The 72,089-nt window shown below is 38.5% G+C and overlaps 2 protein-coding genes across 3 annotated transcripts; one reads left to right on the forward strand and one right to left on the reverse strand.

Moving 5' to 3' along the window:
• Nucleotides 1-18,393: 18,393 nt before the first annotated feature.
• On the reverse strand, nt 18,394-28,604 carry LOC121972202 (probable ubiquitin conjugation factor E4). Of its 2 annotated transcripts, none has more exons than XM_042523897.1 (16): nt 27,700-28,604; nt 26,402-26,603; nt 26,131-26,282; nt 25,835-26,054; nt 23,990-24,142; nt 21,189-21,371; nt 20,986-21,095; nt 20,821-20,911; nt 20,577-20,669; nt 20,251-20,454; nt 20,035-20,130; nt 19,534-19,656; nt 19,362-19,454; nt 19,092-19,250; nt 18,895-18,984; nt 18,394-18,816 (listed from the first exon to the last, which is right to left on the reverse strand). In XM_042523897.1, the coding sequence occupies exons 1-16, from the start codon at nt 28,548-28,550 to the stop codon at nt 18,670-18,672; spliced, it is 2,967 nt and encodes a 988-aa protein (XP_042379831.1). In that variant the 5' UTR covers nt 28,551-28,604; the 3' UTR covers nt 18,394-18,669. The 2 variants fall into 2 exon arrangements, with proteins under 2 accessions (XP_042379831.1, XP_042379830.1); XM_042523896.1 differs by having other exon boundaries at nt 21,189-21,392.
• Nucleotides 28,605-36,346: 7,742 nt separating this feature from the next.
• On the forward strand, nt 36,347-59,198 carry LOC121973030 (protein ABHD18-like). Its single transcript, XM_042524626.1, has 7 exons — nt 36,347-36,587; nt 48,121-48,218; nt 48,274-48,328; nt 57,891-57,975; nt 58,098-58,267; nt 58,469-58,740; nt 58,975-59,198. The coding sequence occupies exons 1-7, from the start codon at nt 36,347-36,349 to the stop codon at nt 59,143-59,145; spliced, it is 1,092 nt and encodes a 363-aa protein (XP_042380560.1). The 3' UTR covers nt 59,146-59,198.
• Nucleotides 59,199-72,089: the final 12,891 nt, after the last annotated feature.

The following is a 72,089-nucleotide window of genomic DNA, read 5'->3' on the forward strand; positions in this document are numbered from 1 at the left end:
ATACAAAAAGAAATAAGCAATCAAATCAATCAAGATGCTAACAAATAAAATCACTCAATGATCAATTTAAAATAAACACACACTACTAATTATTCCCCGGCAACGACGCCAAAATTTGGTGTCGGTCTTTTTGCATGTCACAAGACGCTCCAAATTAATAAAGATTGAAACTCATTGAAATTGAAACAACACGTGTAGTAAGGAGTCCCAAGTCGTATTTTTTCCAAGGCTAACTAATAAGTGTGTGTACTCTAGAATTGGTTCAAGTCAAAATCTTACATCATCATGGTCAAGAATAGAATCAAGGTAAGAATGTTCTTAACTAGACATGATCTAATTGATTTCATCACATTAACTTCAGTAAAGTTCTTGGTTCAATTCATCATCGAATCCCATGAATAAATTCTATCTTTACAATTCACAATCACGGTATCTTTTACACTCAAGATCTCATCTCAATAGCAAGAACTACAAATAACACTTCATTTACCTTCACACTTGAATTCAGCAATTAAACTCCAATTCTCAAATAAGATAGTATTGAAGTGAAGCAACAATCAACAACTGAATGTGAGAAATTGACACTCTAACAATTCCAAAACAACAAAGATTAAATGTATGTATCACCGGCCTTGCTAACTGAATCACAAAAACATATAACTGTCAGTATCAGTAGTACAAAACTTAACAGAAAATAGATCTAAAATTGGGGTTTGTAAACAAGAAATTGAAATCGAAAATTCAAAAACTCAAACAGAAATGAGATTACAAGAGAAATTTATTAGATCTAAAGATCTGAGCAAGATCATGCACAAATCAAAGACAAACACAAAGAAATCTAAACCCTAAGCATTCCTTAACTCAAATCCGGAACTCAGACCTCAACAACCTGTCGTGAAGCAGAAATGCAATTGGAAACCTCTCCTCAAGCATTCAACAATCAATCTCTAGCCCCCAACTATTACCAGTAGATGCTCATAGTCGTCGGAAACCTCCCCTCAAACTCCTAACCGTCTAATAATCCCAACACCCGAAGAAAACAGAGCTTGATTATGTGAATTGGCAAACCAGATCAATTGATCAGATTGTTCCAGTTTCGCTGCGGAATGGAAATCGAAAACGGATCTAAGACTCAAAGAAACCTCCCTCTGAGCTCAGTTGGATGTGAAGATCGTTGTCCGAGAAACCTCCCTCAAACAAGATCGTAGCGATGAAACAAAACCAAGACGCGCCGAGAAACCTCCCTCCAGCACTCTCTGATCAACGGAAGATGGACGCCGGCAGCTCAGGATCGCCGTTGTTGAAGAAGAATAAGAACTGGATCTGAAATTTGGGAATGGGAAGCTCGGCGCCGCGGAAGGAAGATGAAGGCACTGTAGCCGTGAAAACGCTGAGTCGATCGGTACTGTATCTTCTCACTCGTTATTTAAATCTCCTCAAAACTGATCGAACGATCCAGGTCGTTTCTGGCTTGATCAACGACTGTGATGTCTTCAGATCTGGATCAAAACCTCTGGATCCTCATCTATGGCTCAGATCTATCCCTCATTAGGTTGGATGAGTCGGATCTTCGACGGATGGCTCAGATCTTCTTGATTGAAGATGAACGGTCCAAATAGCTCCAAGGCTTGATCGACTTGACTAGCCCTTGATTTGAGCCCAAGTGTGACCTGATCTGATCGGGTCCATGACCCTTTTGATGCCTACAAAATAATAAACAAATATTAACATCAAATACCATGAAAATAGGCTAATTTGCAATTAGGTCCAAAATCATATGTAATTATGAAATACAATGTAAAATGTGAGATAATGCCATGAAAAGATCATGAAAAATATGCATTATGAATTAAAATAATATAGCCATATCATAGTTATCACCCGGCAACTGTACTTGCTGTGCGCGCATCCCTAACTAGGCCCGAGGTAGCAAGTCCTGAATCTAGTAGGGTTACTAGGTTATCTAAACCTAGGGACGACTATGAGAGCCCAATCCAAGGACAACTGAGGTCCAGTACAGTACCACTGATAAAGTAAAATACTGATTCATAGCTAATATATCTTATCTTGCTCTTACTATGTTATCTGAACCTAGAGCTAGGTAATCTGAACCTAGAGGCGACTATGGGAGCTCACCCATCGGACCGTAGTCCCATATAACTGAGGCAAGACCATGTATGTTATTAAAATACATCTATGGCATTTAACTGTACTATTAAAATGCCTACTGTGGTATATGACCGTACTAGTCATTTTATCGAGCACCTGGTGTGCTCTAATTCTACATATGGCTACACTAAGATCATAAAAGTGAACTAGGACCATAAAAACATGTGAATGGCTACTTATACTGCAGGTGAGGGGTTACTTACATCCTGCGCTAGATTTTCTTACAATCCGATCGCTAGATTTCCGGAGAAGAAGATCTCTTCGACGATCTTCTTACGCCTACACGTTCTTCTCACGGAGAGGAACGTCCTCGTGCCGGAATTGTCGCCGGAAAGTGCTCCTACAAGCCTAGGGGTGGAACCCTAGGCTTCTTGGGCTTGGGCGCCGAGAGGGTGAGGAGGAGGAAGGGTTTTGGCAGTGAGGGTGAGGGAAGAGAGTTTTCGATCCAAAATAATAACTCTCCACTTAATTTCCCTATTTATATTAAGTGGTAAATACACCCCAACCAACCCTTAAATATAATTGCCCTCCTTTCCTTTCAGCACACCCCTGCTAGGGCCCCTTGGTTACTAGAATCACCCTATATGTCATAGAGTCCATAGGTCTCAGGTTCGATTCCCGCTTAAGCTGTTTTATGTTTTCATTTATTTTTGCTACTCCGGCTAATCTAAAAATTATATAAAAATATCCTAAAATTCCAGAAAAAAATAGAATATTTCCAAAATAATTTTGAAAGTTTTCGGGCGTTACAGTGAGACAGGATATCTCTGACCTTCGACGTGATCTATCCAGTTCCCGAGAGGATGCTCGGACCCGTCACACTGAGCTGATCGAGATGTTTCGTTCCTTGGGATCTGGACCACCCCCCTCCTCATCTCGATAGACTTCCTGATCACTATGTATATTCTATTATGATCACTGTACTTTGACTTTGACTTTGACTTTGACTTATAACATTCTGGGTTACTCCGACTTAGGTATATCTCAACTTTAAAAATGATTGATTCTGATTTTTTTAATAGACTAGGATACTAAAATGTTTTCAAATTCTAGGATAAAATCTTTATTTCTTTTAAAATTTTCCATTTCTAGAATTTTAAATCTATTTTTGCCTTAGACTAGAATAATCCCTAAGAAAGCATGTTCCCCTAGGGCTAGTACTTGAGCATCTCACCAACACCTTAGGATTCTCTTATTTGTGATTGCCAAACATAGAAAGGGATGGATGCATAGGCAAAATGCTTTGACTTAAAATACTTATTTCAGTGCATTGACAAGTCTAGGCGTTAAAAACCAAACAGATATTAATCATGTTAAGTCATTCAGTGTAGTCAAACACTAACTGATGCTTAGACTTACTTGACTAACCAAGTGAAAGCTACTATCCTCTAATAGTCAGTGAGTAGCTAACTGGTTAGACAGATTTTGTAATGTTAGGTTTAGGGGGAGATTAACTATTTTTATATTTATTTTAAAATTAATTTTTCAAAAATACATCTTTTCAAAACTAAGTGTTTTAATTTTTTTTTCAAAATTAGTTTTGAAAGTTAAAATTATTTTTGAAAATTAGCTTTATTTTTCAAAGTTTAAACTTTTCAAATTTAGTTTTGAAAATGACACCTTCTAAACTTAGTTTTTGATTTAAACCTTCCGAACTTAGTTAACTAAGTTGTAAATGGTTTTTGAAAATTAGCTTGATTTTTGAAAATTTATTTAAAAGGTTACAAAGTCAGATTTAAAAATAAATCTTACTTCGTTAAAGTTTTACAAACTAAAACTTGATTTTACTTAGTTTTAAAATCTTGACTTGTAAATTAAACTTAACCCTAAAATTTTTTTTACTATCTTTGCAAATTATATTTCCAAATTGCAAGATTAAGTTAAAATTACAATTATCTTTCTAAATTACAATTATCTTTTGAAAAATATAAAATTAAAAGCTTAAATTATCTTTCTATGTTTTTAGCTTAAACTCTCCCAAGAAGATCTGACTTGCACTTCTAAATTTTTTACCTTACATTTTTTAAAAAATTACAAGTTACCTTGCTATTCTATTTTTTGATGAATGGCAAAGGGGAGGGTTAGGTGGTTAAGTTACTTAAATAAACAGAACAAAATTTAAAAGCTAACTTAACAACCCTATAATTGCTTATTTTTACTTGCATATTTTTATCACTAACTTAACCAGGTTGTCATTGCATCAAAAAGGGGGAGATTGTTGATGCGGTTAGCACTAACAGTCTAACTCAAGTTTTGATGAATAACAAAATAGGTTAAGTTAGTTTCGTGGTTATCTAACACTTTAACAGAGTGTGCAGGAGAAGCCCAGACAGGTCGACAGGCTAACCTGATATCTGGCACGAAACCCAGCTAGGTCGACGGGCCGACCGGATAGTTGACACGAAGTCCAAATGGGTCAACGGGTTGACCGGACGTTTGGCACGAAGTCCAGCTAGGTCGATGGGCTGACCGAATAGCTGACACGAAGCCCAGATAGGTCGATGGGCTGACCGGACGTCTAGCAGGTAAGTGGAGGTAAGTCACTGGAGGGGAGTGACTGTGAGGACGCGTTCCCAGGAAGGGAACTTAGGCGTCGATCCGACTTAGAACCATTTTGGAACTCTAAGTCGAGATCTTGACTAGATTCCGGTCTCGGAGAAACGGAATATAATTAATATTCTATTTAAATTTAAATTGTGCTAATACTCTGTGTTGTAGGATATATATATTTACCTCCGAACTAACGTTTTCTTGCAGGAAGGAATCTGCTGGAAAATAAGAGTCTGGGTGCCTGGGATGGTTTCGGGCGTCCGAGAGGGGAAATTTTGTCCCAACGTTGCCTTGTCAAGTGGAGTTCACTGATTGGCTCGGCTACGTCACATCCAGGGCGCCCTGAAGGTTCCGGGCGCCCCGAACCTCCTATATAAGGAGAGTCAAGGTTGGAGTCAGAAACACAACTCATGATCTGCTCTTGTGTGCTCCTGCGACGCTGCGAAAGCTCTCCGACAAATTGCTAGTTTGTTTGTAATTCTTTATTGTCGGTTCTTTTATTTTTCTAATAATTCCTGTACTTCTTTTGTAATCCAAATTTTGAATTATTAGTGATTGCCCATCGAAAGCACCCTTGTGTGCGGGCCTTGGAGTAGGAGTCGACACAGGCTCTGAACCAAGTAAAAAATTACTTGTGTCATCCTTTTCATTTATTCTTTCCGCTGCGTACTCGTTAAAATTTTTAAATCGATATTCACCCCCCCCCCCCCTCTATCGAACGCTACAATCCAACAATACCAATGCGAATGCAAGCTTCTCAAGACCGGTGTAGCGAGATTTAGCATCCTTTAATATATGACTCAGGAAGTACACTGGCTGTTCCTTGTCGTTCTGCCAATTCAACGTTGAGCTAACAGCGTGCTCGGTCGAAGACCAATAGATCCGGAGCGGTTCGCCGGTAATAGGTTTGGCTAGTACAGGTAGTGAGTTCAGATATACTTTAAGCTCCTCGAAGGCCTGGTCACACGCCTCGTCCCACTGAAACTTGGTGGCTCGACGCAGAATCTTGAAGAAAGGAAAGCTTCGGTCGGACGCCTTGGAAATGAACCGTGATAATGATGTTATCCGATCGGTGAGGCGCTGCGCTTCCTTTAAGTTTCTTGGTGGTGGCATATCTTAAAGTGCTTTCACCTTGGTGGGGTTTTCCTCAATGCCCCCACTCGGAAACGATATACCCCAGGAAACGTCCACTCTTTGCGCCGAACAGACACTTCTGAGGATTTAACTTGATTCCATACGCTCGGAGGGTCTAGCAAGTTTCCTTGATATCTGCACAGAGATCGACAGCTCGGAAGGATTTAATTAATATGTCATTGACATATACCTCCATGTTGCGGATGATCTACCGCCGGAATACTTTGTTCATCAACCTCTGGTAGGTGGCTCCTAAATTCTTCAGGCCGAACGACATTACGTTGTAGCAGTACGTGCCGTCGGCGGTGATAAAGCTGACTTTCTCTTGGTCTTCACGGGCGAGCGGTACTTGATGATACCCCTGATATACGTCCAACATGCATATCAGCTCGCACATAGCCGTGGAGTCTACCATCTAATCTATTCGAGGCAAGGAATAGAAGTCCTTCGGGCACACATTGTTAAGATCCCGGAAATCAATGCAGACCCTCCATTTATTGCCTGGCTTAGAGACCAACACCACATTAGCAAGCCAGCTTGGGAACTGAACCTCGCGTATGTGGCTAGCCTCCAATAGCTTCTCGATCTCCGCCCAGATAATCAGATTCTGCTCAATGCTAAAATCTCTCTTCCTCTGCTTCACCGGTCAAGCGTCCGGTCGAACGTGGAGTTCATGTTGCGCAACGCTTGGGGAAATGTCGGGCAGCTCATGCGTCAACCATGCAAAAACATCATGGTTCTGCTGAAGGCATCTGATCAGCTTGATCTTCTGCTCGGCCTCCAAGTCGGATGCTATGAGAGTAGTCGCCTCTGCTCGGCTTGGATGTATCTGTACTTCTTCCTTTTCTTCATAAATTAAAGTAGGGGGCTTCTCGATTATGGTGCTTACCTCCATCCGAGGTGTTCTCCGAGCGGACTTGGCCTCGGTCTTGACCATCTCGACATAGCATATCCGAGCGGTCAGCTGATCGCCCTTTACCTCTCCGACTCGATCTTCTACTGGGAACTTAATCTTCTGGCAGAAAGTTGAGACGACCGCTCGGAATTCGTTGAGAGTTGGCGTCCCAAAATGACATTGTAGGACGAGGGGGCATCTACTACGATGAAGTTGGTGGCCCTTGTCCTCCGGAGTGGTTCCTCCCCGAGCGAGATGGTCATCTTGATCTGGTCGACCGGCAAGACTTCATTGCCGGTGAACCCGTATAGAGGGGTCATCATTCCCTGAATACTCTGTTCATGAGGTCTATGAAAGTAGCTGTAGCATTTGTCACGCCAAAGGGCATGACTACGAACTCATAATGTCCGTATCTGGTCCTGAAGGCTGTCTTGGATATATCACCTTCTTTAACTCTAACCTGGTGATATCCCGATCTGAGGTCTATTTTAGAGAACACTGCTGCTCCCTTTAACTGATCAAACAGGTCATCTATTCTGGGAAGATGATACATGTTCTTAATCGTGACTTGGTTTAGTGCCCGGTAATCTATACACAGGTGCATGCTCCCGTCCTTGTTCTTCACGAACAATACAGGCGCTCCCCATGGTGAGTGACTAGAGCGTATGAAGCCCTTGTCGAGCAGCTCTTGCAATTGCTCATGAAGTTCTTTCAGTTCGGCCGGAGCCATGCGATAGGGTGCTTTAGAGATGGGATTTATACCGGGTATGAGCTCTATCACAAATTCTATCTCCCTGTCTGGTGCTAGGCCTGGTAATTCCTCAGGAAAGACTGCTGGGTAGTCACATACGACTCGGACCTCCTCTAGCTTTCGGTCCTTGTCCTGGCTGGTACTGACTACATGTGCTAAGAATCTCATACATCCTGAATCCATTAGTTTCTGTGCTTTCAGAGCTTTGAGAAATTTCTTGGCCTTCCTCTTTGGTTCACCGATGAACCCAAACTGCACTCCTGCTTCGGGTTGGAATACAACTCTCTGTTTACGGCACTCTATGGAAGCACCGTACTTGATCAGAAAGTCCATTCCCATGATGACATCGTAGTCAGTCATATCTAGCACTATCAGATCGCCAAACAGCTCTCTATCTGCTATAATGACTGGCACTGCTCTAAGCCAGTGCGTAGATGCCATAATTTCTCCCGAAGGTAGCGTCGTTAAAAACTGACCCCTGAATACCTCTGGGGGTATTGCTATCTTTTCGGCGAATGCCCTGGATATATAAGAATGGGTTGCCCCAGTATCGAATAAGACAGTTGCACTTTGCTGTAAAATACTAATCTGACCTGTAACAACTGTCGAGGCATTCGCTACGCCCTCTTTGGTGAGTGAGTAGATCCTCGCGTTCGTCATGGCTGAGGGGGCTTCTAGTCTACCCTGGCTGATGGATGGACCGTCTAAAGCAGCCTGCATCTGGTGTAACTGGGCTGGCTTGACTTCGTACTGAATCGGTTGTGGTGGAGGCAAGCTGGTCTTGTTTGGGCATTGTTTAGCCATATGCCCTTCCTAGCCACATTCGAAACATCCTCGAGTGCCCTTGCGACAAACTCCTGGGTGAAATTTTCCACAAGTGGAACACTTGGGATAGCTGGGCTGTTTACTAGCTGGTCCTCCTTTTAGGTAACTCCCTGGTTTGCGTTTGTTGCTGGAGTTCCCTTTTCAGTTAGAGCCGTGGGAGCTGTGGCCCTGGTGTTTCTGAGTACCTGAGCCTCCTTGGCCTTTCGACTCTTAGAGGACTTGCTTCTGCTGCTAGATACTATTCTGATAATGCTCAGTGGTTAAAGCACTGCTCACTAGTTCTTCTGTAGTCTGCAGCCTACAGACACCGCTGGCTACATTCATTGTTATTTCCGGCCTTAACATCTTGAGCATCAACCGGACTCGTTCCCTTTCAGTGCTGACTAGTTCTGGGCATAGACGAGCCAATCTGTTGAATTTCCTCACAGCCTCCTCAACTGAAAGGTTGCCCTGACGAAACTCAGTGAACTCATCGTAGTGGCGGTTTGTGACCCGCATGTGAAAGAACTCCTCGAAGAATTCTTTTTCGAAGTCAGCCCATGTCATCTGATTCACTGGGCGCTTCGCTTTAACATTCTCCCACCACATACGTGCGTCTCCTGTCAGAAAGAAAGAGACGCACTTCACCTTCTCATGCTCTGGCCAGTCCAGAAGCTCCATCGTATTCTCCAGTGTTTTGAACCAGGCTTGAGCATCCCATGGTTCACTGGTGCCTGAGAAATTCTCCGGCTTGACTTTCTGCCACTGGATCAGATAGGCTTCTCTCTGTGTCCCCGCTGTTGGAGCCACTGGTGCTACAGGTTGGACTGGTGGAACCTCTATCACTATTGGAGTTGCCAAGTTAGGCTCTGGAGTGACAGTGGGAGTGTTCTGCTGATTAGCCCTTAAAGTGGCTATTTCCTGTTGCTGTTCAGCTAATTGCTGCTATAACTGAGCCACTACTGCTGTAAGGTCTGGAGGAGGCACTGAACTGCCTGTCTCGTGCTGGGGCTCAGTGGCTGGTGCCCTTCTAGCTGGGCGTCCTCGTGTCATTTCTAGAGACATAGAGGACATACATAACTAATACAATCATAATTGCGTAATTACTGTTATCATGTTAAATACTATCATAAACAAACATGCTTTAGCTATCTCTAAATATGAAACAAGAAACATAAGTAAAGTGAGAGATGTTCTTACTTGGAAGCTGCAGGTTCAATGCTGATGTGTGTGTAGGAAGTATGGAACTTTGCTCTGATACCACTCTGTAACGACCCACCTCCTACTAACTAGGCTGTGAGACCGGACCGTTACATTATGTTGTGCTAAACTATAAGGTGCGGAAAAATCTGACCTGATTAAAATCTTACTCTACTAATGACTATTACAGCCTGTAAGATTAGGTTCAAAGACCTTTCTATTGACATACATACACTAGGAAAGGAACCCAAACTTTCTATTTGCTCAAAAGACTGAAAGGAGACCCTTCCAGCTGAAATCAGACACTCCAATCGATCGGCTGATCGATTGGAGTCATCTGATCGATCCACTGATCGATTCAGCGTGCTACTGTGCACGAAAGAACTTATGGATCGATCGGCTGATCGATCCAGTTATACCAATCGATCCAGTGATCGATTCAGAAGCTCTCTGTTCGCGAGAGCTAATTCCCCCATCGATCGATAGATCGATCCATTAACTCTCTGTTCGCGACAATAGCCCCGATCGATCGGCTGATCGATTGAACTTAGTCCGATCGATCGGCTGGTCGATCCAGAAGCTTACTGTTCACGGAAATCATCTCTCAATTGATCAACCGATCGATTGAGGTCCCTCCAATCTATCGGTCGATTGATTGGAGTTTCTGATTTCGCTGCAGAACTCTGATTTCAGAGCTCGATCATACATAACTCAATATAATAAACCTAAAATGCCTAGAGATCATTGTAATTGGTCTTCACTAACATTATGCATTATTTACTACTCATCAATAAGCTAGCTAGTGTCCTAGGCATGGCATAAGCATGGTTTCACAATTCAGAATTCTTAACCATTCTACAGGTGCATAAACATTAAAAGAATAAAAGGTTCTAATTCTTTAAATTTGCTAGTCCCCAAGGGTCTTCATTCCAAGTTTCTGCCCACACACATCTTTGTAGCATTGTCCTCCAGCCTCCGCTAGTCCATCTTTCCTTTACCTTTATCTACAGTATAAGGAAAAGAAGTATCTATAAGCTCGAGAGCTTAGTAAGAAACCATCTACCTCACAAAACATGCATACGATGCAATTTATGCTTTTTAAAACATGCTATTTGAAATATATGCTGAACATTGCTAAACATGGATTCTAGAACATGGCATAATCACATACGATACATGGCAATCATAGCTAAGCATAAAACCATCATGTGGATCCATAAGAGCTAAACTGAAATAAAAGCTAAGCTACACTACTGCTAACTGATGCTAAGCTGCTCTGTATTCACATAAACTATGTTGTGAAGTTTTGAAAACTATTTATCATAAATAGATGAAAATACATAATCATGCTGCTGATGGGCCCGGCAAGTGTACTGCTAGCGCATCCCTAACTAGACCTGGGGTTGCAAGTCTCGAATTTAGTAGAGTTACTAGGTTATCTAAACCTAGGGACGACTATGGGAGCCCAGTCCAAGGACAACTGAAGTCCAGTACAGTGTCACTGAAAAGTAAAATACTGCTTTGTAGCTAATATACCTTATCTTGCTCTTACTAGGTTATCTGAACCTAGAGGTGACTGTGGGAGCCCACCCATTGGACCGTAGTCCCAAAAAAGCTGTAGCAAGACTAAATGTGCTATAAAATGCTTCTACTGCATTTATCTAAACTATTGAAATGCCTATGGTGACATTTTACTGAACTAAGCATTAAAGCAAACACTTGGTGTGCGCTAATTCACACCCTATATACTGAAAATTCTGCATATGACTAAACTAATGCATAAAACGTACGAAGAGCTACTTATACTGCAGGTGAGGGGTTTCTTACCTCCTGCTCGAAGTTTCTTACAAATCTAAACGCTAGGTTTCCCGGAGAAGAGATCTCTTCGACAATCTTTTCGCGTCTATGAGTTCTTCTCGCGGAGAGGAGCGTCCTCGTATCCTTGATATTGCCGGGAGATGCTCCTACGACGCTAGGGATGAAACCCTAGGCTTCCTTGAGCTTGTGCGCCGAGAGAAGAAGAGAAGAAGAAGAGGGCGGCGTGAGGGTTTGTGGGAGAAGAATTGCCGTTAAAACAATTCTCCACTTAATAATTTTCCTATTTATATTAAGTGGTTTATTCGGCCCAACTCTAACATAAATATAATTGATTCCCTTTTCTTTCAACACGGCCCTGCTGGGTTCACTTGGTTACTAGAGTCACCCTATAAGGTATAGAGTTCACTAGGTCTCGGGTTCAATTCCTGCTTAAGCTATTTATGTTTCTAGCGTTACAGTTTTATTTATGGGACTAATAATTAGTCTAAAATAAAAAAACTTTATTAGCTTTTCTAAAAAAAACAAAAGCTTAAAAAGCTTGATAAATAAATAAATAATGACAATTTATCAGCACACATTTTCAAATACACTTCCCATTTTACCCTTCTAATAATCTAATTTTTTTTCCTACTTTTTACAAGCATAACATATAACATATGAATAACATTTTATAAAATTTAGTTAATTTTTTAATAATATTTTAATATATTTGAAGAAGTTAAAATAAATAATAGATAGTATATTTGAACTCTTTACAACCTCAGAAATCTACTAAAATTAAAATGAGTGTAATCGGAGCTTTCTAGTCCACTAGTAAGTTTTGGTCAAACCTCATTGATAGATCTAGAGATCTCAAATTACATCCATTTCAGTTCCTATGGATTTCTAGGATTTCAAAGACTTTAAATATGTTATCCATTATTTATTTTGACTTTTCAAAGGTGTTAAAATGTAATAAGGAAAATCGTCAAAAATTTTCACGTTGGGCCATATCAAACCCATATGGAAATTTTTGACAATTATTCCTTTTTACATGTTGATGTGGTGATAAGGGGCCCACCCCGTGGAGGATCACGACCACGGTGTAGGTCAAAGTCAAGGTGGACCAACGCCCTATATCCTCGGACATTCGAGCAGCCCACTCGCCTGATTGGGATAAAGAAGACTCGATCCAACATCAGTATAGCTCGATAACACACCGAGCATCCTACGCTCCGAAAAGTAAGTATCAAGTATTCGCAAAGGCACGTCGAACGACAACCTCGTTTGGCCTTACATCAATTCTTGAAATCAATAGAGCGAAGTGATGTGATGCGGACTACATTCAGACACATCAATATTATGGCCGAGCAGCTTCCCGACTTGGCCAAGGAGCAGATCCGTCAGGCAAGCACTAATCTCGTTTAGCACATCATCGGAACAAGGGATAGTGGAATGTCTGTCGAGCATCTATCTTGCTCAGCCTAGGGGCAGACAGTGTTCGGACAAGATGAAGGTCGACCGAGCGGCTCTTCCGTTCGGCCCAATAATAGACAAAAGGAGTATCTATTGGTATCCTTTTGGGAGTCAGTGCTTCCGACAGACGACATAGTCGGCGGCATGGTCAGGCAGATGATCGTACGACGGAAGCTTCTACGGTCATGTCAGAGATATTCTCGGGCTCGTTAAGGTATCGTGTCAAAAACATTTTCTTAACACGTCTTTTCATGGAAATCGTGGAGAAGCTCTCATGGCTTAGGAAGCGTGCACGCGCGCTACAGGAGCCCTATATAAAGGGAGGTCCAAGCTTCAGCAGAGGTATGCAATAATCCACTGTTGTTGTTACTGTTTGTTACTTTGCTTTGCTTCCGCACATCGCCGGTGAATGACTTGAGCATCAGAGGGCTAGCGTTGGGGACCCCTTCCCTGGTTCGGTACGGACGTAGTTGTGGTTGTAGGGTCGAATGGAGTCAACACACGGTCAGCCGGAGCGCCACGTCCCTAGCTTCTGTCGCCTCAACTTTCTTCTTTACTCCATTGTAAGGGAAGAACAACCCCAAAACATAAAGTAAAGCATACTTACAACCCTTGATGTGAGAAGAAGGGGAAGAAGGGATGCTTGCCGAGGTTTCCGATGTCTTGGGGATGCCTCCTTGCTCTGGAGATGGACGGAACGTCAAGGGATGGCGGTGGATGAAGCTCTAAGGTTTCCCCCAGAGAGGGACGAAGTCCCGAACCAAAGATGCCCCCAAGAATAGGGTTATTGACCCTTTTATAAGTTAGGGCACGGGCGCCTCATGGCCCGTGCCACGGTCGTGCGGGATTCGCACGGCCAACTGCTTCCTCTCTTCGGGTTGAGTGGCACGGCTGTGCGAGATCCACACGGCCATGCGAGATCCGCACAGCCGTGTCTTTCTTCTACTCTGGTCGCGCTACATGGTAGTGCCAATTGGCACGACCGTGCCTTCCTTTGCCTCTGGCCATGCTGCACGGCCATGCGAATTGGCATGGTTGTGCCTTCCTTTGCCTCTGGTTACACCGCACGGCCGTGCAGAATTGGCACGGCCGTGCATCAAGGCTTTGTAGACTTGTAGATCATTTTAGCACATCTTAACGTGATATTCTTGAGTTGAGGTCTTCATCAAAGTTGTAGATCTTGAAGTTATCTACAAATTGGTATAAAGAATAGCCCAAAACTCTAACCGAGCACAAAGTTATGACCATTTTACTTTTGGTCTGTAGTGCTGAAAATTCCACACGGCCTTCACACGACCGTGTGACATTCACACGGCCTCAACACGCCCCCAACACGGCCTTCACACGACTGTGTGGTCTCCGCATGGCCAGAACTTGGAAGAAGTTAGTTTTCGCATGCCCGTGACACTCTGAAAGCTCTAGACTTCATTTAAGCTCCATTTTTGCTCCAAATCACGTCCTATCAATCAAAACAAGCAAAGAGTAGATATCCGAACAAAATATAATGGAAGTATGACATTATAATGAAATAGGGTGCAATAAACATAGATTATGCTAATGAAATGCAAGTAGATGTGCGTCAAAGCATGCATAAAAGTATATATAATCTACGCATATCACACCCCCAGACTTAAACCTTTGCTTGTCCTCAAGCAAAACCCACAATCTAGATTCATGTGGTTAGTTGACATGTAATAATCCCTAATGAATCAATATAAACCTATCATATAGTTTCATTGATGAGCATGATACAAAAATTATTCGAGTGTGGCATAAGTAAAAGTTCTCCATGCTCAGTGCAATAAGTGGCCTAACTTTTTCAAGTATCAATCTCTAAGCTTAGTCAATTTTCCATTTAACCGTGTTCCTCATACTTCCGGCGATAGGCACTTACTGTAACGCCCGCTCTCCCACTGCTTAGGAGGGACGGGGTTACTTACAGTCATACGTGCATGCATACATATAAAATCATGACAGTGGAAACAGTTATTTATTTATTTATTTTCTACACTAATCATCATGCTTATCATATTGAACATGTAGACATACTAGTATTCATGCATACAACTTAATTAATATCAACTACTTGAAACATGATTCATGATATCATAAGCATACTAGCATGAAACATGGAGAACATAAGTGCATAACTATCCATACTAGTTCAAGTACTTTCAAAGCATAAAGACAACACATAGTTCATATGTAAACTTAGAACATAAAAGCATAAAGCAGTTTTCTTCCACCGTGCCACTGCCACACACACTCTTGCCCTTCTTGCTGCTCCTCTTAGTTTTGCCATTCCTTTCCTTTTTCTGCAGTACAAGGAAACATAAAAATTATAAGCCCATAGGCTTAGTAAGCCCCTTTCCTACTCACAAAAATCATGAATCATGCATGAACATAAAGTGGTAACATGTTCATTTGGTAAATCATAACATAACAGGTGAGAGCATAAACATAAAGTCATATCATATCATGTGAGAGCATAAACATAAAGTCATATCATATCATGTGAGAGCATAAGATCATCTCATAACATGTGAGAGCATAAACTTAAAGCAGTAACATGATCATATAAGCATCATAGACATATTTTTAAGAGCATCTTAAGTAAGCATAAAGGAAACCATATAACATAAACTTGTAGATGCAATATGTTCTTTTGAAAACATGTATCATGAAATGAGTATATGCAAGATGTCCTTTTGAAAACATTATCATATACATACTTAAATATAATCTCAACATGAGGGCCCGGCTTATACCACATACATACATAAATGCGCGCATCCTAAATAGATCCAAGGTAGCTAATCTTGAACCTACTAGGAACTAGGCCCGTTTCATAGACCATCGACCTAGGGGCAACTTAGGAGCCCATCCCTTTTACTAGGCCCGTTTCATAGACCATCGACCTAGGGGCGCTTGTGGAGCCCACCCTTATGTCATATATGATCATGCTCTTATTTCCCTACTGAGACTGTATACCTTTGATCGCTTTACACTTTTATCCATGTGTTACCATTTCTCTATTTTTCGCGGAGTCACCTGGACTCACCACCCCTATATATATTTTCTTTCCCAGGTAGCAAATAGATGTTTGTAGAGTCGCTTGGAGGATCCTGACTGCCAGTCCTATATCACATCGGAGGCCAATTTCTAGTTTTAGCGTCTGCTTTATTTGCATTTTGATTTTCGGACTCGGTATATAATAATTGTCTTGCTCTTGGTTTGAGTCATGTAGTTACTCGTATTCATTGTTGGGTTTTATGGTTGTGTAAGTTATGCCGGTAGGCAACCTGTCAGTTTTTCACTTGTGTGGTTTGTGTTTGTATCAACCATGTAGGCTATGCAATTATTTTTATTCTTCCGCTATGTTGATCTCCAGCCATGTCCGATGTATTATTATGTCTTGTTGATTCCAGTCGTGTGGGCTGAGAGCATTATGTGTATATAATCTTATAGCTATGTATTCATGTTTCATATTGTCACTGTTATGAAGGAGATGTTCAATTTTTATCGAATAACTTTACTCTCAGAGCATAATAATTTATCAATCAAGGGACATAGCCTCACTCTCAGTTTAGTGCCGGCTATCATTTAGATAAATTCTTCTTCTATATGTTCTTTTCATTGCTGCTAATATTTTGATGAGTTTATGTTGTACAGGACCCTTGTCTTTTCCAGAATGTTTAATTTTCTTCTCGTAAGTTCTTCGTTCGCATGTATAATTATATAGACAATCTTAATGGTCAGACTTGGAAGCAGTCAAAAATGAAAAATAAAAACTGAAAGTGTGAGGCTATGTAGTCTTCTTCTTTTCTTCTTATTTTAAGTCTAAGATACGATAGAGTACGATATGCGATACACATGTTAGGTATAGAATAATCAATATTGTTGATTTTATGCACATGTTTTTTCGATAAAGTGGAATTGTAAAAAATTAAAAGTTAACTTTGAAAGACTAATTAAGAAATATTTGAAAACTAGTTGAGTTTAAAAGTCCATTAGCCCTAGTCTTGTGAATGATGATTATGATTTTTTATCTCTATAATTTTTAATACTAAATTATATATATATATATATATATATATATATATAAAATTATCGTTATTTGTTATGTTCAAAGGATGTTTACATATCTCTACAAAGGTATGATATTGTCCACTTTGGATCACCCTCATGATTTTATTTTTGGATTTTCTTCAAAAGATCTCATACTAATTGAGATATCTTACATTCTTTTAAAATCATGATCTTTATCGAATCTTTTTAATATGAGACTTTAATTGAATCCCAATAATCCTCCCTTCAAGCGAAGGACCACAATTACTCTTATGATTCAGATCTCTCCGCGAGTACCCAATCATCTTGATCTATCCCATGCTCACTCTTAACTTCATTCAAAGTTATCTCACATGACATCTTATCTAAATTTTGACTTTAATATTATTTACTGTGCTCTAAGGATGTTCACAAAACTTGACATTACTCTAAGAGGGCTTTAGATTCATGAATGACCATTTTGGAAGATCGAAATAATTTTAACTGAGTCTCCAAGGGAAAGGTTTCTTGACCAGTACTTGATAGAGCATACATTTACATTTGTAGCATTAATTTGTTGTTGTCTAGGACAATTAATCATGTTTTTCTTTTAAAATTCCTACTCAGCATTTGTTTAAACGTCAATCTACCTCTTTCTACAAGTGATATATCTAACCTATTTAAATTTTCTTCAAGACCAATCATATTTTTGAGTAAAATATCTTCTTTGCATTTTAAACATTAATATTATCCACTCTTCTTAAAAATCGGCCTAGGTGGATGTCTAAGCGCTAAGCGTTGATTAACTGTATCGAAAGTATGCTAGTCGGTCAACTTTAGAGGCCCTAAGCATAGACTAAAAAAGAGAGGAAAAAAGGAATGTCGATATCCTTGTAAAAGATACTTCAAATGTATAAGATTGGATTGTGAAGAGTGAGGAAAATGAAGAAGTTGAATTAGATTCTGGGATCACTTAGTAAATGATTGATGAAGTAACTAGAGTAGATATAAATCTACAACCCTGAAGAAGTTCTAGAGTGAGAGAACTTTATGAGAATGATTTTATATTCGAAAAAGAAGAGATGGATCACAATAATGATATTGAGTTTGTGTCCGACGAAAAATAAATTGTTGAAAATTATTAAGGAGAATAAAGTTGTGATATTTTATTAATTATGTAATTTTAAACTCATTTTAAATTTGATGTTATTATGTTAGAATTATATAATATAATTTATTATATAATTTATATTGATCTAGCGACGTCTAATCCTCATTTAGACGGCCTAAGCGTTAGATGCTAATTTAACGCTTGATTAATGCCGAGCGAATTTTAGAACATTACTATTCTCCCTTTCCATTCTTATTAACTATGTCATGATCCCTCGCAGATTCTTATGATATTCTCATTTTTCTATTTTCTGGTATAGGGATTGCCATTTATTGCTACAGCAACATTCCTGCAGTAACGTAAAGTTTTATTAGTTACACGTCCTAACTTTTTGTGTTGGTCAAGAGTGTAAACTTTTTTTATATAGTGGGGCAAGCTTACTCTGCATGAATAAATTTATTTGCTTTTTTAAAAGGAATACTATTTCTCTTCCACAATTTATGATACAATTTAAGAAGTAGAAGTGGACAATGTCTTGCTTCCAGAACCTAAGCCTACTCAATTTCCCTCTCAATTTTTCTTGAGATTGTAACAATTTGCACCACCAAAAAAGAACAAAATAGGCACATATTAAAGGAATCTTTTCTTACATATTACATGCAAAATGGCAAGTCACCTTGTTCAGTCTGGATTCTTCCTTTAGTTCTTTAAGCAGAGAAGATAATATGCATTTACTCAACCACAATCATCTTTTGAAGTTTCATACCCTCTGATGCGTTTCCGTTTCCTCCGAGATATGATAAAGTCTTCAATTCTTTGTTTCAGCTCTATGTTTGGTATTAACATGTCTTGAGTCAGATGAGAACGGGTGAATGGATCGGTCTGGGCTTACAAGACAATATTTTAGTTTTTCATTATCAGATATGAGAAAGAAAATGATTGATGATAGGAAAACTATACATTGCCATTCAGCAAGTGGCTTTGGATAACTGGCCGGTCTACTGATTGTCTTGATAAAGGTAGAATGACAGGATCTCTCATCAGTGTATACTAAACAAAAGTGATAATGTTGGTCAGCATCACAGGGAGAAAATTCGTAAAATGTTCACTGTGTAAAAGCTAGATTAAGATTTTTTGGGGGACTCAGGAGGTTATACCAGTATCGGGTCAAGAAATTCATCTGGAATCTCTCCAAGAATAGCCTCATCAGCTTTGAGACCAAGCTCAACAAACTCTTTGATTACCTTACCAGCTTTATCAATCTTCCCGAAAATATCATCATCATCAGCAGCAGCAGCAGCAGCAGATGTAAACAGCTGTTCCATTTATAAAACTTCAGAAAACATAATACTATATGAATCATGGATGGAAAAGATTGATTCACAAGGCATCCTTATACATGCAAGACAACTATGCATAGGAGATACCTTTTCATTGTATGACCGTCCATCCTTCGAGATTGCAGTAGGGAACACATTCAATTTGTCACCTCTTGCAATATGAACATAAATCTTGACAATCTTTAACAACAAATTCACAACAATTAATCAACAATGAAATTTAAGATTAAACAAAAAGTCAAATGGACATATCACTAACTTGTCTTAGCAACTGTCTGCATCTATATCTATATTTTTCAGGATCTTTTACATCGGGAAACCTCCGTTGAGGACTAGTAAGTTGCAAGAGAAAATAATTTAGCAGGATAGCTACCCTTTCAACCTGAAAAAGATAAAGGAAAGAATTAAATTAACCCAACAATAATTGTCCGATGATAGTAAAATCATAAGAAACAACAATAACATGTAAGGTTGAAACAGTTTAAAGATCTTTAGTTTCAACTTTTGAAATTGCTGGAACTTAGTCTTGAATAATCCAAAGCTGCAACTCAATTACAATAATATTACTCTTTGAGGATGTAATATAAAACATATTAGTTATAAATTTATATTAGTTTCTCTAAAGAGGGCAAAATTAATATTCTAAGAAAACAAGGCATGGAAGATGAGACAACAATCTTCCCATGTGCGGATGTTGAATGCATCTTTTGTACTTATTTAAGTAAATATTGAAATGTCTAGAATAGAATAGATGTATCACCATTTCTGGAAGCAGGAAGTGTGCAGGAATTTGTTCAGATATGAATGCAAGCATACCAATATTTCCAATGGCCAACTTCATATCAGATTCGACAATCTGAAATGTCAAGTTTCACAAGTACATTAAAACTCACGTGTAACATATGGAGTTATTTGTAAGAGCAAGTTTGTGAGTAATGATAATAATTCAGAATATCAATAAATGAAGAAATCTCACATTTTCTTGTGAATAAAAAAGTCTCGTTATCTCTGTCCTCTCCTCTAAAGATCTCTGTTCCCATTCTGCAGAATTTGTCATTTCGACTTCTATTTCTTTGAGCTGATGGATATTTTTTTTTAAACTCTCATCAAGAAGATACATACTATCATTGATAAGCAAATTCAAAAAATTCAAATGCATTTCATTCTCCTCCCTAACAATCTGCACCATAATTATATGATATATTAGTTTGATCTGTAAGCAACTGTAAAATGTGCTATTAGTGATCATAGTCTTATAAATATAAATAAATAAATAAATTCATAACTACAAGACATGTTTACCTGTCTCCATGCATTGAGATGTCTAGGAACATTCCACAAATACTCTAAAAGTTCATAAATATTTTCACGAACGGTGAATTTATTAGATAACAACTGCACAACAAGGATAAATGCAAAAAACAACAAATGGAAAGTGATTTAGAGAAAATGTCTCAAAATAATAAAACCCATGAAACAATTTCTAGAAGATGAATATGACTATATATATATATATAGAGAGAGAGAGAGAGAGAGAAAGAGATACCTGTGTATGTGCAACATAAACTTTAAGAAGATTTCTAACAAGATAGTCAAGGGGCAACTGGTGTCCTTCAAAAAGAGTAGCAGAAAGCCCACTATAAGAATTAGAAAATTGTAAATGGTGTTCAATCTTAGAAAGAAATTAAATTAAAAAAACTGAATTTCCAACCTTTTGTTTGGTATCCAACGATTTAGTACTTCAACCATTTTAGCTCTCAGATAAGGGTTCTTAACATAAGCATTGCTCGCCATGAACATAATTATGAAATTCAAGAAATCCTGGCAATGATATGAACAATAATGGTTTTAGGTTCTTAATGTACAATGTATCAATTATTGAAAATTAAAGAATTAACTATGGAAGAAACTCACCAAGACAACCCCTTTAGAAACCTCTGGAATTCCAAAAGTTATCCCCAATAAGTCCATAGCATCATCGACAAAATGTTCTGGAATGCATGCAAATTTCATAGGGCAGGTTGATGGCAGAGGCATCTTAAACCCACCAACAAAATTCACCAACCAGATAATAACCAATTTGTAGAAGGTCGATGCCTGTCCTAGCAATGTATAATCCTTGAGCACAATGATAAGAAATTGGCATTAAGATCGTCTTTCCATGAACAGGTAAAGTTTTACTATAGAATAAGTAAAAGATGCAACTGTTAAGTCTTTACCAACAAAATTAAAGAGCACGTTTAAACAAAAAATGTAAAATTATGGCTAATTTGAGCTATGATATTGGTAAAATAAAAAAATTAAAAACAAAAAATTAATAAGTTTGGGAAGAACCCCAAGAATTGAATATGAAGAAACAAGACTGATCTCAAATTAAAAAATAGAAAAAAGAACAATAAAGAAAATCACATTTAATTAAATCAAGTTTCACTGACAAAAATAAATCTCCAATATTTAAATGATGGTCTGTTTGTAAAGACCCATGTTAAGGATAAACAACATAAATTTTCCTTAAAGTTTGTCAATGACTTAGCAACGATAAGTCAGATAAAAGAACAATTGCTAACATTTAAGATTATCTTTACTTGGCTTGAGAGGAGCGGAGAGGAGAGAAGAGGGAGAAATAATATATCATCGCTGCTAAAATCTTCTTTGTAAATGCAAAAGGGAGGATGTCAAGGGTAAATGGACAAATTTATCCTCAAATGTTGTTGACTTTGTCGAACCCTTGTTTGACACATGTACCTACACAGGGCAACAGCCTCAACTGCACTGTGCAAGCCCAATGGTTGTTCCCAACACAAAAGCATAGTGAGCTTGCTTACACCTTGGACACCTGATGTCAACAACTTGGCACTTGTCCTGCCTATGCCCATGGGCAATGACCATCACCAGATGCCCATGTCTGCCTAAACCAAGGGAAAATTAAACTTTTCCTTTTCTTTGCCAAAACATGTTATAATTTTGGGCTGACATGGTTTTGAGCTAAAATTGATACACAGGTTTCTCATCCTCCCTATAGAAATTATGTAGGTACACAAGGGAGAGCTCCTCAATTTCAATGCTTTCTTCTACAATCCTCTCCTCTCAACCTGTGTAAATAGTACTAAGGGATATCTTTGCGCACAAACCCATTCCACAAAGAAGAACCATTGGCCATCCATTCCATTATTTATTTCAAATGAGGTAAGAAGGGAAGGGTGAACCAAGCCTTTTCACAAAGTCATTTTGGGAGCATTTTGGTTCTGTCCAAAATCAGGCAGAAACAAAGAATCACGGCAGAAGAAACTGTGAACAGACTTGTCTACCCTCCCTTCACTTCATTCAGTAACCTTGCATCCCGCGTCCCATGTCATGCATTCAACATTCATCCCGATTGCTTTCTTGTGTTGACATTTTGTTCCACATCCAACATCTAACCCACTTGTGTACAACCTTGTCTACCATCCCCTCCAACTAAAAGGATTACTTAGTCAAAGTAGGCAACATAGTGGTGGTTGTACCACCATAGGAGAAGGGCAAGGGAGACTCCTTTGTTGAACTCAAACAAAAAGGGTGATTAGGAAAAAATGGTAGTGGTGAAAACCGCATCACCAAGGTCACAGTCACCGGCAACTAGTAACACGGACCCTGAACAAGAACAATTGCTCCTAGAACCATAGTATTTGAGCTAGAGCGTGCTAAGGAAGTTTGAGTGGTCGCTATTTCAATGGAGTCCAACAAAGAAGCAAAATGAGAAGGTGATGCAAGAACACACATGAATGATGTGAGAAAGACGAGAATTAGGAATGCTATCTCATAATTTCTCTTCTTCACGCCCATTCCATCTTCCTCTTCCTCTTACCCAAGAAATTTATTTTCTTATCTTCCCACCTCCTCTTGCCCCCCTTTTCACTTTTCTTCTTTGCCTCGTTCCTTCTTATGGTGTAAACAAAGCTGGAAACTTGTAAAATATATAACAATCTCAAGATGAAAACAGGTTATTAATCTGGTTTATTTTAATGCAGATTATTTTCAAAATTCCTTCATCTCTACTCTAGTCCACCACATCTCAACTATGGGATTTAACCTTACTCTAAACTTCAAAGGAGGGAAGGAATTAACCAGGATGATTGACACTAGCACTTGACGCCGGCAACATGTGTCATTCTAACTGCGACTAAAACCTTGATAACTGTATATGTTGAACTTGCAACAACAACATATCTGTCCTCTTTCTTCTTTCTTCTTTCTTCTTTCTTCTTCCTCATCCTATTTGCTCTTCTCTCAAAGGTTAAATGACAGTAATGTTCATTTTGATAAATTGTATTCTTCGATTGTTAACAATAACTGTTGTGGGCTATTGCTGTGTACTGTTGAATCAAAAGAATGAACTCCATCAGGAACAAACTACAAGATATGGTAGCAATCTTTTGTTAGAATCATTAACTATCAAGCATAAATTATATGTACAAGTCTAAGTGTCTTGAGTGACATTCACAATTCTCTCCATTAGCAGCCCTTTTTAATTTTATAAATTACTAGATAATATTAGATAAATGTTGTCGAACTTGAACCAAAGAATCAAGCCTATCAATGAAGCTAGCAAATAGAAAAAGAAAGAAAGAAATGTAAAAAAAAACAAGGCAAAAGTTTGTCTACACAATAAATTTTATAGAAACTTGTGAATGACAAAAACTATAGCAAAACATAAGAAATTGATAGGTCAAACATACTTGAAAAATTTGAACTTCGTAACTTGACTTGGATTGTGACAATATACCAATTTCTTTCTCCAGATATTTTATATTTGCATCCAATAGTGGAGAAGCTCCTTGTTCCCTCATGCCTTTGAGGATAGTCCGGTCTTTTTCATAACTTCCCAGTTTCTATAAAAGTTTAAGAGAGAGAAAGGTTACTTAACAGCTTCACAAAGAAATAGAATAGAAATTCACTAGCTAGCTCAACCATCTTTGCTGGGTTAGAGATGTGAACACAAATGCTTAAATGTACTCCATATACTGGTACAACAAGAGCTTCGAAAAAAAAGCTTAGTACGTCACAATATTGATGATATTTATAGGTCCACTGGTGCATGAAATACCTAACTTTGGATAGATTGTGATTTTAATAAATATGTAGGTATGTTACAGAACCATACCAACACTCAGTATATAAATGCATATTTTGTAGTTCATTTATTATTTGTTTTAAATCATATTTTATTGTTATAATTTTAGCATACTATGGTCCAAGAGAACTCTATAAAACATTGTCAAAAATCATGAAGCATAGTGACTGTTAATAGGGCTTTTAAACTATACACTAGCAACCAAAGATCCCACAGAAAGAAAGATTACCTAACATCACCTTCAAAGTTGTAAAGCAATGTAGGCTAATTCAGTGTTGCATCAGGATAAATATATTCTTAAATCTTAATATACTTGAACATTCATTTTTCTCCTAGAATATAGTCTCGACTAATCAAGATCAAAACTTAAATTTCTTATATGCCCCTTTGTCGTTACTATCACTTGTATGTAGACAACATTCTCAAGAAAAAGATATAACACAATGTTTGTCTACAAGTATGAAGTTCAAATGAGCAATATATGTCAAAATTAATAGGGTAAATTCCCAAAGGGTGCACTTCAAATTTGAGAATGCCCAAAAGACACATTAAATTTTTATTTTTCCCAAAAGGCACAACTGCTTATCATTTTACCCCTCTGACAACTATTGACTTTTCCTTTTTCTTTCCTCTCTTATCTATATACAACATTTAATGTATTCTCTTTCCTCTCTCCTTTACATGCAATATATTTCCTCTCATCTTTTTCCTCTTAAATTAAATTAAACTTTAATTGACATAGATAATCCTCTAAATTATTTATTTTTAAAACTTTAATAAAAAAATAAAAATATATAAAAGAAGGTTAATAAAACATTAAAAATATTTTTCTATTTTTAAATATCTAATTATAAATGAATAAAAAAATAAAATTAATAAAGCTAATTTTAGTAATGAAAAAAATTGTTTTGGCGCTGGTCTTCATAAACCAACACCACAGCTTAAATACCAACATTGTTGTGATGTTGGTTTCCGAAGCCCAGGCACTACAGTATCTTGCAAGTTTCAAATCATTTTGAGCACTGTTGGGAAGACTTTCCGAAGCTCAGGCACCACAAAAATTCAAGCCGTTTAGATCATCAATGGATTTCGGTCAAAATTCATTGATGGACTTAAAGAGCTTTGATCGAGCTCATTCCAGCTCCTGTAGATTTTTGCAGTGCCCTGGAGTCCAAGGCATCAAAAACTCATGATTAACTATTTATTCAAACTCATTGGAAACTTGGAAAACATATTCTGAATCTTGCCTACAAATGACATGTACAGAGGCAGAAGTCAAAGGTCACTGCAAAATAGAACCCACAAATCTAAAAGAATGTATATTAGGTAACATTGTCAAAAATCACATTAGCATTACAACTTCCAATAATAGAAAAGAAGGTTTCTAGATTCTGATATAAAAGAAAGAAACATTTTCACAGACAGAACAGGAAAGTGTTTAATGGGATACCTCATTAAGATGTTTGATTTCATATATTGCTTTCATCAGTCCCAAGTTTAGTACTCTTGCAGTCATAAAGAAGCATTCACAAGTTAAAGAATACTTCTCCTTTCTTGTACCACTGCTTGTGCCTTCTTGAGCCTCCAACTCATGATTATCCTTTGAGGAATTTTCCTCCTCTAACCATGCTGAGACTTCTTCAGATGATGCGTGCAAGGCTGTCAATTGTCTAGCACAACCAATTGAAATGATTAGATGCAAAATATAGGCAAACCAACTAACACAGTCAAGTTTCTTGGACTCACCTGAAATCTAAACGAGTATTATGAAATAAAAATTTAGGATCAATTTGTTCTCTCCATTCTACAGATCCATCTAACAAAGGTCCACAAAGACGAAGCATCACCGAACTAAGATTCACAAACATGCCAGAACTTGCAGATGATAATGGATCAACCTATAAACATGATTAACAAATCAATACCAGTTAAGAACAAATAAATATAGGGGGGGAAGTCAAGTAAGAATTTACAAATATCTATATATGGAGAATTGACTTTTTATTGGGAAGATTACCTGCATGCGCGACCTTGCTGAATTTTTCTTGATAACTTCTGCAAGATATTCTAAAACTCTTTCTTGTGTATCTTGATTATTAAGTAATTTGTGAAACACTACAACGAGGTCATCGTACAAAATATTCATAACTTTCTTGATTGTTGTAAAGGATGACGAATAAGCCAACCGATGATTAGACGCTTCTGAGAAACATTGTTGTCTGTGATTTTTGGAAAGATCTCATTAAAGAAGAAGCAATTTATTTATCTATAGAAATAAAAAAAATAAACAAGAAAAATAATTATTGATGTTAGTTAAACACTTGGTCAATTGTCAAGCAAAATACCAAAAATACTTCAAACAACAATGAACATATCATAGCAATTTTTATAAGAAAAATTTGTGAATATAAAAGACCACAAACAACTTCTAGAGTTAGAAAAGTGAAAATGCTCTGAAACTATCAAAAGAGGGCACAAAAGAATAAATAAATTACTAACACATGCATCAAATAATACACAAGGAAAGAAACAAGTTTGGCATTTCTTTGTATAAAAAAAGGTAGCTAGGTGCACAAAGCTCCTGCCAATGCGAAGTCCTGAGAAACTACATTGGATCTATTGTACGCAGTCTTACCTTGCATTTTACAAGAGACTATTTCTGCGACTCAAACCAACCTATGACCTCAAGGTCACATGACAACAACTTTATCGTTGTGCCAAAACTCCCCTTCTGCATTTCTTTATATAACATACAATAATTTTCAAAACATGGCATACACCACAACTCCCCTTCTACATTTCTTTATATAACATGCAATGATTTTCAAAACATAGCATACACCACAACTGTAACTAAATATAAAATGCAAACATATTTGTCTACCTGAATTGTTCCATTTCCAATAAATTCAAAATCTAAAGTATTTAAAAAAAAGAGTAGAGGTTGTTCATTCAGATTAAACCAAATCAAAACTAAACTGAATTTCAAATGACACACGAATTATGTTATAAATTTAACTATTTAATAAAACCAATTGATGAACCAAGCTATGTGGTATTAACATCCATTTGCATGTAAGGTTCATGACTACAATGCAAAAGTAAAACTAGTATAAATATCCAAAAAAATTGAAAGACATGGAATCAACATCTCATAAAATCTAAATGTTATTTCCTATATATTGTTAGGTTAATTTCTATATAATATTAATATAGTCTAACTAGCATATATATAATTGGGAAGGAAAAAGAAAAAACCGTCAATGCTTTGTTAGTAGCAAGCATGTATATCAAAAGTTCAGAAATTTCACGAACCCGACATCTGTTGTACTCTTAAATTCCTTAGAATCAGGCAATGCACTAATACGGAGAAAGGCTCCTAAAATGCTTTCCATCTCAATCATCCTTCCTTCACCAATCGGCAAGTTAGTATTTTTAGGTATCCACCTTGGGTGATTCACCAAAATTTTGGCATTGTTAGGGTATTCAATTAACAACAACAGTGCTCTCATCGGCTGCTGAAAGTTTCCTAATGGTGATATTCCATCCACACTCTGCCTCAGTTTTTCAAATAAATCCTGCAGAACCAGTTCCATACTGTCATCATCGCCATCCCTGAAGAACTCCTTAATAAAACCAGGAGGGTTGTCGAAACCTCTGCCCAAAGTATCATCTCCCAAAGTATCATCTCCGAACTCATCCATATGGGTTGAGACCTCTGCGAAGATCATCGACATTAAATCAGATGTCACTGAAGTAACCTGCTGCCCAGGGGTCTTGAACATATTCCTCGTATGTAACCTACAATACGAGATGACTAATTTCCGTGCTTGTTTGATCTCCGACTCAATTTCCGATCTAAAGGAGGCGTTCTTCATTAAGACAACCCTTTTCAACTCGTCACAGGCACGGCGATAGCAGCCGACTAAATAGCGGAAGGGAGGCTCTGTGGAGGGGAAATCACCAGAGAGCCGATCGATGAGAACCCGGTCCATCATAGTGCAGGAAAGGAAAAGAGCTTTGCCTTCACTGAGGATCTTGGCTGCCGTGAGCGCTAAGAAAACGATGTTAGGGTCATTCTTCGAGGGCTGTTGGAGGACGACGAGAAAAATCTTCCGGAGGATGATGTCGACAATCTCCTGTATAGATCGCATATTGGCCGCCATTGAGCGAGAGCGAGGAGGCGGGTGAAAGTGGCCGAGGAAAGAACCGGCGTATTTTCCATTATTAGGCTTCTTACATAGCAGATAAATATACGTAGTAAGGTTTTCTTACGAATAACCGAATTAATTGAAACTAGATCAATTTTTTTTAAATAAAAATCAAATAAATTACATCAATTAAATATTTATTAATTTAATTTTTAACCTAATTAATAAAAATTCTTATTTTTATTCAATTTTAAATTTCTATTCGATTAATTATAATTTAAGATTTCCTATTTATAGATTTTAAAATCGATTTAATTGAATTAGAAACTGATATTTAAAAAATATATAAAATAATTGGCCAAACTTTTAAATTTCTATCGATTAATTCGATTTAAGTAAACTTTGGCAATATATACATTACCCAATACACTTCAACTAAACTATTAGTTACACACTTAGACTTTAGAGTGTGGCAAAGAGACGTGGCATTCGATTCTTAGTTACGATATATTACAAGAGTGATTTTTCTTCTATGGGATGATAAATCTAAGAACGTTAGTTATTGGATGTCATATCATGAGCACTTTTCGATTTACCCTAATAAGCAGTAAAAAAAAGTGTATGATCGAATCAGTCACCTTAGGTGAATTAGGGCGTGCCAAATAGTCAAGACATTAATTCTCTCAACATTTCAAATTAAATTCCAACTCGCCTCCTCGCGACGAGAACGGATCCTCTGGATCGTAAAGTGCAATCCAAAGGATGGACCAAGGTCACTCATTGGTGGGATTCCATGAACCCATAGAATCCCACAATTGAGTGGTCCTGGTTCAGGAACGGACCAGGGGTACGGGTCCAGAGGATCCCATTCCCCTTGCGACAACATGAATGTCGCATTGCCACCTAGCAAAGCTCCAAAGAGGCACCTAATTTTCACTTCTCTATGCCCTCTCGGAGACACTCCTTTGGAACACCCACCTCAATACCCTCCCTTCCTCTCCATGCCCCATCGAAGTCCTTGCACTCTTCTCCCGCCTCCACTACAGCAATGTCCTTCAGGGCACTTTTAAGTTTTAACTTATCCTTCATGCTAAAAGTCTGCTCCCACTCTCCCCTTTCGATGCTCTTAGGGCGTGTCGTACATGCCCTCATCAAGAAGCTCGGCTTCCGCTCTGAGATTTGCCTCTTGAACACTCTCATCCACGTTATGTCTCCCTCGTTGACACAACTTTTGTGAGGCTTCACTTCGTTGTCGCTATAAAAATATCTTCAAACAACAAAGGAATTAACAACCGAATGAAATTCATCACTAATTTTATGATTGGTATAGTATTTGAGTTGATAAATAGCAACAATAATTAATTTGAACGCTAATTAGTGACCGAAGCACGTTTCGATCGTTAATTTAGCTACTAGATTATAATGCAGCCACTAATTTAGCGACCGAATCATGATTTAGTCACTAATTTAGCAACATAATCATGATTTAGTCGCTAAAATAGCTATCAAACTAAATTTGGTTATTATATTTACCTTAAATCCACCCCTGATTGTAGGATCGATACGTACGTGAGAGGGAGGTGAATCATGTGATTTTTGAAAACTCGTTTTTTCATTTTGAAATCAAAGTATATGCAGCGAAGATTAAAAAATAACACAAGAAAACACAGACGACTTTACTTGGTTCGGAGTCTTCGGTGACTCCTACTATAAGACCCAGGTCCCGCAGACATATTGATGGACAATCCACTAAAAACCTCTTTGTTGGACCCCGTGATTATTTTGATGTGATCAACTAAGTTAGGTTAGGTCATGTTTGGTTTTTGATCAATGTGTCTAAGTGTGCATGAGCTTAGTAGCACAGGAAGTCGAGCAGAAGACGCAGCTAGCGAGAGGGATGGCACGGGAAGGAAGCTGACGGGCTCAGTGTATCCGAGGGACGAAAGGACTGCGGAAGAGTACACCGGTGGACGAGAAGAACGTACGCGACGTTCAAGATACGAGAAGCCGGAGCGGAAGACTGCTCGAGAAGAAGGCCAAAAATTGGGTTCAGGTGAGCCCTATTTCGGTTGGTCGCAATCACCCAAGCGAATGGAGCAGCGGAAGATCCAAAGGAAAGTTGGAGCTATTTATACGCTACAGGTAGAGGGCGCCTTCCATGATATAGAGGGTGCCCTCCATGATATAGAGGACAACCTCCATGATATATAGAGGGTACCCTCCATGATGTATAGAGGGCGCCCTCCATGCTTATTGAGGGTGCCCTTGACCCAGTCTTTGTAGCCGTTTGGCAGCGGATAAAGCTTTATTCACTATCTCGTTGGTGGCGCCCTCAAGCAATAAATAAGATTTTTCAGGGGCTATAAAAGGACCCCTAGACCTAGGAAAGATACAACAACTTGAGAACAACTACTATAATCATTTCCAAAAGATTTTCTGAGCTTTTCAAAGAGTGTAATGTTGGTTGGTCCTAGGAAGATCGTACTGGTTCCACTGTACAAAAATTTTGTACAAGTGTCGAACCTTTCCTAAACAATCTATTGTGTTCTTTAGAAGTAAAATTAGGAATCGCAAATGGAACTTGACATCATTAATTCCAAATTTAACTTATCTGTTCTTAATGGTTTAGACTTGGATCGCAAACGGAACTTAACACTATTGATCTAAATCCACATACGTTATAAATTCAATTAAATATTAATTTCCAAATTAGCTTCCAGGACTGTATAGCGAGGCACATGACCTTCTTGGGTATGAGAGCATCCACCACCGCCCAGACAAAGCCTTTTAAGGGAAGCTAATATTTAATTTCCTTATATAACTCTAGGTTTAACCAAAAAGAACAATCGAATCACAAATTCGAAAAACAAAGAAAAATACAAACACGAATTACTAATTCAAAAAACTAGATCTAATGCCTCTTGTGTTTGGAATTCATACAAAGAAAATAACTAGCATGATGCGGAAGAAAATTGCTAGTTATACTTTTTCTTTGCAAGCTAATGACCTCAAGATCTTCTGCCGTATTCCTCGCCTCGCCTTGAACGTCGTGTGGACGACGATCCTCCAAAATGAACACCACCCAAAGTCTTCTCCTTCTTCTAATATTCGGCCACCACCAACAAAGAGCAAAAGAGAGCAAAGGGAAAGGGAGAAGGGAGAGGACCGACCACACCAAGAGGATCACCAAGCAAGAGAATAAGAATTATTATCTCATGAGGCCTCCTCACCCCCTTCTTTTATATTACTTGCCCAAGGTAAATAAGGGAAGAATTTTTACAAAAATTAAAATCTTCCTCTTGTTTTTCCTTTTCCCTTTTTATTTTTCTTTTTCTTTTCTCTTGATTGAATCAATCACTAAATCAATGATTGATTTGATTTAATCTTGGTCGGCCCCTTGCTTGGGCACCAAGCAAGGGTAGTCGACCACTATTAGGAAAGAAAAAATAATTTTTGTAAAAATTTTACATGCTCTCTTTTAATTTCTTAAAGTGGATGTTAAAAAGGAAAGTTTTAAAAAATAAAACAATGTTTTAAAATTGAAAACTTCTCTTCTAAAATTTCCTTTTTTAACCATGGTTAAAAAATTTAAAATTTAAAACTTCTCTTCCTTTTTCTAAAACCATGAGGATGGTTTAAAAACGAAAGTTTTAAAATTTTTAAACTTTCTTTTAAACCATGTGGTCTAATTCAAATAAGGAAAGTTTTTAAAATTAAAATCTCTCTTTTAAAACTTGTAGTTTTCTACAGAGAGAAGATTTAAAAAATTCAAAACACCCTTCTTATTTGAATTAATTATGACTGGCCCCTACTTGCTTGGTCACCAAGCAAAGGGGTCGACCCCCTTAAAGGAGAATGTGGCCGGCCCTTGGCTTGGTCACCAAGCCTTGGGTCGGCTCCTTTCTTGGACACTAAGAGGGCTTCTATTTGGATGGACTTGAAGTTATAATGAGGCTACAACAGGGACCTAGAGGAGAAATTGGTTTTGACCTTCCGATGAGCTTGAGTATCCCGTGTTCGCCCCGAACACACAACTTAAGTTCATCAACAATAACTCATTCCACTAGAGAATTATTGTTGCACTACCGCACCAATCCCAAATTACATTATGGGCTCCTACATATTATGAGTGTGTTAGTCTCCCTGTGTTTAAGATAACGAATGTCCACTAATTAAGTAAGTTACTGACAACTCACTCAATTAATATCTAGCTCCAAGAGTAGTACCACTCAACCTCATTGTCATGTCGGACTAAGTTCACCTACAGGGTTTAACACGACAATCCTTATGAGCTCCTCTTGGGAACATTCTCAACCTAGATGACTAAGACACAGTTTCCTTCTATAATCAACAACACACACTATAAGTAATATCATTTCCCAACTTATTGAGCTTATTAATTTATCGAGCTAAATCTCACCTTTTGATAAGTCAAAGAAATAAGTACTAAATATATGTGCTTGTTATTATATTAGGATTAAGAGCACACACTTTCATAATAACTAAGGTCTAGTTCTTTTATTATGTCAACATAAAAAGAACTTACCTAAAATGGTCCTACTCAATACACTTAGAGTGTACTAGTGTAATTTATTAGTCAAGATAAACTAATACCTAATTACACTACGACTATTCCAATGGTTTGTTCCTTTCCATCTTAGTCGTGAGCAACTGTTTATAATTTATAAAGAGCTGATAACATGATCTTCTGTGTGTGACACCACACACCATATTATCTACTTTATAAATTAATTGAACAACTATATTTAACAAATAAATATAGACATTTGATCAAAGTGATTCTTTTATTTCAAAAATAAATGGTTACAAAAGTTAGGCTTTTAGTATAGGGGTGTCAATTCGGGTGGGTCGGGTCGAGTTTGGTCGGATTGAGTTTTTTTTTTTTTTTAACCCAACCCGAACTCGACCCGAACCCGAGTTCAACCGAAAACACCTAAACCCGAACCCGACCAACCCGAACCCGACCCATATAACCCGAAAATCCGATTCAAAACGACTTTTTGGGGCTATTTTCCCTATAATTCTTCACTTTTATCTCAATACTCTATTAATATCATACAAACATGATATTAATATACATAAAAATATCTAAATTTTTAAAATAAAATTTAATTTAACCCCAAAAAATCCATAAAATCCTATATTTAAGTCAACCCGGGTCAACCCAAACCCAACCCGACCCAACCCAAAAAATTTTAACTCTCCAACCCGAACCCGACCCGAACCCGAAAATGCCCAACTCAAACCTGATTTTTTTCGGGTCAACTCGAGTTGGGTCATCGAGTCGGGTTCATTTTTGACACCCCTATTTTAGTATACATTCTAACATGTAAGAGACTCTCCGCCTACAGAGAAGGAGATATTTCTAGTAGAGCTTTGCAACCTCCTTGGATTAACAACCATCTAGATTGTAACCAAGTCAAATCTGTTTGTCTCTTTTTCTTTTAATTAGTTGTTCATTTCAGTTTATTTTAATTATGATATTGTTATTGGTTGGTCCTAGGAAGATCGTACCGGTTCCACTGTACAAAAATTTTTGTACAAGTGTCGAACATTTCCTAAACAACCTATTGTGTTTTTTAGAAGTTAAATTAGGAATCGCAAACAGAACTTAACATTATTGATTCCAAATTTAACTTATCTGTTTTTAATGGTTTAGACTTGGATTGCAAGCATAACTTAACACTATTGATCCAAATCCACCTATGTTATAAATTCAATTAAATATTAATTTCCAAAATTAGCTTCCAGGACTGCATGGCGAGGCACATGGCCTTCTTGGGTATGGGAGCATCCACCACCGCCTAGATAAAGCTTTTTAAGGAAAGCTAATATTCAATTTCCTTATATAACTCTAGGTTTAACCAAAAGGAACAATCGAATCACAAATTCGAAAAATAAAACAAAAGAAACACAAATCCGAAAACTCTAGAATCATATGCCTCTTGTGTTTGGTATTTCCAAAAATAACTATACAAAGAAAACTAGTATGATGCGAAAAATAATTACTAGTTATACCTTTCTTTGTAAGAAAACAACCTCTTTATCTTCTACCGTATTCCTCTTCTAATCTCGGGCGTTGTGTGGGCAATGATCTTCCGAGACGAAAACCACCAAGCTCCTTCTTCTCCAAGCTAGATTCGGCCACCATCAATTCTCCAAGAGAAGTAGAGGTCCGGCCACCACCAAAGCCTCCTTTTCCTCCTTCTTCTCAAAGCAAGATCCGGCCACCTTCCAAGCTTCAAAGGATGAAGAGATTCGGCCATCAAGGAGAAGAAAGAAAAAGGAGAGGGAAGAACTTGAAAGGTCGGCCACACCAAGGAAGAGAGGGAGAGAAATAGAATAGAGTCGTACTCATGAAGGCACCTCTAACCCTTCTTTTATAATCTTTGGCCTTGGCAAATAAGGAAATTTAAATAAAAACTTCCATAATTCTTTTGTCATGAAAATAAAAATTAATTAATTTAAAAATCAATTTTCTTTTCTTAAACAACATGGTCGGCCACTTTAAAATCCCAAACAAGGAGAGTTTTAATCAACACAATAATTAAAACTTCCTAATTTGATGATGGTGGATTGTAAAGGAAATTTTATAAATTAAAATCTTTCTTTTAAATATATGGATGATTTCCAAAAAGGAAAGTTATCTCTAAAAATTAAAATCTCCTTTCAATCTACAAATAAGGAAAGATATCAAATCTTTTCTTAATCTTTTGTAGAAACTTATAAAAAGGAATATTTAATTTTTAAACTCTCTTTTAAATCATGAGCATGGCTAAAAAAGGAAAGTTTTCTTAAAATTAAAATCCACCTTTCAATCTACAAATAAGGAAAGATTTCAAATCTTTTCTTAATCTTTTGTAGAAAACTATAAAAGGGAAGATTTAAATTTTAAACTCTCTTTTAAAAACCATGTTATCCACATAGAAAAATTTAAATATAATCTCTTTTATATTATATGTGGCCGACCACACCTAGCTTGGACTCCAAGCTAGGGCCGGCCACTAATCTTGGCTCAATCCTTGGGTCTTGGTCGGCCCTAGCTTGGGTTCCAAGCTAGCTTGGCCGGCCACCAAAGAGTGGGTATATGGCGGGTATGAATCTCTATATAAAAGAGGCTACGATAGGGACCGAGAGAAGGAATTGGTTTTGGTCTCCTGATGAAATTAAGTTTCCCGTGTTCGCCCCTAACACACAACTTAACTTCATCAATAATAATTCATACCACTAAAGAATTATTATTGAACTACCGCACCAATCCCAAATTACATTTTGGGCTCCTTCTTATTATGAGTGTGTTAGTCTCCCTGTGTTTAAGATGTCGAATGCTCACTAAGTAATTGAGTTACTGACAACTCATTTTAATTAATATCTCAGTCCAAGAGTAGTACCACTCAACCTTATCGTCGTGTCGGACTAAGTCCACCTGCAGGGTTTAACATGACAATCCTTATGAGCTCCTCTTGGTGACATTATCAACCTAGATTACTAAGACACAGTTTCCTTCTATAATCAACAACACACACTATAAGTAATATCATTTCCCAACTTATCGGACTTATTGATTTATCAAGCTAAATCTCACCCTTTGATAAGTTAAAGAAATAAATATTAAATATATGTGCTTGTTATTATATTAGGATTAAGAGCACACACTTCCATAATAACTAAAGGCTTGTTCTTTTATTAAGTCAGTATAAAAAGAATTTTCCTTAAATGGTCCTGCTCAATACACTTAGAGTGTACTAGTGTAATTTATTAGTCAAGATAAACTAATACCTAATTACACTATGACTATTCCAATGGTCGAGCACAGACAAAGCTCGAAACAGAAGAATCCCAAGTCTTCCAAACTAGGACCGAGAGGAGACATCAGCAAAAAGAAGTTATCTGGGAAGTACTTCAACTATGATAAAATAGGTCATAAATCTTTGAACTACAGGAAGCCAATGAAGAAGCAGGAAGCTAACCTGAACGAGGGACCAGAAATGGACGACCTCTGCGTTGTGGTCTCCGAGCTAAACTTGATCGGTTTAAACCCTCGACAATGGTGGATCGATACTAGAGCCACTAGACATGTCTGCTGCAATAAGGAGCCGCTCCACGACTTTGAAGAAGTCACTGGAGACAAGCTGTTCATGGGGAACTCAGCAACCTCGGATATCATGGGCCAAGGAAAGGTGGTGCTGAAGATGACCTCGGGCAAGGACCTCACTCTGAACAATGTGTCGTATGTTCCAGAGATTTGGAAGAATCTAGTGTTCGGATCACTGTTAGGCAAACACGGCTTTCGCATTGTTTTTGAGTCAGACAGAGTTGTATTGTCCAAAAATGGAGTGTTTGTAGGGAGAGGTTATGTATCTGATGGGATGTTAAGCTCAATGTAATGGCGATTAAGCCTAAGATAAATAAAAATGAAAGCTATTCTACTTATATGCTTGAGTCCTTATGTATGTGGCATGGTAGACTAGGACATGTTAACTACGATATGTTGCGTAAATTAATAAACATGCAAAGCATACCTACATTCCACCTTGACCCGAAACACAAGTGTGAGATTTGTGTTGAAGTGAAAATGACAAGATCATCCTTTCAACATGTTGAAAGAAGTAACGAACCACTTGACCTAATTCACACTGATGTGTGCGACCTAAAAGGTACACTAACACGTGGTGGTAATAAATACTTTATCACTTTTGTAGATGATAATACAAAATATTGTTATGTGTATCTCCTCAAGAGTAAGGATGAAGCTATAGAGAAATTTGCTTTCTATAAGAATGAGGTTGAAAACCAGCTTAATAGAAAGATTAAGGTGATTCGAAGTGATCGAGGCGGTGAATATATGTTACCGTTCGCTGAGTTGTGTGCTGAACATGGGATCAGACATAAAACAATCGCTCCTTATACTCCTCAGCAAAATAGAGTTGTTGAGCGGAAAAATCGAACTCTAAAGGAGATGATGAATGCTCTTCTATTGAACTCTGAACTGCCAGAGTTCATGTGGGGGGAAGTTGTGTTAACAACTAATTACCTTTTAAATAACTTAAATTTTTAATATTTAAAACTAATTTTTAAGAAAATAATTTATAATAATTCAACTAAATTTTGAAAAATATATTAAAAAATATTATAATAGGAGAAATCATGTTTTGTCACAGAAAATAAAGGTTTTTAAAAATAAATCTACAAAATATTTTTAATTTTTAAAATATCATTTTTGTTAATAAATTCTTAAAAAATAACTGCTCATCATAAAAAAATTTTATTTTATTTTTTTTTGTTTGTTCATCAAATCATAGTAAAAATTTCAAACTCCAAATATGAGTAGTAGACATTTAAATAATTTGTTTAAATAATGTGGAAAAATATATTAAATTTTAAAGTATGTATAAGATCAATTTAAATTATACTAAGCATGATTTGGAAATTTAATATAAATTATTTCCTGCTAGATTAATCAGTAATTTTAGTGGAACATAATTTCTAGGAATTTATCAAATTTAACCCCTATGGTTCCTGATATACTAATTGAGTCATCTTTAATTTCTAAAATTTTATAAATCTTTTGAAGTTGAACATGTACAGTCATTTTTCAAAGATTCTATAAGTTATTTTAATTTATCATTTTCATTTTTAAGTTTATCAAACAATTTTAATGGACATGCATTTGTTAATTTTCTTTTCAAATTAACATTTTCCTTCTTTAAATTATTATTCTTAAATTTTAATTTACATAAAGATTTAGTCATTAATGTAATTCTAGAATAAAGTTGATCAGGAGGTAGAAGACATACCTCACTTAGCATATCATATTTGAAGTTAGATGCTCTCCCTTCGCTGTTATTTTCCTCAGATGTTGCTTCCCCTTCATCGATACTCTCCTCTTGGTGACCTGCCATGAGTGATAGTCTGACATACTCCTCCAATTCGGACTCCGATGATGACTCATCTCACGTTGTCTTCAGATTTTTGTACTTTGGTTTGCTTGGCCCTTTGTTTTTCTCCTTCTTTTTCAGTTTTGGGTAGTCATCCTTGATGTGTCATTCTTCTTGACAATTATATCATCTTACTTTCTGTTTTTTCTGGAACAAACTTCTTGGCCAGTGACATGATAAATTTGTTAGATTTAGAAAACTTAGAGAATTTTCTTACCATGAAGGTTGTTTCGTATTTGTCAATCGTTAAGTCTGAATCCAGTTCATTCTTCTGGACTTGCAGTGTTAAGTTCTAATTTGGTCTCTTTCTTTGTTCTGCACGAGACTCATGTAATTTGAAAGTAGAAAAAAAAGATTTTCTAGTGTACTTACCTTAAGGTCTTTGGAGATATAATAGGAGTCTACTATAGATGTTCATTCCGGTATTCTCGGGAATGCATTTAAAGCATACCTTTAATCCCGATTAGTTACCATTTCTCCGAGGTTCGTTAATCCGGTGACTACCTCCTTGATTCTTCCGTGTATATAAGCAACCGATTCGCCTTCTTCCATCCGAAGGTTGTTGATTTAGTTCCAAAGCAAGTCTCATCTCGTGAGCTTTGCTTCGGACGTTCCTTCATGTAGCTTTAAGAACTTCTCCCAAAGATCTTTTGTTGATTCGTAAGCTTCGATTCAACTGACTTCCTAGGGTGGAAGTATGCTCAATAGGTGGAACTCTACTCGTTCGTTCTCTATGAAGTCAACTTGTTTATTTTGTCCATTAGTATTCCTCCTTTTTAGCTCATTGTTGGTTTATGGGGCTATAAAACCATATTTAATTATTAAAAGTAATTCAAAATCACTTTAAAAATATACCTCCATGTGTTTCTTCTATATCGTGAACGCCCCCTAGAAATTAGGTAGGTAAATGCTGGGTTTAACCATCGTTTTGTACTTTAGTTGGCGGTTAGTCCTTCTTAAGCGGTTGGACTCTAATATCACTTGTTGCATAGGTAGGCCGACATAAGGGGTGAATTATCTGTAAAATAAAAATAATCTTTTCCCGATATTTCAACTCAGATTAGTAACACAACTATAATAAAATAATTTAATAACTAAAAATAAAAAAGGTAGAAGAATTATTTAGTTACAATCTAGGTGATTATTAATCCAAGACAAATGAAAACACTATAAAGTCTCCTTCGTTGAATGCGAAGAAGTTTTTTACATTCGATGAACGCTCAGAAATATATTAGGAAATGAATATAAAAGTTGTTGAATATTTTCTACCTCCAGAGGTCTTTTTATAATCCTTGAAAAATGTTATCTGCAGTTTGAAAGCCCCTTCCATCGAATAGATTTTATCCTTTAATTTTGAGGGGGGATTGTTGGGTTACAAGGTTGCAAACAAAGTCCCAATCGATTAGAAGTATTCAACCGATTGGTCAATTGATTTGACATTTTTTTTAAAAAAAAAAAATTGACACCCCGCACCTAAGCAACGCCCAATCGCTTGGGTAGTCGCCTAATGTGGCGATGCCTACTGACATCACCTTGAGCGCTTTGATGGTCCTAGATGTCACCTTTTAGAACACTGCTCATAAAATTTAAAAGTACAAAATAAATTTTCTAAAATATTTATCTCACGATCCAGGGAGATGCCACACAAACAGTTTCAGCTCATTAAGTTGACAAGCTTTGGATTCGATCAGACAACCGATAGGATTGTAGCCTGAATTCATTCAGCCCACACGAGTTGGATTACATCACGATCTAAAGGTGTAGTTATTGAGCGATTCGAAATAATTTTAATCTTTTAAATTATCAGCAAAAAATAATTTGTTGAATATTATTGAATGAGTGGGCAATTGTAGATATTACAAACTAACTTTAAAATTTTAAAATAATTCTTTTAAAATAAGTTTTTGGCTAATTACTTTTTTAATCTATCATAAAATCACTAATAATACATAATTGTCCTGGTATAAAATTTGAAAATTAATTTAAGTATATCAATGTATTTAAAATTTACATTGCAAATAAATTTAAAATTTAAAATTAAAATTTATCAATAAATTATCTGTTATCATTTTAAAATTGTATTTATTAAAATATGGTATCTAAAAGCATGAGGGATATCTAAATAAGTCAAGTTGAGCTCAGCTTTAAAATATTTAAATTTATTTGATAAGGTAATTGAGTCACGTTAAATTGAGTCTAAAATAAATTAAATATTTAAAATAGTTATATAAACTTGACTTGATTTATTTTTGACGAACTTGAGTTTGACTTGAACTTACTTCATTTAGATATTATTGAATTTTTAATTCAATTTTGGCTTAAACTTGATTCATTTAAATATTATCAAGTTTTAAGTTAAATTTATCTGATTGTTTTAAAAATTTTATTTATTTGATTGGTTATTAGATTTGATAATTTAAATATATTTATTTATTTAAAATTTTATTTTATTTTATATAATGAGTTGAAAATAATTTTATTAATAAATATTATTCATAAAATTTAATTTATTTATAAACTTTAACCAGCTAAATAAATATATATTTAAATTTATTTATTTAATTAATATTATTTATATTAAATTAAGAAAAATTAATTTCTACCCAACTTATTCACAAACAAACCTTGAATTCACCGGTAATCCTAACACATTTAAAACAAGCACTGGGTGATAAAATATTAAGAGAGTTTCTGGAGAGTCAGTCAAATTTATATATGTTAGTAGTGTCTTTTCCAAGATATCTTGTCCATGGAAGGATTAGTTCGATCAGTTACCCCAGAGAGAGGGGGCGGGGGAGGAGAAGGAGAGAGGGACGCTACTGTCTGTACAATATATCATGTCATCTTACAATTTAACTTAAAAATTATATTAATCAAATTTTATTTGTGAAAAAGATTTACAATTTTATTATATTTACACATCGCTATAGTTAATTTTATTTGCCAATTCATAAGATTAAGGGATGCGATGATAAATTTATGATTTATTGTTTTAATTATAATTTTTAAAAATAATAAATGATACACTTTACATAGAATAATTATACATGTATATTACATATAATTATAATATTACTATTCGAATAATCACGAATTGGATTAAAAAATATGGCAAGGAATTGATTTTGAAATCTTATAAACGACATAAGCTGAGGTTTATAATTTATTACAAAAATTTTTGAACTTTTGAAATTTTAAGAATGGATTGGTTTGTTTTTTTATTTAATTATTAAATATAATTAACTTTATAATTATGAAAAAAAATTATACAAATTAAGCATAAAAAAAACTAATGTAATGTAGTTTCCCATCATCCATGACGATAAATTATGAAGGGCTGTCAAGAAATCCAGTGTCTCTTGATTATATTATTTATTTGGAGAAAAAATTCTTATACATACGTAGTAAATGAGAATCGAACCGTTAATGTCTAGATGATAACTGAATGTCGTTCCACTATAGTATAATTCTAAGGATAAAAATGATTAACTAGGATGCACCGGAGCTCCCTGCCATAGTGGAGGGAGTTCATTTGTTAATTTTGAGGAAGCGGTCGTGCAGCCGCATCTTAATTTTTTTATTAAATATTTTTTATTTCTATTTTTAAAAAATAAAATAATAAAAAAATGAATGTAAATTTTTAGCCATGTAACCATTAATAATTTATTTTTATGGTTGTTCAATCGTCAAAAGTTTTTTTTATTTAAAGGATTATCTATAAATATAATCTAAACCTTTCATTATTCTTATTATTTTCCAACTATGAAAATATTTGATTTATTTCAAATGACTGAAAATCCAAATCGATCTATACTCCTTAAATTAAGTGAAATGAATTGATGGAAGATATAAAAGATATAGATGAATAAAGAATGCTTCGGCAATATAAACAATAAGATAACTTAAAATTCTTCTAATAGAACACAAAGAGGAAGATATTTGAATTGAGATCGTGAAACCGAATTGTTCATTTTTTCAATGATTACTTCTCCAATAAGTCATTATATACTAATGATATATTCTGACGTTGACTTCGAATGCAAAGAGGACTAATCTTTCATATAGTCGATATAAAAGTCATTGAGAATTTTTTCAATGGAAGGTTAATGCGACGATAAAAAAATAGTTTATTGTCATTTCAAAAATGCACGATGATTATTTGTCAATTGACATATAGAGTCCACGTTGATTATTATAATGAGCACCTACAAATTACTAAAACTACTATCTTTCAATAGTTATGAACTCTTGTTGACATATAATTGAAGTATTACAGACCTAATATTTGAGAAAACCCAATGTTGCTTGAAATACATGATAGAGACACGATATCCCTAGCATGTTGGGTAGTATTAATTGTATGCATGAAATTTATCTCGTTACTTGGAAATGCCAGTTTACTCAAAGATATCATGATGTCCAATAATTTTACTTCAAATAGTCACATCTACATATTTATAGATGTGATATATTTTTTTGAGATTGCAGAGTTGGTTAATGATATCAACGTACTTAACAAATTACGATTATTCAATAACATCTTACAAGAAAATACACATGAGGTTAATTTTATGGTTAGTAATACAAAATATACAGAAGAACACTATTTGACTGATGAAATTTATCAAAAATGGATTACTTTTATCAAGAGCTTTCCATATTCCAAGGATCAAAAAAAAAAATTTTGAAGGGACGACAAGAGATAGCGAGAAAGGATGTAGAATGGGTATTTGGGTTGTTCCAATTTCGATGAACAATGATTCGGTTCAGGATAATTTTGGTATAGAGATAATTTAAAAGACATCATATATACATGTATTATTTTACACAACATGATTATTGAAAATGAGTGATATATAATCCATTAGTCTGATGATAATAAATATTTCAACGTTTCTGGTTGAATAAATTTGGATACGTTATAGTTATAATTAATAAAAATACAATTTATTAATTGTAATACAAATACTAACTATTTTTAATTATTAATGTTATTTCAAAGTACTAACTTTTTTTACTTATTAATGTTATTTAAATTAATAATTTATGAAATTTAATTTTATACAAATTTAATTATATATAATATAGAATATGAATGGAAGATAACCATATATATTTAAATACATATGATACCTAAAAAAAATATTAGAAAGATAATTTTTTTCCATAGAGGATATATAAAGTTTTTCTTTATTTATTACTTATTATTATTTTTTATAAAATGATCGTGACAATAAATGAGATCATGTACAAAATAAAGGAGATTATATAAAAATTCCACGTCTATAAATACACTAATTTCGATTCGTAGAGTATAGTGCAGTAGCGTTTAACGATGTATGTTGATGTTATGTCAACGACTTGGTGCAGTAGCGTATAACGGTGCAGTAGCGTCTGATGCACGCAACTACGCAATCTACCGAGGCGTTGTCAGATCAAAAACCTTAAGCGGCTTTATTTCAAATTTGAGCCGTATTTTTTCTTAGCGCCGATTTACGCGATATTCATGTTTTCGTTCGCTTGTCCATAAATCGAAAGGTAGATGCAAGCAAAAGCCAGCATAGTCGCTCCATTCTTCTCTTTCCCCTCCCCTTTACCCATGTATGGTTCTTTCGTATGTTGATAAAGCTCCGTTCTCAATATTTTTATAAATCAGTCATCTATCAGGTAACTTTTAATTTCTTTTAATCATTACTTATGTTTGGTATTTGATTGAAATGCTTTACAATTTAGAAATACCATACGTTTATTGTTCATCGTTTCTTTGAAATTCAATATTGAAGTTAATCTTAGTCTCTGTAAACATTGAAAACACTGAAAACATGTGACCACCGACACTATATTCTTTATTTGCGTATCTAACGGTCTCAGATAGGAATGTCCTTCCCATCTGCAAAGGGAGGGGAGGGATGGAGGATGTCGGAGAAGGGGATAGGTGAACCCAGATCTTCCAGAGGTTGCTGTGGTTCCTTCTTCATTCTGGGTTTAAGGTTTGATTCTCCTTCCCTACGCACGAAGAGGAGGTTAGTCGAGGAAGGAGTACTTGAGCGACTGGGGAAGCTGAGCTATTCCGAAATGCTGCTAGCTAGCTTGGGGTCGGTCGGGTCCAAAATTCGGATGGGGGCACTGTCCGAATTCCGAATCCGATCTCGAGTTCCCTCAATCTACCGCGGGAGGAAGGGGTGGATGGCCACCGGAGGAGGAAGGGGTAGATGGCCGCCGGATCTTTTGCTGCTGCAAGGGGTGAGTGATTGGTGAAACGCTAGGATGAGTATTTTTTGGGTCAAAGGATTTGGATGGATAATAAAAGGAGATTGGTGGAAGAGCGGCTTTATCTTTACTTCAATGATTTTTTCATTGATATCATAGTGGTCATGATCATACGACACAGTGGCCACTGTTCCTAAACGAGGACTAAAATATATAATCAAAAAATTTCAAAATCCACAGCAACCGCTGACGGCTGTATTGAGTGTCATTCGCGCTCACCGAGGCAAGAAAATTTTTTTACCCTCTACTTTATTTATTCCTCACAATTATCGTGACATTAATTTTCAGAGATGTCACTTCCCATCACATCTGTTTCCTTCTCCCTTCCATCTTGACAACACCCATTGAGTTGTCGCAAAGTAAAGCAAAGACGGGACAGGACGAGGAGAAAAAAATAAAAAAAATATAGTAATTTTGCATGCAGTCCCTATTGACAAATAAATTTTTGCATGTAGTTCCCATCCATTAAAATCATTATTTTCACTCCCCAGTTAAGTATTTTTACCAAATTGCCCATGATATTTTTAGGTACAAAAAGTCTAAAAATCAGTATAAATTCTCTTAAATTGAGTATATTAACTTAGAATCTAGTATATTTTCTATCAAATTGAGTACGATTCTAAACCCTAAATCCTAAACCCTAAACCCTAAACCCTAAACCCTAAATCCTAAAAAATAAGAGGAACAATTTTGATAGAAAATATATTCGATTTTTAATATAAAGTACTGACTTTAAGAAGAATTATACTCATTTTTGGATTTCTTTACTCAATTTTGAAATTTTTGTACTAAAAAAATCTGAGGGGCAATTTAGGTATCAATATTTGCATGAGGGAGTTGAAACAAGTAATATTTTGCATGCAGGGAGTGGAAACAAAGTTTTTTGGACATGGGGATTGCATGCAAAATTAACATTATGATTGGGGATTTTTCTCTAATTTATCGTTGTAATAACGGCTTTGTCCGATTAAAAAAATTAAAATTATCGTTAAACATTATTCTTCTTAGCGAACATTGGATTCGGATTCGATCCGATTTATATTTTTCCCTCAGATTCGAATAATTTGATTTGGGCTATATTTTGTTTTTTCATTTTCTTTACCTCTTGCGGTTTGTCTCCATTTTACTTTTTTATTAACTTGTATAATGTTTTTTTCCTATATGTTTAATATTTTATTCGATTTTATTTCCCTGCAATTAATTTGAATTAGTTAATTGAAGTATGGTACGTCAATTAATCCAAGAATTCAATAATTGCATCAATTCAATTCATCATGCTGCCTCAATTATTTGGGGTTTGGGGTTTAGGGATTGATAATTTTTGAAAAAATTATGAAACCGCAAATAGTGGAAGTTCAGACTTTGGAAGAAATAAGTCAAGGAACAGGAACTTTTGATTCTACAACACTAATCCCTGAAGACAACATTCAAGAAGTGGAATGCTCAGAATCATCTCCAAATCATGAGTTAATTTTTTTGGCTAAAAGATCCTTAATCAACCGGCTTTATAATATGGAAGTAATTATACAAATACCAGACATTAGTGATACGAAGGTACAGACAATACTGGATACTGGAGCAACCACTTGTTGTATATGCCGAGATGCCCTTCCAAAAAATGCCTTTGAAGAAATCAGCTATAAAGTGATATTTTCTGGTATCAATTCTCAGTATGAATCTTTCAAAAAATTAAAGGCTGAATATATGATAATTGGGGTTCACAAATTTAGAATACCCTTTACTTATCAGTTTGAAATGAATATGAAGGATGGTATCCAGATGTTAATTGGTTATAATTTTATTAAATCCATGGCAGGTGGGCTCAGAATCGAAAGAACTGAGGTAACTTTTTATAAAGAAATCACTACTATCAATACCTCTCTCGAAATATTTGTATCTGCTAAAGTAATTCCTGAGTTAGAAATGGATGAGGAAGAATTTCTGAGCATATATAGTGATTTACCTAAAAATTATCTGGTAGGGATAGATTTCAAAATGAAATATGCACCTATATTTCAAAGGTTAACAGAAATGGGATATATAGGTGATAATCCCTTAGAACATTGGGCCAAAAACAAGGTTGTTTGCACCTTAGATATTATAAACTCAGATATTATCATACAAGATAAACCTCTGAAACATATAACTCCTGCAATGGAGTCATCCTTTAAGGTGCACATAGACTCTTTGCTCAAGTTGAAAGTAATACATCCCAGCACAAGTAGACACAGAACAATGACATTTATTGTCCAATTAGGAACTATAGTGGATCCAAAAATTGGGCAAGAAACTAAGGGCAAGGAAAGATTGGTCTTTAATTACAAAACTTTGAATGACAACACACATAAGGATTAATATTCATTACCTGGAATAAATCTGATATTAAAAAAGATTGGGAATAATAGAATATTCTCAAAGTTCGACTTGAAATCTGGCTTTCATCATGTCATGATGGAAAAAGATTTTATACTCTGGACAACATTCCTAATTCCTCAAGGATTATTTGAATGGTTGGTAATGTCTTTCGGATTAAAAAATACACCGGTTGTTTTCTAAAGAAAAATGGATTTTTGTTTTATGGGCTGTGAGGATTTTTTGGTAGTCTATATAGATGATATTCTAATTTTTTATGAAAATGAAGAATAGCATTGCAGGCACTTAAATCAAATGCTTGATATCTGCCAAAAGGAGGGGCTTGTACTATCACCAACCAAAATGAAAATAGCTCAGTCTGAGATTGAATTTATGGGGGTAGTCGTGGGAAATCGACGGATCAAGTTACAACACCACATAATCAAAAAGAATATTAATTTTGATAAAGCTAACCTTACTTCTTTGAAGGGATTACGGTCCTTCTTGGGAATATTAAATTATGCAAGATCACATATTCCAAATTTAAGCAGGTTATTGGGGTCTCTTTATTCAAAAACATCGCCGCATGGGGATCGAAGGTTTAAGGCCTCAGATTGGGCCATAATTAAGGAAGTTAAGGCCTTAGTAAAAACCCTTCCTGATCTTGAATCACCACCAGAAACTTCATATATCATTATTGAAACAGATGACAGCATGGAGGGATGGGGTGACGTCTGCAAGTGGAAACAATCAGAGTTTGAATCCCGAAAATAAGAAAAGATTTGTGTTTATGCAAGTGGTAAATTCCCGGTGATAAAATCCATAATTGATGCAGAGATTCATGCTTGTATGGAAGATTTAACGGCTATGAAAATTCATTACCTAGATCGAAAAGAAATTACTCTGCGTATAGAATGTCACGCCATCATCAAGTTTTTTTAACAAAACTGTAAGTAATAAACCATCTCGTGCGAGATGGATCATGTTTGTTGATTATATGACAGGTACTGGAGTGGACATAAAATTTGAGCACATCAAGGGGATAAATAATGAGTTGGCAGATGCATTATCAAGACTGGTGCATCATGTGGCAAATCAAGCGGTAATCATGGAGGAGCAAAGCAAATTATTAAATCTTGTTGAAGACTCATTGGAAGAAACAAAGGACGTTCATACCACCATCAAAGGACTTCTTGGACAGATTATCAAAAGGTTATTCACTGACTCATCAACTTTTGAAAAAGAAAAATTTATTTTCAATAAAAAATTCGGTGGAGCAATAACTTATGAAAAAGAAAGGAACTGACCCCCGGGGAATTGTTCTTTTTTTCAAAGAAGTGGACACCTAGTGCTTATCTATTCCCGATAAGGGATAATAAAGTGGGAATAGACTGAATAGGTCAAGGATAGATAAAGATGCGATGGGGCCCAAGGGTTAAGGGTCGGGGGTTTAGGGTTGGGTGGTTTAGGTTTTAGGGTTTAGGGTTTAGGGTTGGGTGGTTTAGGTTTTAGGGTTTAGGGTTTTTTTTTTTTTTTTAGGGTTTAGGGTTTAGGGTTTGGGGTTTAGGGTTTAGGGTTTTTTTTTTTTTTTTTTTAAGGGTTTAGGAAGCGCCGGCAGCCATTGCCGCTCGCCCGAGAAGGCTGATCGCCCAAGAATCGCCGCCCGCGTGGAGAGGGAGGAGAGAGAGCGGTTCGGTTTAGGGTTTGGTTTGGTTTGGTTTAGGGTTTAGGGTTTAGGGTTTTTTTTTTTTTTTTTTTTGGTAAAAAGAGACCTTTATTCCACCAAGGAAAAGCCCAGGCTATCAGGGGGACCAAACCTGACCTGCTAGCCTAGGGGAACAAGGGGTTTCTCTCTTGCAAGAGATTACATGTGATTTTGCAACACAGAAAAGATAAAGTAAAGCTCTACATGTGATTTTGCAACACAGAAAAGAAAAAGTAAAGCTTCACATGTGCTATCCAATGGCCTCCAAGCTCCTACAGATCCACATAGGTTCAAACAACCACTGTCCCTCACCTGTCGCCCACCATAGCTGTCCTCTACGCTCCATGATAGTAGTGCCAACGTAGTCCTAGAGCAGCACCCCAGAAAGTCCAGCCCAAGCTCCATGAATCGCCATCAACGACATCAGTGAGGTAAAACCGATGTCCTTTCCTGCCTCGCTGTCGCCCACCATATCTGTCCTCCGCGCTCCATGATAATAGTGCCAACGTAGTCCTAGAGCCGCGCCCAAGAAAGTCCAGCCCAAGCTCCATGAATCGCCATCAAAGACATCAGTGAGGTAAAACCGATGTCCTTTCCTGCTCCGCTCCCAAACAGTCCTCCAGCACACCCGATGTTCACTTTTGGCAAGTGACCAGCCCTCAACGGATTTAGTGTGTCCTTACCGCAGCCGTTTGCTACGGACTAGGCAGGCCAATGGTGGGCCTACTCACCCTCTTTGGCTTTTAGGCAAAGCCACAGCCCTCAACGGATTTGGCACGCCTTTACCGCAGCCGTTTGCTACGGGCTAGCTAGACCAAAGGTGGATCTAGTCACCCTATTTGGCTTTTTAGCAAAGCCACAGCTATCAACGGATTTAATGTGTCCTTACCGCAGCCGTTTGCTACGGACTAGGTAGGCCAATGGTGGACCTACGCACCCTCTTTGGCTTTTTGGTAAAACCACAGCCCTCAACGGATTTGGCACGCCTTTACCGCAGCCGTTTGCTACGGGCTAGCTAGACCAGAGGTGGGTCTAGTCACCCTATTTGGCTTTTTAGCAAAGCCACAGCTATTAACGGATTTAGGATGCCTTTACCGCAGCCGTTTGCTGCGGGCTAGATAGCTCTAAGGTGGAGCTATTCACCCTCCATCAAGTGTGCTATCCTGGCTTGCAAGAGCTCCTGATATACGGCAAGCCCAATCTGTCCATCCTGCAAATACCCAGTAGCAAACCAACAATCTCCTGCCCCTCCATCACCCTCTCCCCCTCCACCTGATATGCCTGGTTGGCAAGGAAGTCTGCAGCCGCGTTCCCCTCTCTATATATGTGTGTACATCTGACCCCATACTGTCGTACAAGCCTTCTGATCCGTAAGATCTCCTCCCGAAACTCCCAAGAAATCCCAGAAGACCTGATGATATGCAGTGCCACCAGGGAATCAGACTCCAGCCAAATAGGGGAGAGCTGCCTATCCACGCACAACTCCAAGCCTCTCAGGATCGCCATCAGCTCCGCTCTGATATTGGAGCCCTCTCCAAGGACTCCCTGCCTGGCCACCACCACCTGTCCACTATGATCTCGAACAATAGCACCGTAAGAAGACTCACCTGGATTCCCTCTAGCACTACCATCTGTGTTGAGCTTGAACCACCCATCATCAGGCCTCCTCCAGTGTACTGCTGAGATCGTGTGCAATGTCCGTATCCTCACCTGAATCCCCATAGCCTGGGCTGCCGAGATAGCTCCCCTCCAGTGCCTGGGCTTGATGATACCAGATGCCATCCCGACCCTCAAGTACTGTGTGATCTGCCTGATAATCTTCTGTCCCTCTGGCCTCAGCCCCCTGTGCTTGGAGTCGTTCCTGGCCGTCCACAGGAACCAACAAATCAAAAGGGGGGTGATCTCCCTCACCGAACCAGTGCTGCTCCAAGCTGTGCCTACCCTCCAGCTCTCCATCACCCTCCAGCTGCCAACCCCAAATAAATGTCCAAAGTACCCCCAGACCTCTCCTGCCACCGGGCTCCCATAGAACAGATGCTCCCATGACTCCACTGCCTCACAGCACTGACATCTGGACACTAAGCATGCACCACGCTGCTGTAAAATCTCGTCCACTGGCAGTCGTCTCCGAAAGAACCTCCAACTGAACACGGAAATGGTGGGGAGGAGGAGTCTGCTCCAGGTCACTATCGCTACATCCTCCCTCTGGTGCGCAGTCCTGTAGGCCTCCCAGGCAGACCTCGTAGTAAATCTCCCATCCCTGGTGGGTCGCCACAGCATAACATCCTCCTCCTCGGGCCTCAGCTGAACCTCTGTCACCTCCTCCGCCACTGATGAGGGCAGCACCCTCTGAAGTATCTCCTGACTCCAGCTGCCATCTGCTAAAAACCGGCCCACTCTGACATCCGGAGGCCCCTGCACCGTACACCACTCCGACAACGGTCCCCTCTCCATCCACATGTCGTGCCAAAAGCTGAGGTGACCTTCCCAATAATCCACCCAATCTGTCTCTCTGCCACAGCTCTGATCTGAATCATCCTGCGCCAACTGGGGGAAGCATTGCTCCTCAGAGTCACCACACCTGGGTCCACCGCCCCACAATAAGATCTCCTCAAGAATCTGGCCCACTGTGTGCTCTGCTCTCTGAATCTGAACCACAGTTTCATAGATAAGGCCGCCCCCACCTCTGACAGCCGTCTAATCCCCAATCCTCCCTCCTGCTTCGGCCTGCAAATGTCCTTCCAGGCTACCCAATGCACCTTCCTATCATGCCCCACTGAGCTCCAGAAAAAAGATGCAAGCACCCCCTCCAGCTTCTTCAGGACCTCCAAAGGAGGCTGGGTCACCTGTAGGAGGTAGACAGGCAGAGAAATCAAAACACTCTGGATCAGCATCAGGCGACCCCCATGTGAAAGGCGTGAGAGGTTCCAACCCTGAAACTTCCTCTGAATCTTTGCCAGCAATGGCGCAAAGTGGACTGTCCTCTTGTTCCCTGAGATGATTGGAACCCCCAAATAAAGCATAGGCCTCTCCCCCAAACCAAAGCCTGTAACCGCTGCTATCTGCTGCCTCCTCCTGTCAGATATGCACCTCGAAGGGAAGAAGGAGCTCTTCCCTGCATTGATCGCCTGTCCTGTCTGGGCCTCATACCTGTCCAAAAATCCCTTCCCCCTCCTCACACAGTCCAGAGACCCATTCAGGAAAATGACCACATCATCCGCATAGGCCAGGTGAGACACCCTCATATCACATCCTGTCGCATAGGCCATCCCTGGGTACGCTGCAAATAAGGCCTCTATCCCTCTGGAGAAAAGCTCCGCCGCCAAAATGAAGAGGAAAGGGGAGATGGGGTCGCCCTGCCTCAAGCCACGCTGTGATCTAAAGAAGCCTGACAGCTGTCCATTCACCAGGACCGAAAACCAAGAAGAAGTAACACACCTCCTGATGAAAGCAATCACTGACTCTGAGAACCCAAATGCTGCCATGACTCTGAAAAGGACGCCCCACTGCACTCTGTCATATGCCTTGGCCATGTCCAGCTTCAGTATAAGGTTCCCTCCTCTGGTGTGGTAGTTGAGCTTGTGGTCAAGCTCCTGAGCCATCAAGATATTGTCTGAAATCAGTCTCCCTGGAACAAAACCACTCTGAGCTGGGGATATTACCTTCCCTATCACTGAAGCCATCCTCTGCGCCATCAGCTTAGAGATGATCTTATAGGACACATTACATAAGCTGATGGGTCTGAAATCCTGCCACCTCTGCGCACTGTCCACCTTGGGGATCAACACTATAGTCGTAGACGCCATACCCCGTGGAAGCTCTGCCCCTCGAAAGAAATCCAGTACTGCCTGAAGGACATCCTCCCCCACAATCTCCCAGCAAGCTCTGTAGAAGGCCACTGAAAAGCCATCTGGACCCGCTGCACTGTCCTGACACATGCCCCAGACCACCTGCTTCACCTCCTCTGCTGATGGGAGCCCCTCAAGCATCAAATTATCCTCTGTACTAACCAAGGAGGGTATCAACTCAGTGTCCACCACCGTACTATCCACTATCTCCCCTGTCAGCAGCTCCTGAAAATATCTGACTCCTGACTCTCTGATCCTCTCAGGCTGGTCCAGGCACTGCCCCTCCTCCCAAACTCTGAAAAGTCTGCTAGCTGCCCTCTTCTTCTGCACTGTGGAGTGAAAGAACTTTGTATTCCTCTCCCCCTCTCCCATCCATCTGATAGCAGCTCTCTGCTTCCAGAAGTCCTCCTCCATGTCTAGCACTCTGAATAGATGAGCCTGACACTCTGACCTGTGAATCCTGCTCTGCTCTGTGGGGTCCCTGTCATATGCCTGCTCAGCTGCAGCCATACTCTCCTCAGCCTGCAAAACCCTGTCATGTATGTTACCAAACACCTCCATGTTCCACCACTTCAGATGTTCCTTCAGCCTCCTCAGCTTCATCTGTAGCCTCTGCAGTCCCTGTGCCACACTAGGTAGACACCAATTCAGCCTCACTGTCTGCATAAAGTCCCTGTGCCGCACCCACATCCTCTGAAATCTGAAGGAGGCCCTCGGCTTCTGGAAGCCTGGGAACTCCACAAGTAGGGGACAGTGATCTGAAGCTGCCCTGCTCAAATGCTCCACTCTGACTGTGAAATCCAGACTTCCCCAGGAGGGAGACAAAAGGACCCTATCCAGCCTCTTCCACACCCTGTTATTCGTCCATGTGTACCTGTCCCCAACAAAACCTGCATCCACCAGTCCAGCAAGCATGATAAAATTATTGAAATCCTCCATGGCCCCTGGCCTAGCCAGAACTCCTGCTGAGTGCTCCTCCATGCTAGATATGACATTGAAGTCTCCTCCCACTAGCCACAATCTGTCTCCCTCTGGCCTCAGCTCCTCCAAGCTCTCCCATAGTAAGCACCTCTCCAACCTCGTACACTTGGCATAGACCACTGTCACAATCATAGAAGAAGGGAACAGCTGCGAAGAAAGCTCCAAGTGTAGAAACTGGTCATGGTCAAACAAAACTCTACAAGCAATAGTAGAATCCCAGAAAAACCAAACCTTCCCAGATTTATTAGAGACTACCTCCTCAAACCCCATGCGCCGAGCCATATACCTGCAGTCCAAATCAACCATAGGCTCCAACACTGCTAAGAAACTCAGATGATGATGTCGTCTCAGAAACAAAGCCCTCCTCTGCGTCGCCAAATTCCCAAACCCCCTCACGTTCCATATGATGCCAGACATGACTAATGGGAGGGGGTGCGAGCCTGCTTTGAAGTCTGGCTCCTAGTCATTCGTGGCTCCAATCCCACCTTCGGCCACTGCGCCTTGAATACCTTAGGCATCCCCGCTTTCCTTCCTCTGGGTGGACTGACCACGGATGCTAAGCTGTGTCCCCCACGTGATGAAGAGCTAGTATCTGTCTCCTCATACTCCTCAAAGGTCTTCTGAAAGTCTGGATCCTCTGAGCTCTCTGGGATAACCTGTCTGAGCCTAGCAGGCTCTTTCTGACCCAAATCCTCTGAGACTCCCTGATCCGCTGAGGAGCTGGAATATCTGTCTAGACAATCATCCTCTGGCAGCTCCCCCGATGTCTCCAGTACCCTGGGCTCCTCGCCACTGATCAAGCTGACATCCTGCAACCCCCTGGGGAGTCCCCCCTGTCCCTGTGCTCCATCTGTGTTCTTCTGCTGTGCCCCTATGCCTGGCCTCTGTACTGTCTGAGAAGCCTGCTCCCCCTGGCCGAAACTCTGGGATGACTGATCCCCCACCTGTTGCTCTCCTCCCTCCACTGAGGCACTATCCTGCTGACCCAAAACCTGAGATGTCTGCCCTAATGTCTGCTGATGTCCCAACTGCACTGTCATTTTGTCTTCCACCTCTACCAGCTGGGTCTCAACCACCCTGTCCTCTTCTTCCTCCCCACCATCATCTGTCTCTGTGCCCACCTGTGGAGTGTCTCCCAGCACCCCCTTGCCACCAGCCACCTCCATCACGTCATCCCCTGCATCCTCCTCCTCTCCTATATCCTTCAGCACCTCAAAAGGGTTAACCTGAGTATGTAACTCCTGTGCAGATTTCTGGCCCATCCTGAAAGGTGGCTGCTTCCGGACCCAAGTCAGTCCATCCCTCCTGCCACCAACCCTCTGAAAATCCTGTGCCTCTGAGTCCTCCACCAGCACTGCCTTACCTTTTCTGTCTCGCTCCCTCTGGTTTAGTCTCTCTAAACGTCAGATTGATAACACATTAACATATATATACCATATGTATAATAACCAACTTCACCTCTTTCCACATAAACTTGGAACGAATCCAATAAATTAATGCTTCAAGCAAAAGTCAACCCATTAATCATGAGATCATATCTCAATGGTACAAACATGCCTAATTTCAAATTAGGCTTAGAGTGAGTTAACAACCCAAACATGAAATTAAACTCTAGTTTTTATTATATTAATGGAAGGTGTAAGATTTAAAATTAAATAAGGGATTTCTTTATTTATTTGGTCTTATCAATTACATTCAAAATAGGTAAAGCATTTACATGACATAAATCATAACATATATGATAGCATTTAATATGGCATAAATCATGACATCAATTATGCACTAATCATGGTGTAGTTGTTATAAATTAATTAGGAAATCAAATATTATAAAAGATTTATTTCTATAAACCAAGATCCCTAATTAGATTAGGAAATAAATTTTCAAATTTAATCTAATATTTTATTAGGAACCAATTTCCAAAATTAGAAGTTTGTAATTAAATTATGAAATAATTTTCAAAATTGGATCTTCTAACAAATTAGGAAATAAATTTTAAGATTGGATTTCCTAATAAATTAGGAAATATTTTTCCAAGATCAATTTTCCTAGCAAATTAGGAAACAATCTCCAAAATTGAAAAATTTTATGTCGAATTATGAAACAGTTTTTGTATCCAAATTTTTTTTTGAAATGTCCATAAATAAAATTTACAACAATCTACACTTGAAAAACTAGGTTTAATAATTTCCTAAATTATTAAAACACGCATCACACATAACCACAAGACACACGTGTCCGACATAATCATAGAAATAAGCTTCGTTAGAAGTCTACCTGTTGGATGATGTAAAGCGAAAACGACCTCAACGAGCAAGTCTAGCAAGACTTACCTCTACTTGTATCCACGCCAAGATATCCTTGAGACGACTTCGCTAAGTCACGTGTCGTGTCTCCGCATTGGTACTAGCTAAAGGAGGGAGGCAAAGGGATTCAAGAGAGGATCCACGGTTTGATTCGGTACCCGGCGGCATAAGGCAACCTGACGGTACGAAATGAAGTGACCTGCAGCGGTAACACCGCTGTTCAGGGGCTGGAAAGTTCGCTGCCGGCGAGGGACAGCAGGTCCGGTGATGGTGGAGTTCCGACAGCAACTATTGCTTGCCGGAACAGTGCTCCAAGGCGGCCGGAAGAAGGCTGGGCTGCAGAATTCTGGTGGTAGGGCAGCAGCTTGGTCCGTCGGGGCAGCACCTTCAGCCGACGTTGGGCAGCTGTACCACCACCGGCACCAACCTTTGTTGCGGTGGCCGATGGCTGACTAGCAGAGGAAGAGGTGGCCGGTAGTGGAGCTTCGAGATCCTCTTCTCTTGTGGTTGGCGGCGACAAGGAGGAGAGGAGAGAACATATCCTAAAACAATTTTAGGTTAAGTTCAATTGGTGTGTTTTTCTATCTAACCTAGATCTATATATATATCTCCTAACGGGTTTGAAGAGTAAATTCAAACTCGCAACTGCAAACCCAAAACCATATCCATTAGCCTTAAGTTTGGTTCAAGACCAAACCACTTGATTCAAAAACCAAACCATCTTTAATTAAAATCAAACCAATTTGATTTATAATTAAACCCAAGAGAGTCTAACTCATTTACAAGAGATGTGGCCCATTTGCGTTTCCGTTGCGCCAAACACTTTCCATATTTGTCTTCGTCTGGTCCAACCATACTCAATCTCTTTCGATCTAAGAATTCAATTCTTAAACTTTTATGTCTTTTGGATAAACTCGTAGTATATGTGATCTTATAGATTTCCAGTTATGTTGTCATTCGTAATGAACCATTAATTACGAATAAATCACGAGTGATACCTAGTAGTATATCATGACTCCTAATTTATTGAGAACTCACAGTTGATTCCAAAACCACTTTTAAAACCTTCAACGGCTACAGTTATTTATGTGTCTATTCCTTTCACTCATCTTATACCCACTTGGTTCAGGACATGGCTTATGTGTCAGTTCTCATTAGGCTGACTACGTCACATCTAGTTCAAGTAGTAATTCCATTACTCAAACACGTGTCCAAGAAGACCATTCTCTTGGCGTACAAGTAATAATTCTGACAAACTGTTATAGGGTATATGTCTCCTTATGAAAAGGAGTGGTGAATCTTCTGTGGGCTATTCAAACACATTCGGATATATTAACTTATACTCAATCATCCCAGACTTGCACCTTCTATTAGATGATTGTCAAGATGTTAAAGTATAAGCCTCCATGACCAAGATAACTTGAATACCTCAAGTTTAAGGAAATTTATACTCGAGCTGCAATGAGATCTTCATTGACATGTAGAGAACCACATGAAGTCTCTCATAGCAGGTCACATCCAATGAACTAATTACTCTTAACTAGTATTCATATGTTCACTCTCAACATCCCAATATTTTCAATCAGTGAGGACCAACTGCTTGGATAAACCAAGAAGCATAACATATGTTAGTCTTACAGAATTGATGATGTCAATTTCATCAATTCATCGACTAAGGAATATTTCAATATGTACATAATTACACATTGAGAAATACTCACTATTGTGATCCAATTATAATTTTCCTCGTGCTATGAATTGTATTGTGAACTTCATTAATTGAGTTTAAGATCAATATCATATACATAAAGAATACACTCGCAATAAATAATATAATATCAAGACGATTGTCACACCTCTCAAATATAACAAGTCAAGTTTTTGAAGATTCTTATATGTTCATTTTTATAAGTTAACTTGATTGTGGTTCAAAGGCACTGGAGACCATACATTTGAGAGGAGGCTGCGCCTCGGGGGACCACTGTTGAAGCAGAATATTGCAACTATGGTGCTTGAGAGGTACAACATATTTAAATTCCACATTAAAAGCTAATAGAAATATTCTTTGATCCTTATATATAAATGACTTCCAAATGTATTTGCCTTATATTTTTGGTTAAACCGAGTGAAATGTGCTGCAGCCCATTTTATGGTCTTCGACGTCCTAGATTGCAGCATGGTGCAAAGCTTCTCTGTGTGAGTGACTTGCTACTTCTAGGAAGAGTAACTATCGAGGAATCACGTGGTTTGTTGCACTGGCTAGAGGAAGAAGCTGGATTTGGCAAGACAGGCATATGTGGGCTGAGCATGGGTAAAAGAGGCAAATTAAGAGTTGTGCTGTCTTGTAATGGATGAATATAACGTTGTACATATGCCTCGTATTATCAACAAAAGACCTGCATTGAAATATTAAATAGATTTCTTATTTAAAATTTAAAAACAATAGATTTGGATAGTTATTTCCTCCAATACATTCACCGTGTTCTAATGCAAAGCTTTTCTGTGAGTGCAGGTGGTGTTCATGCTGCAATGGTAGGATCTCTTCATCCTAGACCAATTGCCACATTGCCATTTCTCGCTCCTCATTCTGCTGTTGTAGCTTTCTGTGAAGGGGTCTTGAAATACGCCACAGCATGGGAGGCACTTAGAGAAGATGCTGAAGAGGAGACTGGGATGACTCTAGAACAAGCCAAACAGCGGTTACGGTCTGTGTTATCGCTCACTGATGTTACAAGGTTTCCAGTTCCAAAAAATCCCAAGGCTGTCATTTTTGTAGCTGCTACAGTAAGATCTATTTCGTTATAAAGAATTCCGTCGTTTTTTGTTTCCTTTGCTGATGTTTCTCAAAAATCCAACGGACTTGTTTTTCCAATATGTTTATGAAGTTAAATTGTTTGTTACACTTTGCACTATGGTCCGTTATCATGCATGTTCTTTTTGTCACTTGATCTCATTCATGTAATATATTAATCTTTATTGTTTCCTTAATGATTTTATTTTCATGGATAATAAAAATAGGACGATGGGTATATTCCTAAACATTCAGTTTGGGAGCTTCAAAAAGCATGGCCTGGATCAGAAGTGAGGTGGGTGACTGGTGGTCATATTTCATCGTTTATTCTTCACAATGATGCTTTCCGCAAGGCAATAGTTGATGCCCTCGGTAGATTGCAGTGGAGGGTATCCTGATTCAGAATCTTCATCATTAAATATATTTGCATTTGATAATTCTTGTGGTATCAATTGCACTTGTAAAATTTCATACTATAACGTTCTCATGGAAAACTATTGCATATTTGTGAGTTTACATTGTTTTTGCTTAGCATTCATTGGCTATATATATATATATATATATATGATCATGAAACCAGCGGTCATTTAAAGTTTTCAAAAAGGATGATGTGGTGGAGATGGCCGAGTGTAATATATAAATAATTAATTAGTTGCAACAAGTTGATTTTAATTGTCTTCCATATAAAAACTTCAGGAGCTTTTGTATGTCTCAATAACTAAACATGAAAGGCGCCTTAAATTTTCACAAGATTAGTTCCACTCAAGTTGTTCAACTTGGCTATTGTGTTTCCCCGATATGAACATAATAAACAAATAACTTCATTATTTACTTAACTGATTTAATATTTATGTTCTATTTTTATCATGCTAATAACCAGAATATTAACATCATAATTTGTGGTGATTTAAGCACCCAAAGAATAATTCCAAGATATGAAACCGATGTCTAATAGTTTCCCAACGACAAGCAAAAAAAAAAAGATACATAAGCCCTTTATGCAAACAAGCAAAGTTACAAAATTCTGAAGGCATAACGTTGCTCGATCGTGTATATTTTCAGTTTTTAGGGGGAAAACAGTCGCCTTGCAAATATAAGTAAACTCTCAATACATTTCATCAAGTACGAACTTCAAAAAAACAGAGAGCAAAAAATAATAATAAAAAATTAAAGATGATATCTAGAAGTTCTAAGATTTAATAAATGTCAAAATATATGTAGTTTCATTTCCTATTGTATCGATGACTGCCCACCATGAGATTTTTTTATTATTTATTTTGTGATCGTGAACTTTGATTGGATTTAGTATCAGAATTGAAAGAGCTTCTTGCTTTGTCAATTTAGCTTCGCAACTTCTGGTCAGATGCTTCCTTTATTACCCTGGTCCCCTTATACGATACCTATTATTTGACGAGGTGCCCCTTGCCGGATGAAGGAACAAGATTATAACACATTGAAGCAAGAATTAATAACTTATTGCTCTCAGGAGATAGCTGAATTGGTATCATAATAGTAGACTTGCATAAATCAAAAGAATGTATAGTACATTTGGCTTGCTATATATTTTTAGAATTGCATTTATGAACAGGAATTTTGATCCTCCTGGACCTCTATCCATTCATTGATTGAGTGGATTAAACCCCACCTATTAAATATGTGAGGTCCAATCTATCCAATTAATGAATGGATAGAGCCTCCTTTGATTAAAATATTCTAGAGCAAAGAATCTGGCCTCTTACACTTATAGCTTTTTCCTTCTTGGAGTAAATCAAGGAAATCCTTGATATACTTTATCAAGCAAGGGTGCAAGCTAAGTTACTTCTAGACTTCTAGTGGCGATGCAATTTAGACAATGGATGATTTTTGACCTGATGTGGTGCAAGTAAACTGAAACTTAAAACATACATATCTAGCGTGATGTCTTTTTGTGGACTAAGTAATGGCGATGATAACCAATTATTCTCGTTATGTTTCCAAGTGGCGAAAACATAACTCTTTACCTGCTACAATGCGGTCCAAGGTTGGCATTTGACTTTCTTATATGGGTGTAGCCGAGTTAGTATTTGGGTGAGGGGTTGCGTCACAATGAGTCTTGGGTTCGAGATGTGGGGTTTACCCTCCACTTTTTCCGCACTCCATCACCTACGAGGCCTCTCGACTACCGGGTATTATCAATAAAAATAGTGTTGATTCTAAAGCATGAAATTTAGAAATACAAAATTTGTAAAACTCACAGTGATCTCCCGTAATAGATTTTGATTTTCACTTTGTATCAGAAAAATGATCACGAACGAATCGGAAAGCTCTTCAAGATTTACAAACTTAATCCCACAGAGGTATGTTTTTCTTCATCGATTACTTGTTCACACCCTCTTCCCTTTCAATCCCTTGGACGCCTCTTATATAAAGACAAGCGACAATAATGTTGCTCATAAAGGAAGAAGATGAAGGGTCACTCATAAAGAAGGAAGATGGAGGAGAAGAGACACCCTTTCATCTTCATAACTCCTATATCTCCTATTCGTCCATGTCAATCCATAAAGGTTAAATAATCACAAAGACCATGCAAGTCATATAGACTAATATTGTAATCAAGTCACAAAGACCAAATAAGAGCATCCCATCTATGCTTTAAGGAAAATAGTTCGTGCGACAACAAGCACACTGAACAATTATTGCTAAGTAGATTGTTACACCTTACATAGCTGCTCTATAGAATGAATCAAAGACATCAATAACTTACCTTTATCCCAGATTAAATTATTTATATAATATAAACATCTCTAATCTCTCATAACGACAATTATGCCGAGAGTATGTTTAATATCTTTTTTTAATACAATTATTCACAATCACATTTTAAATACTCAATAAAAAATATAATTGATCGACCAGTGCATAAATGTCAAAGATGTAAATATTTCTGAATCTTCCTTCTTAGCTCAAATTTATTCATTCTAATCAGTTGTTTTCCTAGTTATGTTTCATAGATCGAATCATCCATAGTCATAGGATACACGCTAAAGTAACATACACCGATTAAAATTTCAAATAGACAGCTAAATAATCACTTAAGGTAAAATTAAAATTAACTTATAATCTCAAAGGGCTCACATAGTAGAGAAATAGGGATCCATTCTCCTACTACATTTATTGTCGCTATGACATATGTGGTATGAATCACATGCTATAATGTTATTCTCTTTTTCCAATAAAGAGCACATGTTTTTCTTAAAATTTAACATTGTACAAATTTTGCTCTAGACATACGTAATGTCTAATCCTGAATTCAACTTATGAATTTGAATATAACCTTTAACATGTTCAGTAAATGATGTGTTTATTTACTTCGATCATAATCAATACCCAAATGATGTCATCTTGATACAACAATCAAGGTGACCTCAACTAACATGGATATCTCTATTTAAAGCTACATAAGCTGCCCTATAAGTAATGATCTTACCGCTATTCATACTAAATAAATAAAGATGATTATCCATATGAGTAGACCAATCTCAATATATCAATATGTTCACCGAGACTTTAACTAAAATGTAACAAAGACATATACACTGATAAATCATGATATTTCATATATTTGATTATCTTTATAAAATGTTACATTCTACGAAGTCCCAAAGACTTCACATTACCAAAAAATAAATTTTTAGTCAATGACTTAGCAAAAGGATCTGTAAGCATAGCACATGTAGGGATATACTCAAGAATTATCTTCTTCTTATCAACAATATCTCTTATAAAATTATATTTAATTTGCATATGCTTACTTTTGCTATGATATTTGGGATCGTTCAAAAAAACTATAGCAGCTTAATTGTCACAGTACACTATAACGGGACTCCCATCATCCTCAGTAATTTTTAAATGCTTCAGGAACCTTTTCAATCAGACAGATTGTTGCACAATTGATGTGTAAGTTACATACTCAGTTTCCATTATCAACAGCTATACGCAAGCCTGCATTTTGTTGTTCCATGATATGACGCCACCATTCGGCAATAAGGTATAGTCAAATGTAAATTTTCTGTCATCAAGGTATCCTGCCCAATCTACCTCTGTGTAGCCCCTCAAATATTATATCAGATCCTTAGAAACATATACAATAATATGTTGTCCCTTTAAGGTATCTGAATATCTTCTTCACTACTTTCTAGTATCTCGATCTTGGGTTTGACTAGAAATGACTAAGCCGATAGCATAGTTAATATCAGGATGTGTATACAACATAATGTATATCAAACTACCAATGTCCCCGCATATGGTTTCTTCTTCATTTTGACTATTTCCTCAAAAATCTTAGAATACATACTTTTGCTTAGAACAATACCTTTCACTACATGTGTTTGTTCTATGTTACAATTTGACATACTGAAGTGTTGTAGTATATTAGTGATATAAGTCTCTTAAGACAAACCCAAAAATCTTTTTGATCGATCTCTAATGATCTTCACTCCCACGATGTACTCAGCTTCTCTCATATCTATTATGTCAAATTGTGATAAAAGTCATGTTTTGACTTCTATCACAAACTTCTTGTCATTTCCAGCTATTAGCATATCATCAACATATAATGATAAGATGACTAACTTCCCTTTTTCTTTTCTTAGATAAGTATAATGATTCTCATTGATTATTTCAAAATCATAAAATAAAATAACTTTATTAAATCTTATGTTTTATTATCTTGACGCTTACTTTAGACCATATATAGACTTTTTAAGTCTAATACTTTATCCTCTTGACCTTCAACAATGTAATATTCTGGATGTGCTATATTGATTTCTTCGTCAAGATTATCATTAAGGAAAATCATTTTTACATTCATCTAATGTAATTCCAAGTCAAAATATGTTACTATAGCTAATATGATACGAATTGACACAAACTTCATAACAAGAGAAAATGTCTCTTCAACATCAATACCCTTCATTTGGATATATCCTTTTGCAACTAAACGAGCTTTGTATCGATTAATCGATTCATCTGTTTTCCTCTTAATTCTCATCTGCTTTCCTCTTAATTCTTAATGGCCCTTCAGCCCGAAGGAAGATCAATTAAATCTCAAACTTGATTTTTTTCTCATCAACTCCATGTCCCCATCTATTATAATTTTCCATTTTTTTCTAATTGAACATCTCAATGCTTCCTCAACCATTCAAGGTTCCTCATCGTCAACTGGGAGTATCATTAATGCATCATTCTCAATGTCAAACCTTCTCCGAGGAATAATCTTACAACTACTTTGTAGGTCAACCTGTTGAGAAATCATCTTATTAATCAACAAATCGCTCTCACTAGAATGATTAGATTCGGGCATCTCTCGTGATACCTGATTTGTTGATAAAGGAACATTATTCTTCTCCTCTATTACAAATAGAGGAATTTTCTAATCAACTTCACCTCTTATTAGGAATTGAGTTTTGAGAAAAGTATAATCTCTTAACTTTATTTATGGTTTCATCTTGCTGCTTATCAATGAAAATATAAACCTTAAAAGTATCAGAATACCTTACAAAGATACACTTTTTACCCCTGGGTCATAATTTTCTATATTTGTATATCTTATCATGAATATAAGCAGCTGACCCCAAGGTCTCAGATTGCTCAAATTTGATTTTTTTTGTTTATCCAATGTTAATATGGAGTAGATGGAACAGATTTAGACACTCAATTAAGTATATAGGTTGCAGCTAATAACGCCTCTCCCTAATAGGAAATTAGTAAATTAGCTTGAGTCATCATAGACCTAACCATATCTACAAATAGTTCAATTTCTTCTTTCAGCAACCACATGTTGCTGTGGAATTCTAAGGATTGTCAGTTGTCTAATAATCTATTTATTATTACATATTATCTTGAACTGATAAGACAAATATTCTTTTCCATGGTCAGTGTATAAGGCCTTAAACTTACGTTCTAATTGATTCTCAATTTCATTCAAATAACGATTGAAGCAATTTAATGGTTGTAATTTATGAAAAATCAAATACGCATGACCAAAACGTATGAAGTCATCAATAAATGTCATGAAATAAGAACTCTCATGTCTAGCCTTCACATTCATTGGACTATAAATATCTGAATGAATTAATTGCACTAGTGATCTAGCTCTAATAGTCTTATCAAATAGTTTCCTAGTTAATTTCCAAGTAAGACAATGCTCACATACAAATAAGCTAACCTTAGCATGAGAGTGTTAGGACCAAAAGATTTTAGAAATCTCCACAATGGTACCTTGCAACCCCAACAAAGAGTCGAGCAAGCTCTCTTTAGCTAATCTATTTATTCGATCTTGTCCTATATATCCTAGTCTAGCATGCCAAATTTCATCATTTACATCAGCATCGTTAGTAAAAGCAATGTTTGAAAAAACAACCATTATTGTCATAATTAATATTTAGTTATACATAAAAAATCATGAAATCATTAGATACATAACCATATCCAATTAATACAGGGTTAATACTTAGTTTTATACAATGACTGTAAAAGTTTATATAATAACCCAAATCAAGAAAACTAGTTACAGAAATTATATTTCGTTGAATCTCAAGAGCATATAGGGCATCATGTAGAAATAAGGCACGTCCACCATGAAGGTTGATTCATCTGCTATCATTGCATTGTTTCCTATATATATCCATTTGTTGTCAGTTGGTACCCGACGGTACTCGACGTATGTAGCTCAATCACGAATGACATGGTTCGTTGCTCCTGAATCTATAATCCACAAAAGATAAGAATTAGCTAACAACACTATACTGGCAACATAATGCTCATGAATTGAAGATCCATTTGGGTGCTTCTTGCAGCTGTCAAACTTAATTGTCAGTTGACTAAGCTTGTTTAAACTTACTCCATTATACTTTTCTTTCAGGGCAACCCAGACATTATGAGCCGATGGATATGACTCATACTCATAAAACATGTCATCTACCATTGAATTAATCAATATACCCTTGGTAGTAGAGTCATTTTTCTTCCATACCTTATAGGCATCAAGATCATGTTTATACTATGCTGTAAAACCATAAGCAGGCTCTACTATAAACTGATTTACAGCCTTTAGAATTTCTTATTCCTCAATAATATATTATATCTTGAGATGTCAAATTTTGTAGTTATCCTCATATAATTTAACTTCTCTATTGAGTTCATCTATGATATTCTTGGTAGTCATAATCTATCCTAAATAAACATATTATGTAGTTATTCAATCTAATTCATATATATATAATTTATTATTGACTCAATGTAAACTTGAGTTGGTTAACAAAATAAAGTGGTAACTATATTTTTACTCATGATCCAATCTAATCAACATTAATCAATTCTATTACACACCCCATCAAATGAAATAATTATTACGTGATCTATGAACAAATTATTAAATGAACTAATCATTAAATAAACTAATCATTTGAATTAATTATTTAATTAAACATAAACTAATCATTTAATTAAATATAAACTAATCATTTGTAGTTTTGTTAACATATAACATAACTTTTTATAAAGTAAGCTAATACTGTTCGTACATAATAACAGTAACAATAATAGAACTCTAAAAATATAGATAAGTTAACACCACTCCCACTAAGATAAATACTAGTGCAGTGGTTAACACAATCTCGTTCAACTTGGACTCAATTAGGGTAATCTTAGGGTTTAGGGTTTAGGGTTTAGGGTTTAGGGTTTAGGGTTTAGGGTTTAGGGTTTAGGGTTTAGGGTTTAGGGTTTAGGGTTTAGGGTTTAGGGTTTAGGGTTTAGGGTTTTTTTTTTTTTTTTTTTTGAAAAAGTAACCTTTATTCCACTAAGGAAAAAACCCAAGCTATCAGGGGGACCAAACCTGACCTGCTAGCCTAGGGGGACAAGGGATTTCTCTTGCAAGAGAATACATGTAAATTTGCAGCACATAAAAGATAAAGTAAAGCGTTACATGTGATTTTCAATGACCTCCAAACTCCTACAAACCCACCCTATCAGGCCTCTGCGCTCCATGATAGTAGTGCTAACATAGTCCACGATCCGCATCCAAAGAGGCCCAGCCCAAGCTCCATACATCACCATAAAAGACATCGGTGAGGTAAAACCGATGTCGTTTCCTGCTACGGTCCCATGCAATCCTCCAAACACACCATAGCTGTCCTCTGCGCTCCATGATAATAGTGATGTTCCGCTCCCAAGCAGTCCTCCAACACACCCGATGTTCACTTTTGGCAAGTGACCAGCCCTCAACGGATTTAATGTGTCCTTACCGCAGCCGTTTGCTACGGACTAGGCAGGCCAAAGGTGGGCCTACTCACCCTATTTGGCTTTTTGGCAAAGCCACAGCCCTCAACGGATTTGTCAGCCTTTACCGCAGCCGTTTGCTGCGGGCTAGCTAGACCATAGGTGGGTCTAGTCACCCTATTTGGCTTTTTAGCAAAGCCACAGCTATCAACGGATTTAGTGTGTCCTTACCGCAGCCGTTTGCTACGGACTAGGTAGGTTCATGGTGACCTACTCACCCTCTTTGGCTTTTTGGCAAAGCCACAGCCCTCAACGGATTTGTCATGCCTTTACCGCAGCCGTTTGCTACGGGCTAGCTAGATCATAGGTGGATCTAGTCACCCTATTTGGCTTTTTAGCAAAGCCACAGCTATAAACGGGTTTAGGAAGCCTTTACCACAGCCGTTTGCTGTGGGCTAGATAGCTCTAAGGTGGAGCTATTCACCCTCCATCAAGTATGCTATCCTGGCTTGCAAGAGCTCCTGATATACGGCAAGCCCAATCTGTCCATCCTGCAAATGCCAAGTAGCAAACCACCAATCTCCTGCCCCTCCATCACCCTCTCCCCCTCCACCTGATATGCCTGATTGGCGAGGAAGTCTGCAGCCGCATTCCCCTCTCTATATATGTGTGTGCATCTGACCCCATACTGTCGTACAAGCCTTCTGATCCGTAAGATCTCCTCCCGAAGCTCCCATGAAATGCCAGACGACCCGATGATATGCAGTGCAACCAGGGAATCAGACTCCAGCCAAATAGGGAAGAGCTGCCTATCCACGCACAACTCCAAGCCTCTCAGGATCGCCATAAGCTCCGCTCTGATATTGGAGCCCTCACCAAGGACTCCCTGTCTGGCCACCACCACCTGTCCACTATGATCTCGAACAATAGCACCATAAGAGGACTCACCTGGATTCCCTCTAGAGCTACCATCTGTGTTGAGCTTGAACCATCCATCATCAGGCCTCCTCCAATGTACTGCTGAGATCGTGTGCAATGTCCGTATCCTCACCTGAATCACCATGGCCTGGGCTGCCGAGGTATCTCCCCTCCAGTGCCTGGGCTTGATGATACCAGATGCCATCCCAACCCTCAAATACTGTGTGATCTGCCTGATAATCTTCTGTCCCTCCGGCCTCAGCCCCCTGTGCTTGGAGTCGTTCCTGGCTGTCCACAAGAACCAAAAGATCAAGAGGGGGATGATCTCCCTCACCGAACCAGTGCTGCTCCAAGCTGTACCTGCCCTCCATCTCTCCAACACCCGCCAGCTGCCAACCCCAAATAGGTGTCCAAAATGCCCCCAGACCTCTCCTGCCACCGGGCTCCCATAGAAAAGATGCTCCCATGACTCCACTGCCTCACAGCACTGACATCTGGACACTAAGCATACACCACGCTGCTGTAAAACCTCGTCCACTGGCAGGCGTCTACGGAAGAATCTCCAAATGAACACGGAAATGGTGGGGAGGAGGAGTCTGCTCCAGATCACTATCGCTACATCCTCCCTCTGGTGCGCAGTCCTGTAGACCTCCCAGGCAGACCTCGTAGTAAATCTCCCATCTCTGGTGGGTCGCCACACCATAACATCCTCCTCCTCGGGCCTCAAATGCACCTCTGTCACCTCCTCCGCCACTGATGGGGGCAGCACCCTCTGAAGTATCTCCTGGCTCCAGCTGCCATCTACTAAAAACCGGTCCACTCTGACATCTGGAGGCCCCTGCACCGTACACCACTCCGACAACGGTCCCCTCTCCATCCACCTGTCATGCCAAAAGCTGAGGTGACCCTGTCCAATAATCCACCCTATCTGTCTCTCTGCCACAGCTCTGGTCTGAATCATCCTGCGCCAACTGGGGGAAGCGTTGCTCCTCAAAGTCACCATACCTGGGTCCACCGTCCCACAATAAGATCTCCTCAGAAATCTGGCCCATTGTGTGCACTGCTCTCTGAATCTGAACCACAACTTCATGGATAAGGCCACCCCCACCTCTGATAGCCGTCTGATCCCCAGCCCACCCTCCTGCTTCGGCCTGCAGATGTCCCTCCAAGCCACCCAATGCACCTTCCTATCATGTCCCACTGAGCTCCAGAAAAAAGATGCAAACACCCCCTCCAGCTTCCTCAGGACCTCCAAAGGAGGCTGGATCACCTGAAGGAGATATACAGGTAGAGAAATCAGAACACTCTGGATCAGCATCAGGCGACCCCCATGTGAAAGGCGTGAGAGGTTCCAACCCTGAAACTTCCTCTGAATCTTCGCCAGCAGTGGCGCAAAGTGGACTGTCCTCTTGTTCCCTGAGATGATTGGAACCCCTAAGTAAAGCATAGGCCTCTCCCCCAAACCAAAGCCTGTAATCGCTGCTATCTGCTGCCTCCTCCTATCTGATATGCGTCTCGAGGGGAAGAAGGAGCTCTTCTCTGCATTGATCGCCTGTCCTGACTGGGCCTCATATCTGTCCAAAAATTCCTTCCCCCTCCTCACACAATCCAGAGACCCATTCAGGAAAATGACCACATCATCCGCATAGGCCAGGTGAGACACCCTCATATCACATCCTGTCGCATAAGCCATCCCTGGGTACGCTGCAAATAAGGCCTCTATCCCTCTGGAGAAAAGCTCCGCCGCCAAAATAAAGAGGAAGGGGGAGATGGGATCACCCTGCCTCAAGCCACGCTGTGATCTAAAGAAGCCTGACAGCTGTCCATTCACCAGGACCGAAAACCAAGAAGAAGTAACGCACCTCCTGATGAATGCAATCACTGTCTCTGAGAACCCAAATGCTGCCATGACTCTGAAAAGGACGCCCCACTGCACTCTGTCATATGCCTTGGCCATGTCTAGCTTCAGAATAAGGTTTCCTCCTCTGATGTGATAGTTGAGCTTGTGATCAAGCTCCTGGGCCATCAAGACATTGTCTGAGATCAGTCTCCCTGGAACAAAACCACTCTGAGCTGGGGATATTACCTTCCCTAACACTGAAGCCATCCTCTGCGCCATCAGCTTAGAGATGATCTTATAGGACACATTACACAAGCTGATGGGTCTGAAGTCCCTCCACCTCTGCGCACTGTCCACCTTGGGAATCAACACTATGGTCGTAGACGCCATGCCCCGTGGAAGCTCTGCCCCTCGAAAGAAATCCAGTACAGCCTGAAAGACATCCTCCCCCACAATCTCCCAGCAAGCTCTGTAAAAGGCCACTGAGAATCCATCTGGGCCCGCTGCACTATCCTGACACATGCTCCAGACCACCTGCTTCACCTCCTCTGCTGATGGGAGGCCCTCCAGCATCAAATTATCCTCCGCACTGACCAAGGAAGGTATCAACTCCGTGTCCACCACCGTGCTATCCACTGTCTCCCCTGTCAGCAGCTCCTGAAAATATCTGACTCCTGACTCTCTGATCCCATCAGGCTGGTCCAGGCACTGCCCCTCCTCCCAAATTCTGAAAATTCTACTAGCTGTCCTCTTCTTCTGCACTGTGGAGTGAAAGAACTTAGTATTCCTCTCCCCCTCTCCCATCCATCTGATAGCAGCTCTCTGCTTCCAAAAGTCCTCCTCCATGTCTAGCACTCTGAAAAGTCGAGCCTGACACTCTGACCTGTGAGTCCTGCTCTGCTCTGTGGGGTCCCTGTCATACGCCTGCTCAGCTGCAGCCATACTCTCCTCGGCCTGCAAAACCCTGTCATGTATGTTGCCAAACACCTCCATGTTCCACCACTTCAGATGCTCCTTCAGCCTCCTCAGCTTCATCTGTAACCTCTGCAGTCCCTGTGCCACACTAGGTAGACACCAATTCAGCCTCACTGTCTGCATAAAGTCCCTGTGCCGCACCCACATCCTCTGAAATCTGAAGGAGGCCCTCGGCTTCTGGAAGCCTGGGAACTCCACAAGTAGGGGACAGTGATCTGAAGCTGCCCTGCTCAAATGCTCCACTCTGACTGTGAAATCCAGACTTCCCCAGGATGAAGACAATAGAACCCTATCCAGCCTCTTCCACACCCTGTTATTCGTCCATGTGTACCTATCCCCAACAAAACCTGCATCCACCAGTCCAGCAAGCATGATAAAATTATTAAAATCCTCCATGGCACCTGGTCTAGCTAGAACTCCTGCTGAGTGCTCCTCCATGCTAGATATGACATTGAAGTCTCCTCCCACCAGCCACAATCTGTCGCCCTCTGGCCTCAGCTCCTCCAAGCTCTCCCATAATAGGCTCCTCTCTGACCTCGTACACTTGGCATAGACCACTGTCACAATCATAGAAGAAGGGAACATCTGCGAAGAAAGCTCCAAGTGTAGAAACTGGTCATGATCAAACAAAATTTTGCAAATAATAGTAGAATCCCAGAAAAACCAAACCTTCCCTGATTTATTAGATACTACCTCCTCAAACCCCATGCGCCGAGCCATATACCTACAGTCCAAATCAACCATAGGCTCCAAAACTGCTAAGAAACTCAGATGATGATGTCGTCTCAGAAACAAAGCCCTCCTCTGTGTCGCCAAATTCCCAAACCCCCTCACATTCCATATGATACCAGACATGACTAATGGAAAGGGGTGCGTACCTGCCTTGAAGCCTGGCTCCTAGTCACTCTTGGCTCAAATTCCACCCTCGGCCGCTGCGCCTTGAGTACCTTGGGCATCCCCGCTTTCCTTTCTCTGGGAGGACTGACCACGGAGGCTAGACTGCGTCCCCCCCTTGATGAAAAACTAGTGTCTGTCTCCTCATACTCCACAAAAGTCTTCTGAAAGTCTGGATCATCTGAGCCTTCTGGGGTAACCTGTGTACGCCTGGCAGGCTTCTTCTGGCCCAAATCGTCTGAAACCCCCTGGTCTGCTGATGAGCTGGAGTATCTGTCTAAACCATCATCCTCTGGCAGCTCTCTCGATGACTCCAGTACCCTGGGCTCCTCACCACTGATCAAACCAGCTTCCTGCAACCCCCTGGAGGCTCCCCCCTGTCCCTGTGCTCCGTCTGTGTTCCACTGCTGTGCCCCTATCCCTGACCTCTGTACTGTCTGAGAAACCTGCTCCCCCTGG

Source organism: Zingiber officinale, chromosome 4A (genome assembly GCF_018446385.1).
Source record: "Zingiber officinale cultivar Zhangliang chromosome 4A, Zo_v1.1, whole genome shotgun sequence".
Taxonomy (NCBI): Eukaryota; Viridiplantae; Streptophyta; class Magnoliopsida; order Zingiberales; family Zingiberaceae; genus Zingiber; species Zingiber officinale.

What these genes read in the sequence shown, in the direction of transcription:
- LOC121972202 (XM_042523896.1), bottom strand. Translation starts at nt 28,550, where the DNA reads ATGGCGGCCAATATGCGATCTATACAGGAGATTGTCGACATCATCCTC. An exon ending in ACGAAGTTCAAATTTTTCAA is followed by an intron (nt 21,393 to 23,989) that starts GTATGTTTGACC and finishes ATTGTGCTCAAG; the next exon opens with GATTATACATTGCTAGGACA. An exon ending in ATCTCAATGCATGGAGACAG is followed by an intron (nt 20,455 to 20,576) that starts GTAAACATGTCT and finishes ATTATGGTGCAG; the next exon opens with ATTGTTAGGGAGGAGAATGA.
- LOC121973030 (XM_042524626.1), top strand. Translation starts at nt 36,347, where the DNA reads ATGACTATTCCAATGGTCGAGCACAGACAAAGCTCGAAACAGAAGAAT. An exon ending in CTCCGAGCTAAACTTGATCG is followed by an intron (nt 36,588 to 48,120) that starts GTTTAAACCCTC and finishes ATTATATGACAG; the next exon opens with GTACTGGAGTGGACATAAAA. An exon ending in ATCATGTGGCAAATCAAGCG is followed by an intron (nt 48,219 to 48,273) that starts GTAATCATGGAG and finishes ACTCATTGGAAG; the next exon opens with AAACAAAGGACGTTCATACC.